Below are 69,094 nucleotides of genomic sequence, written 5' to 3'. Positions count from 1 at the left end.
CCCTGTGTGCCCCCCTGGAGGCATCCAAGAGGTCACCATCAACCAGAACCTCCTCACTCCTCTGAACCTGCAAATCGACCCCACCATCCAGCGGGTGAGGACTGAGGAGCGGGAGCAGATCAAGACCCTCAACAACAAGTTCGCCTCCTTCATCGACAAGGTGAGCCAGGAAGACCTGCCTCCACTGGGATGGCAGGCTCCCCAGACTAGACAATCAGTGAATGTCCTACTGGGGTGAGATTCAGGAGGGAGGGAGAAGGGGACTCAGAGGAGCTCTCCCCTGGGATGTCAGATGGCCTCCATGTTGACAACAGGCAGAAGGCGATGGAAATCACTTGAAACCACTGGGTCTTTTAAATGTCCTTCAACCCAGCCAGGGAACAATACTCAACTTGTGTTATCCATGAAGCAAAATATGGCAATGAGAGAATAGAATCGGTCAGCTTTACCTGCTGAACATTCTAAGAGATTAAATAATAATTCCAGTGGAAAACTGTTCTAGGGCTCTGGACATGAGGAAAAGGGTGAAAGAATAGAAAAGAAAAGAAAAGAGAAGAGAAGAGAAGAGAAGAGAAGAGAAGAGAAGAGAAGAGAAGAAAAGAAAAGAAAAGAAAAGAAAAGAAAAGAAAAGAAAAAGGATTTCTGGCTGGATTAGAAAAAAAAGACTCAGAAATGTTTATATATCATAGAAATACTAAATGTATAGAACTAGAGCATGACCATTAGGACATTTGTTGTACAGGAAAATCATGCACTAAAGCAGAAGTTAATGGAATCCAATCATTAACTGAATTGGATTAAATCATTAGAGTCTGCATGTTTAACAATCCCTTAACTGAGGTAAAATTAAAAAAAAATAACTTTGTGCAGTGGAATAGGAAAATAATATTTTTAATGTTTGTTTGTTTGTTTATTTATTTATTTATTCATTCATTCATTCATTTATTTTGAGATAGAGCAGGAGAGGGGCAGATCAAGAGGCAGAGAGCCTAGAGCCCAACAGAAGGCTCAATCTAAAAACAGGGGGGTCATGACCTGAGCCAAAATCAAGAGTCAGACACGTAACTGACTGAGCCATATAGCCACCTGGAGAAATACTATTTTTAACTAGATGTATGGCTGTGCTTTTCAATAGAAAGAGAAGAAATGTTGAAAGTCACTGATGCGCTATATAGCTTAGTCAGTGAGAAGACATCATAGGTCTCTGGAAGAATTTCACACTAGGACTGCTAGGGTGGGAAGGAAATAGGTTTGGGGGTGCAACACTGTCAGCCTGACCCTCTGTACATGCTCCGTAATAACCCACCTGGGTGACTACCCAGACATGCCTGGGCACCTGACAAGTAACATCTCTTTCACCTTTGCTCTCTCTGGCAAATAATCATCTTCTCTCTTCCAGGTGCGGTTCCTGGAGCAGAAGAACAAGGTCCTGGACACCAAGTGGACTCTGCTCCAGGAGCAGGGCACCAATACTGTGAGGCAGAATCTGGAGCCCTGGTTTGAGCAGTATATCAACAAGCTCAGGAGACACCTGGAGAGTTTAGAGGGGGAGAAGGTCCAAATGAACTCAGAACTCAGGGACATGCAGGACATGGTGGAGGACTTCAAGAACAAGTGAGTTCAAGGGGAGAAAGGAGTTCAGTTCCCCGAAGTCTTCAAGATTATTGGGTGACCAGGTCAAGATGTGGGCCTGATTCCATAGCAAAACACGTCCATGGAAATGAAAATCACAATTATTACCTAAAACAAACCCAAAAGACAAAGGGTCATGGAGGTGGATAGGGAGAGAAAACAATTTAGGAACCACAAAAAGTCATTTTTGTGGCTCACTGACAGGAAGCTCATTTTGGGTATATCTCTTTTATGGAAAGTTGGGATTCCAGGACACTTTTTCTGTATCATCCTTGCCACTGGCTCAATTATGTCTTACCCTCTTCTGTGTCTAGATACGAAGATGAAATCAACAAGCGCACAGCAGCAGAGAATGAATTTGTGACTCTAAAGAAGGTGAGCTGCTGAAGATCAGGGGTTCATGTTCCTTTCTAGAAAGAAAGGACTCTTGGCCCCTGCACACATCCAAGAGGGGAGTAGATGGGGAGACTAAAAGGTGTTCAGACTGGGAAGAAAGGCTCAGCTGACTCCAAGGTGTTGGCTTGTTCCCCAGGATGTGGATGCTGCATACATTAATAATGATGATCTCCAAGCCTACGTGGAGGCTCTGAAAGAGGAGATCAACTTCACCAGAGCCTTGTATGAAGCAGTAAGCATCCCCACTCCTCTTTTTTTGTTGTGATGGGGCTCTGCCAAGGGTGGAGGATCTTGGGGTGGGGTACGTCTGTAAGGCCAAGGGAAAGATGATCTGATGATCTTATGCTCTGCAGGAACTGGCTCAGATGCAAACCCACATCTCAGACACTTCCGTGGTCCTGTCCATGGACAACAACCGTAACCTGGACCTGGACAGCATCATCGCTGAAGTCAAAGCCCAATATGAGGAGATTGCTCAGAAGAGCCAGGCTGAGGCTGAGTCCTGGTACCAGAGCAAGGTGAGCCTTGAGTTGACAGGTGCCCAGGATTGCCTGTGTCCTCTTCCTAGACACCAGCAAGGCTACACCTTTCGCTGGGAAAGTCTACTGCAAGGATGCTGATGATTTCTTGCAGGATATGTAACCTGCTCTCATAGAGTAGGCATTCACAGAATTTATGTCCAAGTTCAATTAAGTCAAAGAACTCAAGTGCAGGAAGGTAGCTACATAGATAAGGATCTAGTGATTCTTGCTTTTGTCTTCACTCTGATGCTGGCTCACTCAGAAACATAATATAGAACATTGTTGGTCTTCAACTGAACTAGGCAGCCAGCATTCCATTAAAAAGAGGGTCTGTGATCAGTGTACAGTATTCAGTGACTTTGCCACATCAACTTTCTCTAAAATGCCTTGGTGAGAAGTCACTAGCTCCAGGTGTGTTAAATGCCTGGTTGAGAACTCAAGTCATGAATGCCCATATGCACCACCTTCTCTCCCTCTGGACTCCAGTATGAGGAGCTGCAGGCCACCACAGGCAGACTGATGAATGATCTGCGCAACTCCAAGCAGGAGATTACTGAGATCAACCGCATGATCCAGAGGCTGAGATCTGAGATCGACCATGTCAAGAAGCAGGTATGGTAGGGGCTTCTGGAGAAGATAAGCATTGCTTCCTCACTCGACCACCAGGCAGCCATCAGCCACCATTTGGGAAATGCTGGGAATTGGGGGAAGAGCAAAGAGAGGGGTGCATGCGGCTCCCACCCTCAGTGAGTTCCCACATGTTAGGACAGATGGGTGCCAACCCTACAGATAATACAATCACATGACAGGAACAATTTCAATTAGACTGTAAAAAGATTGTCCAGGGACTTTGGAAAGAGATTACTTAAGGAGAATGATTGGTTTAGGAGTATAAGAAACAAGTGGGGAAAGAAAAGGGGAGTTCCAGAGTGGGGCAAGACTGTTCCAAATCTGTTCAACATTCAATTGAAATAGAGTGTTGAGCAATGACCCAGGATGAAGACCCATTTCCCAAGCATGTTAGAAGCCCTTAGGAGTAAGGAAGACAAGATCTCAGCAGCTAGCAATGAAACTCATACCTTAGGTGCAGATGTTGGTGATTTTGTGTAAGTTAATGGGGCATCCCCATGAGATAATCAGAAAAGGTGATGGTTTAGCTTTGGAGACAGCACTCAAAACAAATGAATGGGTCCATTTCTTCCAAGTATGCTGGTATTTGGTCCAACATAAGGTCTCCCACCCACCCCTCATGGAGGGTGGTTTAAAAATGGCACAGGTGTTCTCAAGTGGCTCCCAGTCTGGGTAAGTTGTGCAGAACAGAAAAAGACTGGAAAACATGTGGTAGAAATCCCTTACCATAGTATCTGGGCTCTGGAACTGTTCCTCACTAGAAAGAAGTATGGCTACTCTCCTGGAGAACTACATTATGAGTTCCTTCTGCCTATCTTCTTGCTCTAGTGTGCCAACCTGCAGTCCGCTATTGCTGATGCTGAACAGCGTGGGGAGATGGCCCTCAAGGATGCCAAGAACAAGCTGGCTGATCTGGAGGATGCTCTGCAGAAGGCCAAGCAGGACATGGCCCGGCTGCTGAAGGAGTACCAGGAGCAGATTAATGCCAAACTGGCCCTGGACTTGGAGATTGTCACCTACAGGAAGCTACTGGAGGGTGAGGAGTCCAGGTGGGTAACTCACACAAGCTCCTCAAACCTCTGAATACATGTCCATGATGTCTGGCCATGAGCACAAGTTGAAGGCATTCTAGTTATGGCCACAATCATGACTCTCAGAGAATCTTAAAAGGCAGTTTGCTCATGGGTTATCCTCACATTGAGGCTTCCCACTCTGGTCCAGTGGTGGCTGTCTGAGGTCTCATGGTCCCTGTGTTTTCTCCCTTCCTAGGCTGAGTGGGGAAGGTGTTGGACAAGTGAACATCTGTAAGTACTTGGCTTGCCCCTCTCCCTTGCCCTTAGCTCTTCTGACAAGATTCAGACTGGCAGAATGAGCTCACTGTGTCCTGTGTGTCCTTGTCTCCCTCCCCTTCACAGCTGTGGTGCAGTCTACCATCTCTGGTGGCTATGGCAGTGCCAGTGGTGTGGGCAGTGGTGCAGGCCTGGGCGGAGGCAGCGGCTACTCCTATGGCAGCGGCCACAGCCTGGGAGCTGGCTTCAGTTCCAGCAGTGGCAGAGGCATTGGGGGTGGCTTCAGCTCCTCTGGGGGCAGCAGTTCCACCATCAAATACACCACCACCTCATCCTCCAGCAGGAAGAGCTACAAGCACTAAGTCCTGCCATCAGCTCTTGGCCCCACGTTGTCCCATCTGCAACTGGATTGCCCTCTCTCAGGCTGCTTCTACTCTCCCGTCTCTGATTTCTCTTACTCTCTGAGCAGAACCTGCTGAGTGCCTTCATTTCTCATCATTGCCTATACCTGGTCCACCTAAGTTTCCATTGCTCAGCATAGAAATTCAACCTCTGATTTGTACCTTAATACAACCACAACTGGGGCCCTCACTTTGTTACCAAAACATTACTCTTGCCTCTTTGTTCCGTTAGTAGGCTGAGCATTAGTAGGATATTACCTCTGCCCATATTCATTACAGAAACCTGCCTGGGTCCTACTCCTGAACAGTGCACTTTCTCCTTGTTTCCATGCACCCATGAATTCTCCCATATTCTCTGTTTTGGGCACCTCCTCTCTTGTAGTGGTTGTGAAAGCACAAGTGACTAGTTCTACAGTGTAGAAATCTGTATCCCTCTGACATTCCCTCTGCTCCTTGCTCTCTTCTAATTGCTAAATAAAACAAATTTATTGTATAATTTATCATTTTGTTGTCTTGATTTGTCATCAGTTGTTCTTGAGCTCTTTCAGTGGACAAATGTATATTCATGTATTAAAAGATTTTCCCAAAACTGGTGGCACCTGGGTAGCTCCTTCAGTTGAGCATCCCACTCTTGATTTCAGCTCAGGTCATGATCTCACAGTTCATGAGATTGAGCCCTGTGTCAGTAAAGTGACAGCGTGGAGCCTGTTTGGGATTCTCTCTCTCCTCTCTCTCTGTTCCTTCCCCACTTGTGCATACATACTCTCAAAATAAGTAAATAAACTTTAAAAAATAAAAATAATAATAATAAAGACACTCCCAATCCCCAAGTACTTCACTGTCTTCCTTGAGAGAGGTGCAAAAGCCTATAGTTTGCCATCCTGACACTCAGATTTTCTTCCTAGATAAGATTACATTTAAATGTTTGGTAAGTAGAATGGGAAGAATTTGGTCCACCATCATTGTATACTCTGCTTTTTATTGCCTGTACCAGAGAGTAGTGGCTTAGTCTCACTTCCTTCATCTCTAAGACCACTTTACTACATGGCCTGGAGATGAACTCTAAATTCTCAGTTGGGGAAATATATTTCTGGCTGATCAGAACCAAATAACATTCAACAAGGGATAAGATATTTGATTTTTAGCTTGAAATTAGCTTCATAACCAAGAAACTTGCCTTACAAGGTGTATCAAGACAAATTAAAGTATACATACTTCCACAGTGCAATGATACTTCTAGAAATGTATTGCAAGGAAATAGCACAAATGTCAGAAGTTGTATGCACATGGATGTGAATCCAAACAATCTTCACAACATGGAAAAACTGAAAATACTACAGGTTCTCAAATTAAGAATCCAAAGACTCAGGCATAAAACTCATATGCTTATTTCTTGAAGTGTAAAGGTAAAACAAGAATAGAAATTCCCAGGTTGTCACATCCTAAGACTCTATGGAAATGGATGAAGCTGAGTCCTTGGTGCTTGGAAGAGATGTTTCCACATCTCCCTTCTGGTATGCCATGGCCAAGTTTGACTTCTATGAATGGGAAATGAAAACTCAGGATATGGTGCAAGTTTCATCCTTCAACTTGTTCTGCCCTTGGCCACATCAGTCCCTGTTTCTCTGTGAGTGATCATTATCTTCCTGGCTACCAGGCTCTCACATCACAAGAGAAAATTTCTTCACTTCAATAATATATATAGGGTGCTTCTGGATCCTTTTGTATCAGTATCTCCTGTGTTCTCCTCTGAGTATTCCCCCAGCAACATGGGCAACCCTAACATTGACACCTACTCATCCTCTGACTGAACTTCCCAACAACAGATAAAGTGATGACTGGGTTTCAAAATCTAAGCCCATTTAACTTTCATATTATCATGCACCCATGAGGAATAATGGAAAGGAAACAACTAACCTGGAAAATTGTATAGGATAAGCATCTAACAGAACATCTTGCAAAAACAGTATATATACATGGATTTATTTAAAATCTTACTGTACAGGTGATGATAACAAAGTGGCAGACTGGAAACCCCAATCTCTCCTTCTGCCCAGAAACATCAAAAAACAACCAGAAAATATCTGAGTAAACTCCGTGGGAGCTCTAGGAAACAGTCAAAAATTTACAACAACCAAACAAATGCCCAATCAAGAATATGCACCTTCAAAATTATAGCCAAGTTTTTCAACATTTTTCTTAGCACTTGCCCTACACTCTACCTGTTTCAATTTTGGTCTTGAGTAGGCAGTAGCCTGTTCCTGAATTCTTTCTCAACCCCACTCCTACCCTTCAACCCTCTGCTTACTTCCCACCCTCTGCCTCTAGCCCCCTCAGCACATATGCCTTGAACCTGACAGAGCAGCTGTAGACCCTATGCAAGACCCTGCACAAGTCTCTTCAAACATGACTGGAGGATTTCTGAAGAACTAAGGCAAGGTTCTTTTCTTTGTTTCACATAAATCCAAATGTAGATAAGAGAAGCAAGAGACATAGCAAGGAAAAACTGCAAGATTATAACCCACAGAGACCTGGAGTGAGAGACTATAGGAGGAAACACACAATGGACCATCTAACAATCTGATGTCTAGCGGCTAAGCTGGAATGAAATTCTTTGGAAAATTAGGACAAATTTCCCAAAGTAGCTCTGTGTGTGAGAGAATTTAGCAAGTCATACATGTATCCAGGAAGACACATGCTCAGAAAAGTCTTGAGAAGATTTTGGGTATTCACCTTGTGCTGATTTCTAGGTTCAGAGTAAGCCTAGCTAAGTGGTAAAGGAGTGTCCCATCTCAGCGACAATAGGCAAACATCAAGAGATGAGGTTTTCTCAGTTTTGTTATTTTGGTTTTTTTATTGTTGTTATTTGTTTCAGCTCCTGGAACACAAAATATTATCTGTCAAAACAATAGCTGAACACAAGCTAAAGAAGCAGCCTGATGTTGAAGTTCTATTATGTGCCAGGCACTGTTGACTCACTTATCATAATTAAGTCAATGTGAAGGATAAGTCATCAGGGGCAAATCCAAGAATCCCTTGTTTGCAACAGTCAGAACTAGGAGTGTGACCTGAGGCAGGAAGCTTCAAGAAGCCTTGAAGGTAGAACTGAATAAAAAAATCAAAGACAAGGGGCACCTGGGTGGCTCAGTCGGTTGAGCGTCCAACTTCGGCTCATGTCATGATTTCATAGTTCATAAGTTTGAGCCCACATTGGGCTTAATGCGGCCAGCCTGTCAGCACAGAGCCTGCTTTGGATCCTCTGTCCTCTTCTCTCTGCCCCTCCCCCACTTGCACTCCACCGAAAATAAATAAATTTTTTTAATGTTTTATTTATTTTTGAGACAGAGAGAAACAGAACATGAGAAGGGGAGGAGCAGAGAGAGAGGGAGACACGGAATCCAAAGCGGGCTCCAGGCTCTGAGCTGTCAGCACAGAGCCTGACACAGGGCTTGAGCCCACAAACCACAAGATCATGACCTGAGCTAAAGTCAGACACCCAACTGACTGAGCCACCCAGGCCCCACAAATAAATTTTTTTTTTTAAAAATCAAAGACAAGGCCTATTGACAGTATTTTGTTGGTGGGGAGAAAAAAAAGTAGAGAGACTGGGAACAAGCCACTCTGAGGTTGTTGGGTAGGGTGTTTTAAGGAGTAAGAATTATTCATCCAATCTGTTAGCCTACATATTGCCCACCCCATTCCCCCAGAATACTTTCTATAAATGACTGGTCAAGAAAGAGTTCATCTTATTCATGGATGAGCTGTAGTCAAAAAGGGACCATTCTAGGACCCCAAAAAGATAATACATGTTCAAAAATGAAATGAATATGGAAAACAAAAGGCAGATAATGATCACTTATCAGAACAAAGTCACTATAAAATGTTGCCAAAATTAATAAAATAAACCCTTTTTAAAATTTGAGAATAAAAGCCATATAATGAGAGGATAAGAATTAAAACATTACTTATAGAAGTCAGATATGGGATACCTGGGTGGCTCAGTTAATTGAGCATCCTACTTTTGATTTCAGCTCAGGTCACAATCTCAGTTATGAGATTGAGCCCTGTGACAGCTCCATGATGAGCATGGAACCTGCTTGAGATTCTCTCTCTCTCTCTCTCTCTCTCTCTCTTTCCCTCTGGTTCTCTTCCCCACTCATGTTCTCTCTCCATCTCTCTCTTTCTCCCTCCCTCTCTCTCTCTCAAATTAAAAAAAAAGAAGTCAGATATGAGACAGAGAGAAAAATAAAACCACAATGCAAATGAAGTCCAAATTAATATCAGTACAAAAGGCAATAGGTGTGCTAAACGCACCATAAAGAACAAATGGGAGAATATTGAGAAAACAGAATAGCATGAACTGAGGGGTCAAAGACAGTTAAAGGAGAGTCAAGGATGTGCAATAAAGGATATACAAATAAAGAAGCCAAGCAGGTCCAACACAAACATAATTGGAACACCCAAAGGAAGTGTGTACACACACACACACACACACACACACACACACACGCACACACACGCACACACGCACACAGTCCCTCCAAAGCACAGAAATATCTTCAGTTACATGGCAGGGGACTTGTCTTGAGCATTTCTTTTTTTCTTTTTTCTTTTTTTTCTTTTTCAATTTCTAAGTGGTTTTCAAGTTGGACTTTTTAAATTTTTGCTTAGTTAACATACAGTGAAATATTGCTTTCAGGAGTAGACTTCAGTGATTCATCACTTACATACAACACCCAGTGCTCATTATAACACGTTCTCTTTTTAATATCCATCATTCATCTAGCCCATCCCTCACCCACATCTCTCCTTCAACCTTCAGTTTGTTCTCTATCATTAAAAGTCTCTTGTGGTTTGTTTTCTTCTCTCCTCTTTTATTCCTCCTTCCCTCACGTTCATCAGTTCTGTTTCTTAAATTCCACATATGAGTGAAATCATATGGTATTTGTACAGTGGCTGCTGGAAGCCACTTCATGTTCCTCCTCCTCTCAACTCCACCCTCCAGCCTCTCACACTTTCTTCAGCCTTCTCTTCAGGATCCATGTCTAGCCAAATGAGAAAAAATATATGAGGTGCACAAATATTTATAATCTATTAAAAATAAACTTATTCTAGAAGCAGGCATTGGCCATCTATCAAGAATGTTTTAAAAGAGGGTCATCTGGGTGGTTCAGTTGGTTAAGCATCCAACTTCAGCTCAGGTCATAATCTAACAGTTCATGAGTTTGAGTCCCGCATCAAGCTGTTAACAGCTCAGAACCTGCTTCAGATCCTCTGACCCCCTCTCTCTCTGCACCTCCCCTGCTCTCTCTCTCTCTCTCAAAAATAAATAAACATTTAAATAAAAAAGAATGTTTTAAAAGAGATACTTGCACTAAATGGAAGTTTAGATTAGAATTGAATCATTAGGTAACATTCAACATCCCTCTACTGACATCTTTGTAAAATAGAAGTTTTGAACAGTGTATCAGATAAAAACTATTTTAAATTATATTTGGGATTCTGCTTGTCAAGAGAAGGAGAAGAAGTGATGGGCATGGTAACTTTTAGGGAAGGAACGTCTCAAAAGTCTGTTGGGGGAATTTTATCAGTGAGATCTGTGGGTTGAGAAGGAAAAAGATTGGAGGGGAACATACTTCCCAAACTGAGCCTCTCTTAGTAGAGAGAAAACTGAGCATTGTCTTAGTAGCCCAATACCATAGAGACCACCCTGGCCTGTTTGGAAATAGGATTGGTCTAAGAGAAATAATTGTATTGAGAATTGCAAAGGAGCAAAGGGAAGGAAAGGCTGGCCATAAGAGTTAAGAAAAGATGCTGAAAATCTGCTCATGATTCAAGAAAAGAGGGAGGAAGGAAACAAGAGAACAGTTCTCCCCAAAGTATATGTAATTATGAGGTAGGAGGAGGGCAAGGTTTCAATAGTCTCATGGAAAGTTCACTTTTTCAATGTACCATATTTGTAATGTGCAAATTTGGTCATGCCAAACACAGCTGTCTGTGGTCCAGATTTGACTTTGGAGATAACACTCAAAAACAACAACAAACTCAGTTATCCATTTCTTCTAATGTGTGGACTGTAGGGTTCTGCATCAGTCACCACCCACATTCTCATGCAGGTGGTGAATACAAAATGTGTAGGACTTTGATAACCGGCTCAGAGACTTGAAAAAGTAAGCAGATAGTCAAACATCTAGACAGGAAGATTCAGAGTTCCCTCTCCATCAATTCTACACCCTAGGACTCTTCCTCACTAGTCTCCCCTGGAAGTCCAGATTGGAAGTTCATTCTGTCTATTCCCCTTCCAGTGTACCAGCCTGAAGCCCACCATTTCTGATAGTGAGAAACATGGAAAGATGGCCCTCAAGGATGCTAAGAACAAGCTGACTGATCTGGAGGATGTCCTGCAGAAGGCCAAGCAGACACGACCCGGCTGCTGAAGGAGTACCAGGAGATGAATGTCAAACTGGCCCTGGATGTGGAGATTGACACTTACAGGAAGCTGCTGGAGGGCGCGGAGTCCAGGGGAGTAACTCACACAAGCTCCTCAAACATCTGGATGCATGTCCGGGATATCCAGCCATGAGCACAAGTTGAAAGCACTCTCGTTATGGCCACAGTACTACTCTCAGAGAATCATTTAAAAGGTAATTTCTCCATGGGTTATCCTCACATCAAGGCTTCCCACTTTGGCCCAGTGGTGGCTGTCTGAGGTCTCATGATCTGTGTGTTTTCTCCCTCCCTAGGCTCAAAGGGGAAGGTGTTGGACAAGTCAACATCTGTAAGTAACTTTGCTTGCCTCCCCTTCTTGCCCTTGCACTCTTCTGACAGGACTCAGGCTGGCAGAATGAACTCACTGTGTCTTGTGTGTCCTTGTCCCCCTTCCCTTCACAACAGTGGTGGAGTCAACCATCTCTGGTGGCCATGGCAGTGCCGGCAGTGTGGGCAATAGCTTAGGCCTGGGTGGAGACAGTGGCTACTCCTATGGCTTGGATATATGCTAAATAAAATGCAAGAAAAACTTCCACAAGAAAAACAATAACCAATGCTGTTCTAATAATATTTTGCTAATTTGAAGCCATGGCAGAGACCCATCCCCCTGGGTCATGAATCAAGTGGCAGTCTAGCCTTATTCCATGGTTGTCCACAGGTGAGCAATGGTCTGGCTGCTGAACATGTTGTTAGGCAGAAGTTTTGTAACTGGGGGAGGCTTCTGAATATCAGTTACCTCCCTACCACTCTATTATGCAGCTCTAGAGTTTGAGGACAAGGACATGATGGAAGAAAAACTTAGGAACTGCCATGCTACAGTTCCTGCAAAATCCCAAAAGCTGACAGGGAAACTTCCCAATGAGCCAGGCTCAGACTCTGGTTCTCCCTCCCCATGTGAGAAGTTCCGGGACAGCAGTTACTTACAGGCCTCCTTCACACCCTTGAGTAAAGACCAGACGAGTCCCCGGTTCTATAGAGGCCAACTATATGCTAGCAGGCATTGTTATTCCAGTCGCCTATGAGTAGGCCACGCAGACAAAATACACAATATACAGTTAAATTTTAATTTCACGTAAACCACATAAAAAAATTTAGTATAAGGTGGCTGAGTCGATTGAACATCTGACTCTTGATTTCAGCTCAGGTCATGATCTCATGGTTTGTGAGACTGAGCCCTGCATCGGGCCCTGTGCTGACAGCATGGAGCCTGCTTGGGATTCTCTCTCCCCTCTCTCTCTCTCTGCCCCTCTCCTGCTCATGTGTTCGCTCACGCTCTATCTCAAAATAAATAAAATAAACATTAAAAAATGTTATAACTATGTCTCAAATATTACATGGAACATACTTATGCTAAAAAATTGTTTGTCATTTATTTAAAATTCAAATTGAACTGCACATCATGTGTTTTTATTTGCTAAATCTGGCAACCTTACCTGTGAAGTAGATCTGCCATTATATTGAATTATAGACAAGGGCACTCACTAGTGGATGGGTTGCTGTTCTGAATTTCTACTGTAAAAGGGCAGACAGTAGGCGAGAACCAAACTTTAGGCCTTTCCCTCCACCCTACCCTCTCCTTGCCACCTCAGGCTTGGGCTCCAGGCTGCAACTACCCACCTGCCCCTATAATCAGCTCAAGTAACTTCGGGCCCTCCCTGGGCTTTCTCACAGTTTTTGCAATTGTCATTGGTAGTTCTTAGTATCCATGCCTTCCATGTGTTTCTATAATTTCTTAGCATTGATCCTGAGGGAGAGAGACAAACCAGGACCAGCTGGTTGGCCATCTTAGCAGGAACTTGAGTCATGAATTGTTTTTAAAGGACACTGCGTTTATTTATTATGTATATGATTTATTAAAATATGTTAACATGGAGGGCACCTGGGTGGCCCCAGTTGGTTAAGCATCCAACTCTTGATTTTAGCGTGGGTCACAATCTCATGGTTCATGAGATCGAGCTCCGCATCGGGCTCTGTACTGACAGCACAGAGCCTGCTTCGGATTCTCTTTCCTCCTCTCTCTGCCTCTCCCCCCACTCTCTCTCTGTCTCTCAAAATAAATAAAACACATTAAAAAAAGATGTTAATGTGGAAAAAAGGATGAAAGCAAGTAAGTTAAAATAATAATAGTGATCGATTCTAAAAAGTGGGAATTTGGTAATTGCTCTTTTCCTTTTTGTACTTTTCTGCTACATGAAGATAAACATCCTCATTCCCACTCACACATATTTTTTAAATAAAGTAAAAATTAAATTTTACTTTATTTAAAAGTGAAAAATACCATTTTTATTAGATGCTTAATTTATACATTTTCTCTTCTGGTCATTGGTCTCTTTGTATGACCACACCACTGTAATTACTAACGCTTCCTATTCCATGATGCTTTCTAACCCAGCAATTTCTACTCTTTGTGTATTGTTTGCTTTTAATGTTTTCTGGTTATTCTTGAGCATTTTGTTTTATTGTAACTGTTACTGTCAGGTATCCCTAGGTACCTCCAAGTTTTTGTGATGAATGAGAACCCTTTCTTTTCTGTCATATTTTCTAATTACTGAAAGGCAGTGCATGAGAATTACTGATTTCTTTACTCACTTACATCACTAAACTTTATCCTGGTTATAGTGATGACATTAAATGAGTAAGAAGTAGAACCAGCATCCAAGGAACGACCTGCCCCCTTTCAGAACCTGTCTCTTCGCTGGTGTTAGGGAGGTACGTGCAGTCTTGCCCAGGACTCCAGCTCCATCAGTTCCCCCTCTGGCCACAGGGACAGGTGCAGGAAAGGAGGAACCGACCTGGCATTCCCCCACCACTCCAGCCCTTCCTTGCTTTGCTCGCCCTCTGGTGGGGGTGCCACTACCCTGGGGTGCTGCCTCACCTAGTTGGGGCATCTGCCCCCATCTACCATATGATGACATCAGCTAGTGACATATTCACAGGCTGAGGGCAAACACCAAGCAGTGCTGCCCTTGAGCTTGAGAATCCCAGCCCACATTGGAAGGAAGAGGAATGACTGCTTTTGCCCAAGCTGGCAAGCTTACTGGTCTCTCCTCCCCCAGCTCTGGACTCCATCCAAGCTTTATTTTGCCTTGTCTTTTCCTGAGAGCCCTTACGAGTCTCTAAAGCATTATGTCCTCTACTCAGACTTTTCATTCATTCTTTAGTGATGAGGGAGTGATGAGTGGAATGTGACTGTCTTTAGCCAGTGTTACCCTTGCCTCAGATAGTGTCTTCCAAACCGTATATATGTCCCATGTGACTCAGCAACCCAGCAAAGTTACCCAGCCATACAGTTTAAGATGATCTGTGGCATAGCTGGGTTGTAGACGCTGCAAATAATTTTTAAAAAGGCGGATACACATTAAGTTCATGTTGGATTCAATGGAATTGTGTGCTTACCTTTCAAAAAAGCCCCTCTTACTCAGAAGAGAGAGAACACCTCCCCCCCCCACACACACACACGTGCACACATGCACACACACACACACACACAAACCAGAAGGCAAGGACAATATGTGCAAAGTATGAAGGTGTGTGAGCCATGGCAGATCCACTTTGGAGAGGCCAAGTGGAGGTCGGTTCCTTCAAGGGGGAATTTTTAAAGATGTAGGAAAATCATATTTTAAAACTAAATCCTTAAATACCATGATGTCTAAAGAACCTTATCAGGGTACAGAGTATAGGTACTCATCTTATAGAGACATCAAATGCTTCGAAAACTAAACAAAACAAACAAAATTCCATTTGTTGCAGAATCACACCTTCTAAATCATTCCAGAAAGAATCTATAGAAACCTCACCCCTTCTCTGGAGAGAGGATTTCCCTGTTTACCATCAAAGCACAGAGGCCCTTTGATTCTGAGTTGAATTCTTCTCACTGAGGTTTAAGTGTATTCACTGGTGGCTCAAACAACAACCAAGAAACTGACTGGTCTCCTACCCTGATGTCCTTCCCTGCTCCCCACACCTCCCATTTCCCAATTCCTTGCTCATATTCATTAGACTCTGGGCTCACTCCAAGTTGGTCAACTCTTGCTTAATAAACCAGTCCCCACGGGGGAAGGGGAGGAGGGAATGAAAAGCACTTTGACACATTCCTTTAAAGGAGTTAGTGTCTCTCATTGGCCCCATGGGAGCATATCCAGAATACCTACTGGAGGAAATCACTTGGAGGCCGCTGAGACACCTGCCTGTGAGGTCACACCCCTTTTCAGTCCTTTTCCAGGAAGGGAGGTGACAGCAGTGTCCTGGCTGCATCACACACGGTGCTGGCCCATTCAGTGGAACCTGCTTCATCCCATTGGATTCCAGAAATCTGCCTGGTTTTGCACCCAAGAAGCCCCTCTGCAAAGCTACATATCAATCCATTGCTCTTTGAGTGCACACAAAGAGAGCCAGCTAATTCAGAGTCCTCCGCTGAGTGGCTCCTCAAAGAGATGAATTCTTTTGTAATAATGAGTCATTAATTGGGCCTAAATTTTCACCCCCTGTCTCTGGGCTTTTGAATGTTTACCCCTCTTAAAACAGAGCACAGAGAGATACCCACTCTCCAGTTTACCTTGAGTCAATCACTCCCAGGTTAATGGCTCTCGGTTTCCCGACATCATCATCATTGTCACTGTCCTCATCATCCGTGTGTGCTCACGTGGGGCCCACAGGTCAGCTGGATGTCAGGCAGCCCAGCATGACACACATCATGAGGCAGGGACACCTAGGCCACAGATGGATGCACCATGGGCCCGGCCCTCCAGAGGATGGTGGAAAACACAGTCCCACATCCAGAAGCTCCTGCCCATGGAAAGTCCCAGGTAAATGATGCATCAGAGATGTCTCAGACAGGAACACAGCTTTACAGACAAGGTGGGTGTGTGTTCAACAGATAAATGCAATCCCACCTTAAGTATCCATGGATGGATTCACTCTGTGATTTATCCATGAGAAATGTTAAACCAAGCCAGTTCCCCCAGCCTCTCCCTTCGTGCTCAGGCTGTATCCTCATGTGTGTGTGCCAGAAACATGGCCTTTGGAGCCAACAGGGAGAGTAAGGCACATGTGAAACCCTCAAGGTCCATCCTGCGATCGATCAGGACACTCACTGTCTGGACCGCATTTTTTTAAATATAATTTAATGTCAACTTGGCTAACATACAAAGTGTACAGTATACTCTTGGTTTTGGGGGTAGATTCCCGTGATTCATCACTTACATACAACACCCAGTGCTCATCCCAACAAGTGCCCTCCTCAATGCCCATCAGCCATCTTCCCCTCTCCCCCACCCCCCATCAACCCTCAGTTTATTCTCAGTTTTTAAGAGTCTTCTATGGTTTGCTTCCCTCCCTCTCTGTCTGTAACTATTTTTCCCATCCCCTTCCCCCACGGACTGCATATTTTAAATTCTATTATATGGCATCTAAGACGACTTTCACTGTGCCATATGTGTCCATCTTACCTTTCTCACAGCCTGAATTAAAATATTGTCTCCTGGTTTTGCAAGTTATCCCAAGAGGTCAAAATTTTATTTAAAAAATATAAACAGGGGCGCCTGGGTGGCTCAGTTGGTTAAGCCTCCGACTTCAGCTCAGGTCACGATCTCATGGTCTGTGCGTTCGAGCCCCACGTCGGGCTCTGGGCTGATGGCTCAGAGCCTGGAGCCTGCTTCCGATTCTGTGTCTCCCTCTCTCTCTTCCCCTCCCCCGTTCATGCTCTGTCTCTCTCTGTCTCAAAAATAAATAAACGTTAAAAAAAATTTAAAAAAATATAAACAGAATGAAGATATTGTCTCCTGGTTTTGCAAGTTATCCCAAGAGGCTAAAATTTTATTTAAAAAATATAAACAGATTGAAGATATTGTCTCCTGGTTTTGCAAGTTATTCCAAGAGGCTAAAACTTTATAAAACAATATAAAAAGAATGATCTTCCTTGAAGCCCAGCAGGCCCCTGGGGGTGAGAAGCATACAGAACAAGGACTGTATGTTTGGCACACAGGGAGCATTGTGGCCCAAGCTCTGTGCGGGGGGCAGGAGACAACAGTCTCAGCTCCAGCTTTACTCTCAATTCTTTATGGGACTCTGGGCCTCACTCTCCTTATCCAGAAATAGAGAACCTCTTTAAGGTGCACTTCGTGAGCTTTTCTGGAGCTGAAGGTGAAGAGCAAGGGCCTGGGATCTCAACCCCAGATCACACCTGGCCTCTGAGGAGGACGTGTCCCTACCAGGTGTCTGAGCTCCCCATGCACATGCTGCACCTACTCGTATGCATATGGTAACCCTCTGTCATAATGGTTTATTTCCCTGAAACAGTGCTGATGATGGCGCCTCCTTCACGGTCCTTTTCCAGGACCTCACACATCGTGGGTCCCCATGAAGATTTGCTGAACGAATAAATGAGCAAATGAACAGATGTATGTTGTATGAAGTCTCCAGTCAGCAGTGCCTCCCAGGGATCACTTGGGGTAAGAGAATGACACTAGAAAGCAAGAAGGAGGGAAGAGCTTCTGTAATGTCCAAGTTTATGAGATACAAAGGTGATGCCAAGCCCGGTATGGCTTCTGGCTGCTACTGCCCAGCAGATTACACACACCCCAGACCTCAATGGGCACCCCCGAGCCCTGGAAGGAGCCAGAGGATGGTGTCAACAGCCTCCCGCCATGCACCAATATCACCCAGACCACCCAGCCTATGTCCACAGGCCAAGGCTGCAAGCCATGTCCATCTTGCCGGGGTCTCTAGGTATCGAGTTCTCTGTTCACAGAGGCCCAGGAAGAGCTACAGGGGTATTCCTTTTGTCCCCCACTTTCCTCTCGCAATAGTGTCCCTGTTTGGAGGCTCCTCTTCAGCACCAGCCAGAGAGACTTGGTGAAGCACCCTGATCCTGGGAACAAATGAAGCCATTAAAGTGGTCGGAGGCAGCTGGCCAAGACACACCTGAAGCCGTTCTTGTCTAAATCCCCTCACCTGCTTTCTGCGGGAGCCCACGGCGGGGGGGTGGGGGCCCTTGAGATGCTGGCATCACACCACTCCCTCCCTCCAGGAGGGGCCCCAAGTATGCTTCCCAGGCAACAGGTGATTTTTGCACTGGCTATGATGTGAGGGAAGCTCCAGGCAAATGTGAGCGTCCAAAGGAATCAGAATTCCAGCCTGGGTACCAAATGGCTGCATGGCTTTTGACAGTTCTTGCCCTGGGTTTCCTTCTTCATCTCTAAGGTTCCTTCAGGCCTCAAATGCCTGACTCTGCCCCTTCATGTCACTTCTCTACCCAGATGCACCCAACTGCTGCCATGTTGCATCTAGACCGTTGTTTTGTGAACATTCTTAAGACATGTGTGTCCATGTGTCCATGCTTTGCATGTCTGTTGGATGTGCCTGAAGAACTTGATTGTGGAGGGAAGGGGGCTGATCCATCTTCTCTCAGCCACAAGCTTGAATGAAAAGAACACCCCATTTTCTTGCTAAAATTGACAGAAGGGGACTTGAGGGCTGCCTGCCCACCTGCACAAGGCTATGCATCTGCCCATCAAACCACAGCCTGGTTATGTTGGCAGAAGGGAGCAGGTCAAATGAGGTTTTGTCCCAAGTGGATGTCCCAAGTCATGAATCTTGGTGATTTCTTAAGATTGACTGCCACATGCAGTGCCCTTTGGAGAGCAATTATTGCCACTGAATGCAGGAGCAAAGGGAGCCGTGGGGTGGAGGGTCTGACCACCTTAGAGGCAGGTCAGGTGGTGCCTCTTAGAGGTACCATACATGAAGGAAGTCAGCTGCCCTGGCATGCATGAATAGCTAAGGTGGGAAAGTGTTCCTGCTTGCTTTGTCTCAGGCACTGCGACAACAGAATTATCTTTTCTCCTCTCAGCCCCTGGGGGCTGTAACTGGCAGAGCCACCTGTGACTGCCCCTGCAGCCTCAGCTCCCCTCTCTGCCTCAGTGTATACTCCAGGAAGAAGCGATTGTGCCTGCTTTGTTCACTGATGTACCTCCCATGCATCCGGCACGTAGTAGGTACAGGGAGCATCTGGCACGTGGTAGGGACTAATAAATAGTCATTAACTAAAGGTGGGACTCCCCAAGATAGTGGGAGTGGTCCATCCCAGTGTATTGAGCCATGGGGGCTGGGTGGCTTGGGGCCTGGGTCCTCTGATACTGTACGCAGGGACTTGGCTCTGTGCATCAAAACAGTCTGCCCTAAGGAATGACTTAATCCTCTCTGTCCCCATGCAGCCTGCCCTTCTCTGACCTTGGCCTGGTTGGAAGCCAAAGCTCCTTGGGGTGCCCCTCTCCCCACTCCTTTGGCCTTGGGAGGCGTGCCTCCATGTCTTCCTCTCCTTCTCTACCCAACTCCACAGCCCAGGTTGCCACCCCAGCCCAGTCTCCTTGAAATTCACCACAGCCAAGGGCCTCTGTGTCACCCAGGGGATGGGAGAGACCACCCTGAGCAGGATGGGCAGGGAACAGGGAAATCAAAGAGTTTGGCCTCCCAACCTGGGGCACCAGAGCACACACCATAGCTCTTGATCCAGCACTCCCAAAACTTCAAGAAAATTCCTCCGGACAGACCCAGTAACATTGAGTTGGAGAGACCCTGGAGAATCACAGAACAGAGACAAATATGTAGCTCTTCTCTAAACTAGAGAACCTAGGGGAGCCTGGGCAGTTCAGCGTCTGACTCTTGATTTCGGCTCAGGTCATAGTCTCATGGTCATGAGATCAAGCCCTGTGTCGGGCTCTGTGCTGACAGAGTGGAGCCTGCTTGGGATTCTCTCTACCCCCCCCCCTCTTTCAAAATAAACTTTAAAAAATAAAAATAAAAATAAAAAAACTAGACAACCTAGCTTGGGTGAACTTCTGCCACATTCCATTTAGGGTGCTAGGAGGCAAGTTGGGGAGAAAGAAAAATACCCTTAACCCTCAGAGGTAAACCAGCCCCCAGATCACCAGAAAACCATAGCAGTGGAAAAATACACTGACCTGCAAGCCAAGCACAGAAGGTCTCAGGAAACAGGCATAAAGGGGTCAGTACTTGGGTGCAGTTTATCTGAGAAGCCTTCTTGGGGGTGAGTTTTGGGTGGAATTATAAACGAAGTGAAAATCAAAACAGAAAACTTCCCTTGGCAGAAAGGAAAGAAGAAGGTATTAATAGTCTCAAGTTCTGAGGCTTTAAAGGGGACGGTGACTCAGGCCGTCAGGGAGTCCGGGGTGTCCTAGGTATTCATGTCAATGTTGTTCACTGGGGAAAAATGTCACACTGAAGGTCAAAGGTCATAGACAAGGGAGTGAACCAGGAAGAGAAGTGAAAGACTTATCCATTTCCTTCTATGTCACCAAAGTCAGTGAGCGAGACAGTCCAGCTCTGGAAACAACAGTCCGAGTAGAAAAATTAGAGACAGGAGGAAGAGAAAGAAGTGGGCAGCCCTGGATGAGAGGCAAATGGAAACAAAATGTGAGGGCAATGCCTGGGAATAGGGCTCCCAGGAGAGAGCACGGGGAAGAAAGGAATGATCCAGGAAGGAAGGCAGATAGGAGTCAGCTCCCACACAGGAAGCGTGATGGGAAAAAGTGGTGGTGGGACCCGTTCCCATGGGCATGGGCTAGGCACTCCCTAAGCCCTGACCCTCCACCGGCCTTTGTTCCATGGAAAGCTCTAGCTCTGAAGGGCTTACTCAGCACAGGTCAGGAAACAAATGCCTCTTCTCTGGGAGAAAAATTATCATGCAATGAATACAGAAAACAAAGACAATTATTTTTTCCGCCCCAGATGCGTGCACCACCCGGCTGGGACCTAGGCACACTGGCAACCAGGTGAGAGAGCGCCTATGCTCCTCTTGCCCTGTATCAACAAAAGCTATGATTCATAGGTTCCCTGTGGAAACTGAGACTCTCAAACAATCTCTCGATGGAGGCGAGCCTCGCCCCCACCCCTCCCGCCTCAGCCCCAAGGAGGAAATAGCTCAGAGAACAGAGAGCCACCGCTCCAAGTGCCAAGCTGCCATTCCAGGCAGGTGAGAGTCTGCCAAGCCATCATCCCATGCGTGTCTCTGGAAGGACACCTGTGTGGGAAGATCATGGAATCTGGATCTACTTCTCCATAGCTAGGCACCACAGGTTCTGCTCGATTTACCATTCAGGGGCTCAGTTTCAAGCAGACTGAATGCATTTCGGTTCCTCTCTCGCTGTGCTATCTCTCAAAACCACTTCAAGTAGCAAGAAGCCAGCAAGATCAAAGAAAATCGAACAGTTTCTCTGTCTGGCTTCCCCCTGCGGTAGAGGCAGGGAGATGAGGCACAGGAAAGGAGGAGATAAGGAGCTTGGAGACTTCCTATTGGTTTAGACTGACGGGGAGGTGCAGCTCGGTCAACAAGATGAACAGGGGAAACAACACAGGTGTCTTGGGCCCCCTCCACGCTGCAACCACTGGAGCTCTTCTGGTGAAGATTGAGTGCCAGGGAGCAGGGGCCAGTCTGGGAGGCTTCTGGAATAAGGCAGCCTCAGACAGAGCTGGGGGGGGGGGGTAGAGCTTTATAAACACCTTTATTGAAAAAGCACCTTTTTATACATTAATGTGCTTCAGTTCTGTCTTCCCAGCAGGACCACGGGCCTGTTACTAAAGAAAAAGAATGTATATTGTGTTCCTTTTGAATCCCCACCAGAATTGCCATGGGATGGGCTCTCCTCTCATCTGTGCTTGATGGTCCCAGAGGGAGAGAAGACTCACCAAGCATTCACTCAGCATTTGCACGCCCCTAGGCCTTGCAGAAGCTGTTTTCACACATGAATCCTCATCACAGACCCCACTTCACAGACACCAGCACTGAGGCTCGGAGGAGGTTCGTGACTGGCCCAGGGTGTCACAACTAGTAAGTGGCGGGCGGGATTCAAACCTATCTCGGTCCACCCACAACCTTCCCCAGCAGACAGAGGGTCTGTTCCCCAGAGCACCATAATGGAACAGACAGGACGTACGTGTGCGTGCACGCACAAGCTCCTGCTCCAGAAGGTCAGGTGTGACCTGCACAATGGAGAGGGCAGCTTCTGAGGAAAAGAAAGGGGCAATCAAAACCGGGTGCCTTCCCAAGAAAGATGTGTGCAGTGGGCCTTTCAGGACCTGGAAGGCCAGCTGCGGGAGGGGGCGCAGGCGGTACTTCCCGAGGAAACGCTCAGGAACAGGACACCGGGCCAAGGAAGAAGGCCTGGGAAACGGGGAAGGGGAATCGCAGTCACTTGTTTTGACACACAATGTTTGCACAGGAGGGAGTGGGTCCCAGGCCTAAGAAAGCGGTTTAGAAATGAGGTGGTGTTTTTAAAGCCCATTAGGAGATGCATGATTAGGACATGACTGAAAGCAATTAGCGTGCCTCTCATTCGTCTGCTGATCAAGTTGCGACTGGAAAGCAGTTTCCACGTGGGGGAGGGATGCCAGGGGAACCAACCAGTGGCCTTGCCGGCGTTTCCGAGGGGCGCTGAGGGTGAGCTCAGGGTTGGCGAATGCCTGGGGGATGCCATCAGAGGCCTCCATCAGCAGTGCCCGCCCCTCCCCGAGACCCATAAAAGCCCGGGCGGCCCGGGGAGCCCCAGATGCCCGGTCTCTTCCATCCCCCTTCACGCGCACCCGTGTCGGGAGCTCTCGTTGCCAGCCTCGCTCAGCCACCATGTCCAGGCAGTCCAGCATCACCTTCCAGACCGGCAGCCGCAGGGGCTTCAGCACAGCCTCGGCCACCACCCCTGCCACCGGCCGCTCCCGCTTCAGCTCCATCTCCGTGGCCCGCTCCACGGGAGGCAGCACGGGGCTGGGAAGAATGAGCAGCGCTGGGGCAGGCTTCGGGAGCCGCAGCCTCTACAACCTGGGGGGCACCAGGCGGGTCTCCATCGGGGGGTGCGGCGGCAGCTTCCGGAGTGGCTTTGGTGGCAGGGCCGGCAGCGGGTTTGGGGTCGCCAGTGGATTTGGCAATGGGGGCGGAGCCGGAGGAGGCTATGGGGCCTCGGGCTTCCCCGTCTGCCCCCCTGGAGGCATCCAAGAGGTCACCGTCAACCAGAGCCTCCTGACTCCCCTCAACCTACAAATCGACCCCTCCATCCAGCGGGTGCGAAAAGAGGAGCGGGAACAGATCAAGACCCTCAACAACAAGTTCGCCTCCTTCATCGACAAGGTGAGGCGGGGGGCTGCATCTGTGCCATTGGGTCCGGGTAGCAGGAACTCTTGGACAGGCCCCCACCAGCACACCCTATGGAAGAGCCGTCCGCTGGACAGGTCCCGTGCGAGTGGGGCCAGATCACCCCACAGGTCCTTGTGGAAATTTCCCTCATCCTCCCTGGGAGCCACCTGGCTGGTTCAGCCAACTCTGAAGGAAGAGTTAACTTGTTCTCCACGTGAAGTTTCCACTGAGCAAACTAACCTAACCCATAGCAAGTGTTGTCCAGACCCTCAACCCAAGAGTAGAGTCTCCCCAAAGAGACCTCTGAGCTGAGCACACCAGTTCTATGGAAGCCCCAGAGAACTGTGGGGGTAGCTTCAAGGGCTCTCTCATTTCCTTTTGGAGATGTCAATTATATAGCTGACAGATGGGTATCAGGTAAAAAGCATATTTTTCTTCTCTCCCTTATTAACTGGAGGGTCTGGCTCTGCCTCCCCAGTTTCTCAAGATTTCCTGCTCCCTCCCTGCAGGTGCGGTTCCTGGAGCAGCAGAACAAGGTCTTGGAGACCAAGTGGGAGCTCCTCCAAGAGCAGGGCTCCAAGACCGTGAGGCAGAACCTGGAGCCCTTCTTTGAGGCCTACATCAATGACCTCCGCCGGCAGCTGGACAGCGTCACCACTGAGAGGGGCAGGCTGGACGCTGAGCTGAGGAATATGCAGGATATTGTGGAAGATTTCAAAGTCAGGTAAGTGGGAGATGGGCTCCTGGTCACACACAGTCATCCCAGGGCTCCTTTTTATAAGGACCAGCTGGGTGCAAAGGAGCCAATGCCAGTGCCAGCAGGGTGATTTGGAACCTGCAGTCAATATCCCGTGAGATGAAGACAGCATGGTGTGGGATAACAAATGGACTCCCATCTCATGCATCACTATTAACAAGAAGTCTATTTTAATCTGTCCACATGACCTCAAAGGGATGTGTGCATCATCAAACACAACATTGCTACTCTGGAAAGCATAATACTATTTCACAGCCAGCATATTCTTTAGTTCTGCTGGATGTGGGCTCTACTATTGAAATGGTGCATTTCCAGGGCAAACGCTTTTGAGTGTAAACAAGGCGATCCTCCTGGGGGAGGCAAAAGTTCACTGGCCATCATCCAGGCTGCAGTACTTGAGGTATCCAACAAAAAGGGATGATCCTCCCTAACCCTTTAGCTGGCTTACCCTTGGCTTCCGAGGTGGAGCTACTACTCTACTTACTAAAAGCATACTACTTACACAGCTGCTCTGAGGTTTGGTGAAGATTCATCAGAATCTTCCAGAAGTTTCCTGAACAGACAAATTTTACCTCATAAAATTAATTTTTTTTTCTTTCAGAGAGAGAACAAGCAGGGGAGGGGGCAAAGGGAGAGAGGAGAGAGAATCTTAAGCCCGACGCGGGGCTCCATCCCACAACCCTGGGATCGTGATCTGAACTGAAATCAAGAGTCAGATGCTCAACTGACTAAGCCACTCAGGCACCCCTACCCCACAAATTGTTTTTAAATACTGGAATTGTGCATCTCTAAGACGATGGAGTTGCATAAGTACACATTTCTGTTCCTATAAGTTCCATGCTCACCTTCTAGTCTTACAAAAGAAAGAAGAAAAAAAACTTCTGGCAGAAGAAATGATTTCCCCTTTTATAGAAGGAGAAATAGAGGTTAAGTGAATCACCCGAAGTCACACACAGGTCAGTGGAAGAGCTGGAAAGGCTTTGAGGTCTCTGAACTCTTGCTACACCAGAAGCAAGGGAAGATTTCAGCCTGGAAGAATTCAACCGAACACTTGCTCAACATCACGCCTCCTCTTCTCTGTGCTTACAGGTACGAGGATGAAATTAACAAGCGCACCACTGCTGAGAATGAGTTTGTGGCCCTGAAGAAGGTAGGTGGAAAAGTCTCTCAAAGGAGAAGATTCGAAACTGAATCTTGGAGTGTGGGGTGACTCAACCCTTGGGACTCCCAAGAAATGTCCCATAACCCTTGACAGTATCTGGAGAGCTCAAACCTGCCAAAAGGCTCCCTCTGTATTTATGGTCCCACTGACCCTGCTTGGGTTTCTGTGAGCTCAGGGAACTCAAGCTCCCATTCTCTGCAGTCGCCCACCCCAACCCCAAACCCCAGACTCAGAGTTTGCTAAAATTCAACCTGGAAGGGCCAGGGAGGAGTCCGTCCAACTTCTTCTGGACTCACTGCTTGGGGCCGTGGTGTCAGAGAAGGATCCTGTGCTGTTGTTCTAGGATGTGGACTCAGCCTACATGAACAAGGTGGAACTGGAGGCCAAGGTCAATTCTCTGACAGATGAGATCAACTTCTTACGGATGCTCTTTGAGGCGGTAAGAGCCTGCAAATGTTTTTGTCCCTCCTAGGTCTGGAGCCTGGAAAGAAAAAGATGCTGCAGACAATGTTATCTATATAGGGACTCCACCCAGCATCTTGCCCAGATACTCTAAGATGGGGCTGGGGTGATCATGGGGACCTGGGAGAACTGCTTGAAATCTTGCCACCTTAAACCCTACTCCAGCTCCAAGGCTTCAAACCTCCACCCCATAGCATAGCAAGGAGGGAGTGCCAATTCTCAAATCCCAAGTCCCTGGGTAGCATTCCCACAGAATTAAGACCACCTCTCCCTCTCCCCTCCCAAAAAAGTTCAAAAATGCCAACTGCCCCTCAGCTCATTGGTCAGGGTGCTTCTTGCCCTCTGAAGATGCCTCATTCTCAGCACTGCCACTGTGAAGGCAGAGACCTGGGTCTTTAAAGGGGAGAGAGAAGTAGAGAGTGATGAAGTCACATTGTATGGGGGGCAACAGGGTCCTAAACCTCACTCTATCCTAAAGAAACATTTTATGCTGGCATATCAATCAACATGTCATATTCAGCTTAGTATAATTTGGACCAGAGAACACTGAGCCACCCTTCATGCCCAAGGAAAACACACAGGTAGGGGTCTTGGGAAGCTATGCTGGGGGACACACCCCCATCACACTGATCTGTGACCCAGAAACTTCTCAGCGATTGGCATAGGAGTCCATAAATAGCTGTGAGTGCCCAGGGAAGGGTTGGAAGAATCCCTGCCAGGGATGCCAAAGAAAGGATTCTTGACCTAGATGGGTAGTCAATTGTGTGATTTCAAGATCCCTCCTTTTCATGCCTTGGTGACGCTGAGTTTACTGCTCTGCAGGAGCTGTCCCAGATGCAGACCCAGGTCAGTGACACATCTGTGGTCCTGTCCATGGACAACAACCGCAGCCTTGACCTGGACAGCATCATCGCTGAGGTCAAGGCTCAGTATGAGGACATTGCCAACCGCAGCCGGGCCGAGGCTGAGTCCTGGTACCAGACCAAGGTGAGTGTGGGCACCTCTATGATAGGTTCCGGGACTAGTATTATCAGAAGCCCCAAATAAGCATGTAACTATTAGCCACAAACCTCGGGAAATACATGAGCATTTCTGTTCATTTCAACATGGCAGATGTGTCTGGCGCTATGCAAAGTCAACTTGAAATGCGTATGGAAACCCAACCATACACATTAATATGTGGCCAGGCAATGTTGAGTGCTCAGGACAGCCATCGTCCCCACGTCACTTATGATTTTGTTGGGGCTGGGTGAGACTCCGAAACAACCAAGAAATAGTCATAAAGCTATTTCTAAATGGCTTATTCATTCGACACATGTATGTCAAGTAGGGTTACAGAGTTGTAACTAAATAAACTGCAAACAGTTTATTTTTGGTGTGAGAGACCATGAAGTAAATGGAAGGGGGGGCGTCAAGAAAGGGAAAAGACCATGTTAATAAAAAGCCTCCAAGAAGAGGTGGGTCTTCAGTCCATTTGGAAGCATCCAGGGACAATAGCTTACCAAGGACGGAGATGGTATTTAAGGCTGAATAAGCAGTCCTGTGGGGCTAGAAGGCAGAAATGGGCACTTAGCCAAGCAAGAGAGGTTGTATCAGGAAGAGGGGTGTGGGGATGACCATGGAGAGCTACTGTCCAAAGTCACAGATGGCCAGAAGAAGGTTTGGCTTTGGAGGGTGTGGTAGACTGGATAGTCCAATCCATGAGATCAGCTCCCTGACAAATCCAGACCCCTTTCAGACTCAGGAGCTCACTTGCATGTGGCATTCCATCTTTTGCCACGCTCAGTGCACTGCCTTAGCCCCTATCCTTGCAACATGGTAGGAAGGAAGGAAGAGGGTGTCAGGTGCCACGTGTGCACAGAGTGGAGGCAGAGACAGACAGTGAGTGGAGGTGGGATGCGCTTAAGCTGAAATTCATAGTAGCTGATTTACAGTGAACAATGCTCTTTGGGGGCGGGGCCTGTTGTTCCCTTTAACTGTGTATATCTAGAAACAGAGCAGCTGGGCCACTCAGCGCTTTCAAAGCCAGACAGATCTTCCTTCCAGCAGGGACTCTTCTTCCTTGGTAAAGGTGTGGGCAAGAGACAGGGGGCGTTTGTTTCTCCTAAATGACTGCATCCTGGATATGCACCACCAGATGGAGAGCTCCCTCAGATGCGGGATTTTGTTACAAAGTCTTCAGAACTGTGCCCCCCAGCCCGGCTCCATCCAACACGGATTCCCTACAGCACACCCCTGCTCCCCCAGCACTGACATCTGGAGGGCTACCAAAATTCATGGTCACATTGGTCTGGATGTATGCCCCTTGACTGAAAGCCCCAAGGACAGTGACCAAGTCACCTTCCCACTCCTACAGTTCACCATGCTCTTTCCTGCTGTAGGGTCTTCACACAGGCTATTTCCCCTGTCTGGAATGTTTTCTCCCCAGCCTGTGACTTAGGTCACCCCTTCCCATCTTCCAACACGCAGCCGGAGCACCTCCATCTTTGGAAGGACTTCCCTGGGCCCATCCCCACAACTTCCATATCTGGGTCAGATTCCTTTGTTACACTCCCCTGTTCACTTCCTAAGGGGAACTTATCCCATTTGGAAATATCAACTCAATAATATGCTAATTTATTTAAGGTCTATCTCCCCCAATAAACTCTAAGCAAGGATCTGATTATGCTGTCTTTGATATTCCCAGAGCCTAGCACATGCCTGGCAAGTAGATGTGCCTAAGAAGTAGCACCTCAGTGAATGAGCGAGGGAATGTGTGAATGATTAGTGAATGGGTGGGCCTGCTGGTGGCACTGAGAGCCAGGCTGTGCACACAGGGAGTGCCCAGCCCAGGCGTCCGATGCAGTGACTGAGTCTGCTCTAATTCCATCAGTACGAGGAGCTGCAGGTCACAGCAGGCCGGCACGGGGATGATCTCCGCAACACCAAGCAAGAGATCTCGGAGATGAACCGGATGATCCAGAGGCTGAGAGCCGAGATCGACAGCGTCAAGAAGCAGGTGGAGTTTGGGCAGAGCCAAGAGCTCCTTGCACACTCATTTCTCCTGGGTCGTTCTGCCATGCTTCCAGGACCCCTGCCCAAGAAGCGCTGCACCTCCAGGGGCTGTCAGTAAAGCTCACGGCTTCCTCCTTTTCTTATAGTGTTCCAGCCTGCAAACAGCCATTGCTGACGCAGAACAGCGTGGAGAGCTGGCCCTCAAGGATGCGCGAGCCAAGCTAGTAGAGCTGGAGGAGGCCCTGCAGAAGGCCAAGCAGGACATGGCCCGGCTGCTGCGGGAGTACCAGGAGCTCATGAACGTGAAGCTGGCCCTGGATGTGGAGATCGCCACCTACCGCAAGCTGCTGGAGGGCGAGGAATGCAGGTGGGGGGCTATGCACCTGCTCTATTCCAGCTGCCGGAGCATTTCTAGGGGCTCGGGTTGCTGTGGCCCCCTTCCCTCCTGGAAAAGGGAGCAAAATGCAGGTGGAACTGGACTATGAGAAAGAAAAAGAAAACAGGCATAATTTCTTTCCAGGCCAGTAAATCATTATTTTAAGTACAACTGCTTTGGGCACCCTGTAGAAATCTAGGATCTGATCAGGTCCTAGGTAATCAAATTCTATCAAAGGAGAATTTGGGTTATGTGGCAGGTCTGGATATGTGGTATGAAAGGCTCTGGGCTGAGAATAAATTGTCCCGGGATCTGGGTGTACAGACCTACCACAAACTAGCTGCATAACCTTAGGGAAGTTAGTATCCCTTCCCTGGTCCTCAGTTTATTCAGTGATGGAATAAAGAGGCCAAACCATCAGAGCCCCAAAGCTCGGTGGGACCTTTGCGCTCTGCCGATTACCAGCTGTGTGACCGAAGGCAGATTACTTTACCATTCCATTCCTCACCTGTAAAATGAGGACAACCATGGTTTCTATCTCGTACGTTATTCAGAGGGTTGAAACAAGGAAATGCACATAAAGTTCTTGGAACAATGCATGGTACATAGTAAGTGTTGAGAAAATCTTAGCAATCAATCAGTTTAGTGGCCGGAGATACGGCTTTGGACCCAAATGAGTCTGGCTTCAAAACTGGGCAACTTTGTCAGCTTCTCTGTGCTTCCATTTCCCTATCCATCAAACTGAGATCATAATACCTACTTAATGGGGTCACTAAGAGAATTAAACAGCATAATGTAGGTAACAGGTCCTTTTAATGTTCTAAGTATGTGTTTATGAATGAATGCCAGTTCTGTCCTTAGCATGGTAAAGCAAAATTACTCTAGTTGCTACAATAATAGGCTGATTATTGTTATTGTTATGTTTATGACTCAGACTCTTCTCCACACCTATAATCACTTCAGCACTGCCCAGTGCATGACAACAGTCCATTGTTGAGAGAAAAATCTCCTTGTTCCTTAACAAGCCCTGCCTTTCCAACTGACCCTAGTGTATGATTAGCTTTAATTTTCTCCAGGTGTCTACCTAGTTTGAACCAAAAAAATGTGTCTTTGAGATTACAGGGTTTACTCCTAAGAACCTCAAACTCCACATTATTTCATTCATTAGATTATTGTTTTCAATACTACTAGTATTTAAATAATTTCAACCTCCATTACTTCTGCAATAAAAATAATAAAGGGTTCTTGAATGCACTTAATTGCAGAAATGTTGTTTCAAATGCCCACAAGCTGCTGGACGTAATAGTAACCTTCCTTCTCCCCCTTCCTCCCAACCAGGCTGAGTGGTGAGGGTGTTTCTCCAGTTAACATCTGTGAGTATGACATCCTCTCACGTCATTCGGTGTGCATGTGGTTGGGGACAGGCATCGTGTGGGAGGGTGGAGGGCGTGCATGTGGCATTGGAGGGGAGCCCACGAATCAGGTTCATTTTGAGGTCTGAGGTCTTAACTTCTTTAAAATGAGAGCCATATTGGGAGTCTTTTTTTTTTTAAGAGAAAGTGTGTGTGAGCATGCAAGGTGGGGAGGGGAGGAGAGAGCAAGACAGAGGGTCCAAAGCGGGCTCCCCACTGACATCAGAGAGCCCAGTGTGGGGCTGAACTCCAGAACCATGAGTTAATGACCTGAGCTGAAACCAAGAGTCAGATACTTAACGGTTTGAGCCACTCAGGCGCCCCTGCAATTTTTTTTTATACTTATTTATTTTTGAGACAGAGAGAGACAGAGCATGAACAGGGGAGGGCCAGAGAGAGAGGGAGACACAGAATCTGAAACAGGCTCCAGGCTCTGAGCTGTCAGCAGAGAGCCCAACGCAGGGCTCGAACTGACAGACCGTGAGATCATGACCTGAGCCGAAGTCGGACGCTTAACTGACTGAGCCACTCAGGCGCCCCTGCAATTTTTTTTTTAAGAGAGAATCTTTGATGTCCCAAGTCTAACCTCTTTGCAAGTGAAAGACACCACAGAGAGGGTGATAGGAGGTTTGCTGGAACTCTTCTGCATGGGTTTAGAAAACACACAGCTTCCACCCCCCACCTCCTGGGATTCCACACCTTTCTTGCTGGGGGTGCAGGTCTAGCTCAGAGATGAGCATTTAGCACAGACGGAATTTATGAAACCCTGGTCTGCCCTTGGCCCTCAAAGGGAGCCTTCGCACTGGGTCCAAGGTCCTTGCTGTAAGGCAGCCCCTTTCCGGAACAGTGTAGAGAGAAGCCCTACCACTCAGTTATGCTCTGCAGAGGATAAACGACAGAAGGTTACCAAGGTTTTCCAAGGTAGCGAGAGCACATAAGACAGGGCATTTGGGTGCCACTGCTCAGGAACAAGGAAGGGTGTTGGCAAGCTGGAATGGCCCGGCAGTGTGAAGAACACTCATTCACAGAGCTCAGTGCTGGCATTGTGAGGCTAACAGACATGACTTTCACAGTGTACGAGTGAGTTTGGTTTTCATTGATGCGGGATTCACAAAAGCACTGATTATTGTAACCGATGATTCTAGAAGCCAGAGCCCTCTGAACTACCCAGGTGTGCTCCCTCACTGATACCCTTGGCTAGTGGCTCCAGAGACCCCCAAAGCCAGTTTTGGGGATGAATGGTGTAACCTCTAAAGTTTCTTTTCTCTTGAAAGCACCTGAAAGTGTTTGTTATCTAGGGCTGCAACACAGTACCACAAACTGGGTGGCTTAAAACAGAAATGTAGGGTCTCATGGTTCTAGAGACTAGCAATTCAAAGCGGAGGTGTCAACAAGGCCTTGCTCCCTCTGACACTTGGAGGGGACTCCTTCCTCACCTCTTCCTAGCTTCCAGAGGTGGCTGTCAACTCTTGGTGTTCCTTGCCCTGCATCATTCTGATTGCTGTCTCTGTGATCACCTGACCCTTTCTCTATGTGTCTGTCTTCACGTGGATGCCTTTCCTCTTCTTAGAAGGACACCAGTCATACTGGGGTAGGGCCCTCCCTAATGATTTTCTCTTAACTTGATTCTGTCTGCAAGGTCCCATTTCCATATAAGGTTTCATTCACAGCCATTGGGGTTAAGATTTCAACACATTTTTTTGGAAGACACAACTCATTCTATAGCAGAGTCCATTTTTATTTTAGTTTCCCTTCTGAAGAGCCCCAGATAGGGTACTGAATATTGAAGGTGATTGGGTGGTTATAAAAGTTAGGAAAAGACAGGTTGGGGGTAGAATGGGAGCAGAGTTGGCCAGCCAGTGGCTCATCTGTCCCTCAGTCTATCAAGATGACTCCAGCCCCACTCTGGGATTCAGGGTGTGGGGGCTGGGGACACTAAGGGAGGCATGTACATGCCGTTGAGAAGGAAAGGAGACACCAGAGCCAGGCCCACAGAGAGAGATGGGGACAGAGCCACAGGCGAGTGTGATGGGATAGCGGCCTGGAGGACAGAAGTCTCCATTAAGTTCTGGAAGGAAGCGAGGCACCAAAGTAGCAGAGGGGAGGCAGGAAGCCATTCCAGACTGGAAGGCTGCCTGGCATTACAGCCCAGGGAAAACCGGGCTGAGCACAGGACAGAGATCTCACCAAGTGGGCAGGGAATAAAGCAGCCGCCTGACCAGACAACCCTATCCCCACCCCCACCCCCACCCCACCCCCCACCCACAGACTTAAGGGCACAGGCCCTGACACCCTAGGTGTCTTCTCTCCTGCCCTTGATTCTAACTATGTCTCCTCTCCTCTGGCAGCTGTGGTCACCTCCACCGTTTCCAGCGGCTACGGCGGTGGTAGCAGCACTGGAGGTGGAAGCCTGGGTCTAGGTGGGGGCAGCGGCTACTCCTTCACCACCAGCACCGGGCACAACTTGGGTGCAGGCCTGGGTGGCTCCAGCTTCAGTACCAGTAGCAGCCGGAGCCTCGGGGGCAGTGGCTCCAGTGTCAAGTTTGTCTCCACCACATCCTCCAGCCGGAAGAGCTACAAGCATTAAGTGCAGCCACCTCGCTTCCTCACCCCTGCCCTGAAGCCTGCCTGCTTGCAGACCTGGCCTGCCTGCACTCGTAGACAGGATACCTGGGTCCTTCTCCTTCTTCTCCCCTTCCACAAGGCCTGCCCGTGCTGCTGGGAAGGAAGCCTGGTGCCCTGGCTAAACCCCATTCCCCAACTTAAGCCAGCCTCTGCCCTCCTGGCAGTCCCCACAGTGCTCCTGTCCCCTCCCTGTGCCACTGCCCGCCCTCCTTCAAGATTCATATTCAGCTTATCATGCAGAAACCTCCCCCGCTTCAGCTCCTCCTTCCTTCTCCCTACCTTCCAGTTGCAGAGTTAGGGAGTCAGTGTTTTCCAGGCCATCTCAATGCCAGGTTGTCAGCCCCACCTGTCTCATGGTGCTTATGAGCTGCCTGCTGGGAGTGAGACACATTCCCTCCCTGGAATGTGTCTATTAAATGCATGTGGAATGTGTTCGGTGTCCAGCCCTCTGTTTGGAATGGGGATGCAGTCCCCAGTGCACATCAGACCCTCCCCATTTCCCTCAGAATGGAGAATGCTGGACTCGGGAGATGGGAGGGATGGAGGGGGCACCAACTGCTGGCTAGACTCCTTCCTGGTCTTTCTGCCCACTTCCTCTGGCCTCATGCTGGGATGCCTTCCTTGAGAAGCCCAAGCCCCTGGGCAGAAGCTGTGTCCATCCTCCCTACTCTGTATGTCATTCAAGGTGATACTATCCCCTCCCAAAACCAGACTGTTTTCTGAGGACACTGACGTAGGGTGGGCGGCCCAGCCCTCCTCCAGCAAAGGGGCTGATTGTTCCCTGACAGCTTCAAACTTGCAGACCTGAGCAGAGAAATAACAGGCCAGGAGAGGAGTTAAAAGTCAGCCCTGGGGGCAATGCTTTCACCAAGCAGGGGAGCCATTTAGGCCCATAATTGCAGGCAGCAGTGAGACATCCAGGATGTCTAACCCACATTCCTGAGTTTAGTCTGCTGAACCCCTCCCATAAGGCCTGAGCCCGGCATCACCCAGACTAGGGACAGCCCATGTGGGCTCAGAGGAAGTGAGCTCCAGGCTCAGGACCACGCGAAGAACTGGTGGGAGCTAGGAAGTGGGAGTCTGAACCACAATCAATGAGGGTGCTGTGCAAGAAGTTAAGTGGCAGGAGGGGAGAGGCCATGAACCAAGACAAGAGAAGACGAGTCTAAAACCAGGGGCTAAATAAAATCAGGAAGGGCTGGGAGGGATGGCAGGAAGAAGAGAAATGACTCTGAGGGCAATTGTTAAATGTCCCTGGTCCTCACGGACGAGAGAAGACAAGGGGACAGGAATGTGGCAAGAAATCCTGTGCCTGCTACCCTCAGATAAGCCATCTCTCTTCCACCAGTGTCAGGTGCAAAGATCCAGAGTAACCTGCTGTCAGACCACTGCGCCCTAACATCGGCTCAGCAGGCATGAGCCACGTGACCTCAGCCAAGTTTCTCAATGACTCTATGCAGCTTCATGAGCAAAACAAGAATAATAACGGCTACCCCTGGTGCTGCATGGTGATTAAATGAGAAGACAGGTGTAAAGCAGCCACCTCTAGCAGCTGCTCAATACACATTGGCAATTATTACTCTTGTCATCCACACTCACAAGGTTATTATGAGAATCAAGTGACATAACGCTGGCAATGACCAACCACGTGGCCTGGCACAAATGGAATCCTCAGTAAAGGAGGTTTCTTTTCCTTTCCCAGTGACAGGAAGGGCCTAATCAAGTTCAGAGTCTAAGACCTGGGAATCCAAAGAGAGGAGCAGCTGGGAAAGAGTGGGAGTGTCTGCAGCGTGAGCCTGAGAACCTGGGTGGGTGGGGGGCTCGGGACCTGGTCCTGAGCAGGACCTGGACCAGGCCTGGTCCTGCCCTGGGTAGGGTGTTCCCCATGATGATTAGGGGGCAGGAAGATGGGCTGTGACCAGACATGCCATTGAGATGAACTCAACAGAGTGGTCTTTGATGTTCTCTGGCCAAGCCCAGTTCTCGAAAGGCATAAAAGTGAAGGAGAGCCTGGGACAGCTAGACTTGGAAGGCTCCTCGTTCCTTTGATACTTTCGCTCCTCTGCCTCTTTGGCACCAGCTCCCACCATGACCCAACGATCTTCTGTCACCATCAAGTCAGGAGGCACTCGGAACTTCAGTGCTTCCTCGGCCAGCCTCCTCCCAGGCTGCCGGCCCAGCTTCAGCTCTGTCTCTGTCTCCCAGGGTGGAAAGAGCTTTGGGGGTGGCTTTGGGGGTGGCTTCGGGACCAGGAGCCTCCACAACTTTGGAGGCAGCAAGAGAATCTCCATCAGTGGAGGCTACCGCTCCAACCGGGCCAGCAGTGGGGGCGCTGGCTATGGGCTGGGTCTCGGAGGCATGGGCTACAGGGTTGGGGGAGCCTTCGGTGGGTATGGATTTGGAGCCGGGATGATGCCTGGCTCTGGGGGCATCCAGGAGGTCACCGTCAACCAAAGCCTCCTGACCCCCCTCCACCTGGAGATAGATCCCTCTCTCCAGCGGGTACGAAAGGAGGAGAGGGAACAGATCAAGACCCTCAACAACAAGTTTGCCTCCTTCATTGACAAGGTGAGAGGCAAGTGGTCCCCACTGGGAAAGTTGCTAGTACCCAGGGTATGTGTCTTTTCTGTGCTTTTCTGAGGTCTACTGTGACTTGCCCAGGACCTGTGATCCTGGGGGCTGGGGAGACTGCCGGCCAGATGAAGGAGGGAGTGATTTCCCACCCTGTTGTGGTGGGAGCAGAAAAATGTTCATCTCTGCACTCTAGAGCTGTCTGACCTACTGCAAGGACATTGTTCTTTTGATGGATAATGAATGTGTACTTGGCTTAAAATTAGACAGCAAAAATGGATCGTTTTGAAGGGAAAAGGACAAAGGAAAGAAAGGTTATGAGTTCAGCTCATGGAAGTGGGCTGGGGTCACTTTATCCTGTGCAGTTAATAGAGGCAGTTCCTCCTGTGGTGGCCTCCCTGGTGATTTGGGTATGTCTGTGACTGGCGAGGGGCCGGCTTTCCCACTTTTCTTCTGGTGAGAGCTAAGCTGTGATATCAGCCCTGAGTGCACCCTGCTGGATGCCTGGACTCTTAGGGGTTTCCCCAGGTCCAGGGAAAGAAGCTATTTTGTTTTGCACCACCACCGGTTTACATCTGAGCTGGTTGCTTTTGTTTGGGAAGAAGCCGTTCAAGGGTCTGGAAAGAAGAGTGCCAGACTCTTCCAGCCCAGGCTCTACTGCTAGGAGAACGTTCCCTAACTTCTTGGGCCTCAGTTGGGTTGGACAGACAGACTCCAAGGTGACTGTGCAGGTCTAACAGGCTATGAAATGCTTCATCATATGGTCCCATATCTAACCAAAGGGACTGTTGAAGCAGTGCTTCTTGAGTTTTATCACCCATCCCAGCCCACTTGGCCTGGGGTTTGCACCAAAAGATGTGAGATTTCCAGGAGGCCGGCTCTTAAGGGAACCGTGGGCCCTCCTTTTCTTGGTTTATCTGGAGGATAGTGGAGAAAAAGGGATGTGCTATGGAGGGACTTGGAGTCAGGATTGCCCTCTGGCCTGTGATAAAGGAAGAGAAAGGTGGGAAGGGGAAGTAGGGTGTTTGTTAGAGGCTCTCTGTAGGCACACTGCCATCTTCTCTGTTTGGGAGGCTCCTCTGTTCCTTCATTCTGAGACTGCGTGTCATTCCAGCTGCTCCCAAAGGAAGGACTTTGTTTAGCGAGAAAGTATTCACATATTCACAGGACTGCCTCCCAGACAAAGGAGCAGATGAGTGCAACTTAAGAAAACCAAATAAGTAGCACAAGACCACAAGGGACCTAGGTGCAGAGGGGGCTTGGCAAGGCCACACAGCTGGCTGTCGACATGGCTGGGATTGTGCCCAGTTCCCCTTAACGCGACGTTAGAGTGACCCATTTCAGCATTCTTGGACTGTATGGGCAACTGAGTTCAGATTCTAGATCTAGAGAAATCACGTAAGAAAGGAAGTGGACAGATTACACTTTCTGCCAAGAACCTCCTGCCCATTTAAAGGGAATCAAAATCCCACCCAGGAACATGGTGGTGGAGTGTTCTTTCCTTCAGCTACCACACATCAGCATGATTTGGTGTATATGGATGATTTCTAGCCTCTCTGGTCCTGGTCTTACTTCTCCCATCTCCAAACCAAGCCACCACCTGCCTCCCAGGCCATTGCACCAACATTTGGGTGGCTTTTGACATTCCAGGCTCCTTCCAGAATGAAGAAGAGGAGCCTGCTACCTGGACTCCAAGGTCTTTCAGGGCCTCTCTGCACTGTTGGTGGGTCCTGTATCCCAGAGCCCTCTGGGGAGGCTGCACAAGGCAGCCCTCACAGTTTCTCTCCTCTGGCTGGGACAGGTACGGTTCCTGGAGCAGCAGAACAAGGTCCTGGAGACCAAATGGAGCCTCCTGCAGGAGCATAAAACCACCAGGGCCAATATCGAGCCCATGTTTGAAGCCTACATCAGCAACCTGAGGCGGCAGCTGGACTGCCTGGGTGGAGAGCGGGCACGGCTAGAGACGGAGCTCAAGAACATGCAGGATGTGGTGGAAGACTTCAAGAACAAGTGAGTGGACCCTCCACCAGCTTCTGGGAGGTCCCTGCTCTGAGGCTCCTGGGAGGCCCTGCTCTCTAGAAGTGTCCAGCCCAGCAGAGAAAGGGGACACAGGCTCAGGGCAGTGAGATGGAATCAGAAAAAGCAAGGGGACCCTGTGGTCAAGAATGTTGAGGCTCTGGGGAGGGGTGGGGCTATAGAGGGTGGTAACTGACATGGTCACAAACAGCAGGATTTGAACAACAATCTGGTAAAGTCTGCAGACAGGAAAGTAAGGCTCTGAGAGAGCAACTATTTCATCCAATGTGATACAAGTGGCAACTCATGAGTTAGGACTTAAACCTCTAGAATCTCACCATCACATTTGTTCCACTTAGTCCCACGGCTAACTTGCACAATGTTTGGGCATCCACCCCAATCCTGGCCAAGACCAGGATCAAAGCAAGAGGAGACCTATCTTCTGCCTCCTCCACGGAACCACACACACACACACACACACACACCCCACTAAACATGATGGCATGCTCATGCCTATACATTCAAGCAGCTCCTTATTTTTATTGATTTCATTTATTTCTGATGTTCTTTGTCCACACAAAATAAGTAATTTCATAAGCAGTTTCCATTACGCTTTGTATAATGTAATGAGAGTTCAGGTCTGAACTGAGTTGAAATGGTAGCCACTACCCGCATGCAGCTATTTTAATTTAAATTAATTAAAATTAAATAAAATTTGAATTTAGCTCCTCAGTCACACTAGCCACATCTCAAGTGCTCAGTTGCCACACGTGGCTAACGGGCCCCGTAGCAGATGCAGATATAGAGCATCTCTATCGTCGCAGAAAGTTCTACTGGACAGCACTATAGACTCTAGAGTCAGTGGATTTAGAATCTTGGCTCAACTGCTTACTAACTGAATGACCTCAGACTCTCTGAACCCAGGTCCTTTGTCTGTTAAAGAGGATATTAATAGTGCCCACCTCATAGGGATTGAGAATATTATATCAAAACTTGCATATGAAATACTTGGTAGGGTGACCAGTGCCTGGCACATAGTAAGTGTTAACTATTTTTATTATAGAGATGATTAGGTATGTAATGATGCAGACATAGGCAAGAGAAGCAATTGTAGATGGCTAATTTATAACATGTATGCAAACACGAGGTAACCGTGTTTCAGTCCAAGAAGGCTTCCCGGAGGAGGAGATAGAAAGGTGGAGAAGGAAAGAGACACAGGGGAAAACTACTGGGGCGGGCGGGCTGGGGATCTGTTGAAGAGCATGCTCCCGGCTGATGGACAGCCATGTTCCTATGGCAGGAATCTAAGAGGCACATGAAGGGAGAGTGACTGTGAGCTGGAAAACACAGAAGACAAGGACAGTTGCGTGGAGTTAGGTGAAGAAAACATGTTCAGGGGCACCTGGGTGGCTCAGTCGGTTGGGCAACTGACCTCGGCTCAGGTCATGATCTCACAGTTTGTGGGTTGGAGCCCCATGTCGGGCTCTGTGCTGACAGCTCAGAACCTGGAGACTGCTTTGGATTCTGTGTCTCCCTCTCTGCCCCTCCCCTGCTCGTTCTCTGTCTCTCAGAAATAAATAAACGTTAAAAAATTTAAAAAAAAAAAGAAAACATGTTCAGATTTAATTAAAAGGCAGCACGAGGAAGCAATAAGGAAAACCACAACAGTTCTCCCAGAGGACTTGGGAGAAGGCATAGTATTGGAAATTCAACGACAGGAAAGAGCTTCCCTCAGATCCTACTGGACAGCTGAGGCAACATCAAAGCGGGGAGATTCTGGTTATATACATAAGGCGGGATTGTGCTTGGTGGTTTTAAAAAAATAAGGACAAGCCATTCAAAGATGAGAAAAAACCTCTGAGAGGTTAAGTGACCTGCCCCTGGTGACTCAGCTGGTAGGTGGAGGAGATAAAGCCCCAACCCCAGCTGCCCAGAGCTGCTAAAAAGGGTGGGGTTCACTGATGCTCAGGAGGGTTGGGAGGAAAAGGATCACCTAGAGCAGAAGGGGAGCTTCCTTCCCAGAGGCCAGTGTCCCCAGGGGGCGGGGCGAGTGGGGCTGCTCTCGAGGGCCAAACTGAAGAATGAGAAACCTGGGCAGCTGCTGGTGGGAGGGACTGCTTCCTCTCCATGGTTCAGTGCAACTAAGAACAGAGCGGCAAGGCCACATGAGGGCAACACAGGCCACAGGAGCCAGCCAAGGCCTGGGACTGTCTGCCCTGGGTCAGACCATCCTCTCTGTTCTCTTCTGTTTGGCTTGGGGCAATACCAAGGGGGTGAAAAAGGAGGCATGCTGGCCCCTTTATGCAGCCTCAGCCCTCTAAAGATCAGAGCCCTGAGAAATGCAATCTCAGGAGGAATGAGGGGGTGACTCTGCTTCATTGTTGTTTTGGGTTTGAGTTTTGTTTGGGCAGAGGTGGTTGTGTGATTGATTTGGGATGGGAGTGGGGCATGTGTAACACAGGAGCTATGCTTCAGTAGCACGTTCTCCATGTCCGTTCTGGAGACCCACACTATCTACCCACCTACAGCCCCCACTGTTTGACCTCACTCCCAGAACCCTGCTCCTAACACCAATCCACTTTTTTTAATTGATTTATAATTAGTATACAATATTATATTAGTTTCAGGTATACAACATGTTAATTCCATATTTTTATATGTTACAAAATGGTCACCTTGACAACCCACTTCTTGATCCTTCCCGCAGGTACGAAGAAGAAATCAACAGGCGCACGGTAGCAGAGAACGAGTTTGTGGTGCTCAAGAAGGTAAGGGGACAGGGTTTCTCCCTCCTGGCGCTGAAGCCCAGGTAGCCCCTTCTGGGAGTGACAGCTGCCACTGAAGCCAGTGGCCTTACAAGTTTTAATCTGTGCAACTAATTTTTGAAGCAGGTTTTACTTCATTTTTTAATGTTTTTTAAAGAGAGGGAGAGATTTTGTGTGGTGTGCACACTCATGGTTGCGTGTGCACGCACGTGCACATGTGAGTGAGGGAGAGGCAGAGAGAAAGGGAGAGAGAATCTCAAACAGGCTCCATGCTGTCAGCGCAGAGCCAGATGTAGGGATCAATCCGACCAACTGTGAGATCACGACCCGAGCCAAAATTAAGAGCCAGACCCTTAACCAACTGAGCCACCCAGGGGCCCCAAAGCAGGTCCTACTTTAGAAGTGAGAAAACTCAGGCTCAGGCAGGTTAAGTAAGTTGCCCAAGTTTACCCAGATCATCAGCAGTGAGTCAGGATCTGGGACTCCAAAGTCCCAGCTGTAAATCATGACACCAGCTCCTCCCCATGTGGAGTCCCTGTGGGGAGAAACAAGCAAAATGGACCCTGTGCTGAGCTGAGTCTCCAGGACATCAAGTCAGGCTCAGGAGGACAGGGGCAGGACAGGGATCAGCTCCATGGAGTTATGGATCTTCCTGCTCAGCGGGGGCAGGCAGAGGGAAGGGATACCAGCCAGAGCAGGGAGAATGGAGCAGCGGTGTGTAAGGTGCAGGGAGCTGCTGAGAGTGTGAGGAAGGGGGGAGGCCACGGAGGGCGTGGGGAGAGGCTGAGAGAGCCCAGAGGCAGCAGAGGCCCAAGGAGCCAGGATGGAGTTGACCTGATCACATGCAGGTGACAAAAGATATCTGTTCATGTGGCACCAGCTGATGAGTGAGTGGGCATTCCCCAAGAGCCCTGGTCCCCACAGAGTATGGGCCCTCCTGCAAGTTCCACTCCATATCCTGGAACAAAGAAACACCCTCATCCCCGGAAGATGAACTTCTCCAGCCTAACTCCCAGTCAGAGAGGCTGGCTGACCCACGAAGGATGGGATTCAGAGTGACAGCATGTTCTGTGCCCAGGACGTGGACGCTGCCTACATGAACAAGGTGGAGTTGGAGGCCAAGGTGGATGCCTTAATGGATGAAATCAACTTCCTGAGAGCTTTCTATGATGCGGTAAGCAGTGCCAGGTGCTCTCCCCACAAGCGTTGGAGGCTGGGGTCCTGGGCTGGGCACAGAGCCTGACACCTCCTTCCTTCATCTCCTCTCTGCCCTCCACCCCATCCCTGGGCTGGAATTCATGGAACAGATGCTGCCTTCCCTACTAAGGAACAAAATGAGGTTCCCTAGGGCAGCTGGGGGCTCAGATGAGGTGAGAAATTCCACCTTGACCATTTGGACCAAACATGTCTGTTGGTCAGACAAAAAATCCCTATCATTGAATTATACGTGATTTCCACAGACATATCTGAGCAGCCAGGCTCACCCAGTCCAGCTCAGACTTATCAGCTACTCTTCCTAGAGAGGCTGTAGGGTGATGCAATTTCACAAACCAGGTGGCAATTAATGAGCCCTTGGGTGCTTCTAGAAGCACACAACACAACTGCCTGGTTCTTCTGAAGACACATGTTGTCATGCACTGCTGTATGCCAGATACTGTTCTAGGGGCTACAGGGGCAGTGCTGAGCAGACACAACAAGGCGCCTACATTTTTTGGAGCTTCTGTTACAGTAAGAGAGACAGGCAGCACAGAGAGGATCGAAAACTATACCATTTAAGGCATAGCAGGGGCAATGGAAAGAAACAACAAGGAACCGTAGAAAGTAGGAGGTGGGTGATAGTTGAAGAGAAACTGAAGAACTGAGGATCAAAGAATGCCAAGAGGAGGCCATGGTGGCTGGAGGAGAGTGAGTGAGGTAGAGTGGTAGAGATGGGGTCAGTGATGTCAAGGCAGGGGTGCAGGGTGCATTGTGTGCCTCCAAGTGGGCCTGGTAAGGACCCGTGATATGCCTGTGCATTGCATATGTTTGGTGCCCAACAGAAGTTGGTCATGTTCTGGGAGCAGAAACATGGGGTCCATGTATTTGGACAGGCTCAATGACCACCCTGCAGCCCACATAAGGCAAAAAGGCATCATTTTTCTCTTTTTTTTACTCACTTCAATGCTGACAGCTGCAAGCATGTGGGCTGAGACCCCCTGAGCTAGGTCAGCTATCAGAAAACTACTTGGGAAAAACAGATTGTGAAACAACAATGAAATAATAATTTCTTAAAGCAGGAAATACATGAGCGGGGAGAATGGAGCAGTGGCGCTGTTTAATAAACAAAGGAAAGGAATAGTTTCACTTAGATTTCTGCTTTGGACCGATGACTTTCAGGTTTCAAAGTGTGTCAGAATCTTCTAGACATCTTGTTAAAACACCAGTTCTGATTCAGTAAGTCTAGGGTGGGACCCAAAATGTTGCGCTTTGAGCAAGTTCCCAGGTGATGCTGCTGCTGCTGCTGCTGCTGCTGGTCTGAGGATCCCATTTTGGGAACCACCACCTTAGATGATCCTGGAAAGTGATCGTTAGCAAACTGATTGTGGTTTACCTTTTCAAAAATCGTGTTATGTGGATATGAGTTGATTTAATCCTCACGGAAAGCATATGAAGCAATTCTAGGATGAGCCCCTCTGAGACTCAGAGAAGCCATCTAACCTGCTTGGCAGACCTGAGACTCGAATGTGTTGTTCCGGTGCCCTTTCAGCTGTCTCGAGCTGATTTCCATTTCCCATCCCTGAAGGGAGGAAGGAGCCAAGTTGGGAAACAGGATTGAGATGCAGCAGAGTTTCTGGCTCCTCCTGACTCAGTGTTCTGTCATGAGAGGATTTCTTTATCTGGTGTGAAAGGCTGTGTTTTCTCAGAACATGAGACATCCTGGCACTGACAGGTCACAGCAAGGTGCACTCCCTTGATAGTGGGAGTGACTTCTGGAGGATGCTGGCTAGAGTTACTGTAAGGCTGCTCTCTGTCTGCAGATGAGGTGATGATAAGGCTATGGCATAAACTCAGCCATCTCCCTAATGTCCCTCCCATCCCTTCGGGCCTAAACAAGGTGCTGCACCCCAACAGTGCAAGTGAGGTCCTTGATGCCGGGGCCTGTTCCCCTGGCCACCATCTCCCAACACACACACCCTGCTTCAGCTCTTTATTTTGGCCCCCAACACAGGAGCTGGCTCAGCTTCAGGCCCAGATCTCAGAAACCTCCGTGGTGCTGTCCATGGACAACAACCGCAAGCTGGACCTGGACAGCATCATCTCTGAGGTCAAGGCCCAGTATGAGGACATCGCCAACCGCAGCCGGGCCGAGGCCGAGTCCTGGTACCAGATCAAGGTGAGGGGTCAAGGCCAAGTCCATGAAATAATCTTAGAGAACTGAGATTTCAAAGGCGAATTAGGTCAACAGCCTTGTCCTCTCAGGTGTCCCAGTCTGATGGGGTCAAAGGGATAGGCGTTCAGCCTGGGGCTGTCCCTCCATCAGGAGCACCCCTTGGGCAGCACTGTCAGGACCTGAGGGAACAGCCAGATGAAGGCAGGAGGCAGTCAGTCCTCTTCCAGGGAGGAGGATAGACACACCTCCAATGCCCTGTGGAGGACAGCAAGGGACAGCTGGATGGTACCACCCATCAGCGCCAGCAGGAGCAAGACAGGCAAGATGGGAACAAGAGCAAGGCCTAGTCTCCTGGATCCAGAGAAGAGAGGTTCAGCTGGCAGTGGCTGAGGGACTGGGAGCAAAGGCTGGACATGGGCTACACAATAAGATCTTCCAGGTTAGAGCTGGGTGGGGGTCACAAATGTGAAAAAAGCTTTAAAATCAGAGAGTGACAAGCACCCCTGTATGCTGCTGAGCTTCTGAGGATAAGACCTCTGATGTGGAGGGTCTTCCAGGCACAGACAGGAAGGGTCCAGCTGTGGGCTGGAGCCCGCGGACATGGAGAGTGAAGGACAGAGCCAAGAGACCATGCAGATGGAATTAGATGGAAAGTAGCAGTGGAGGCAAAGGGAGGCACCGCCAAGCAGTGTGCTGGAAGCTGTTGGGCCCTGAGAAGCCACGGCCATGCTTTCTCTGGCCTGACGGCCCCTGCCTCTTGACTCCCCTGCCCCCAGTACGAGGAGCTGCAGCGGTCTGCTGGCCGCCACGGGGACGACCTCCGCACCACCAAGATGGAGATCTCCGAGCTGAACCGTGTGATGCAGAGACTGCGCTCTGAGATTGATAACCTGAAGAAACAGGTAAAGCTGAGCTCCCAGAGGACAGTCTATTCATGTACCTGCCCGCCGGCAGACCTGGGCCTGGTCCCAATTCAGCCCATGCACAGAGAAGCCTCCCCAGATACGTGACTGCCCAGGAATGTAACTGTGCAGTCTTCCACCACTCCGGGGATGTTGGGCCCCCCTCTAGGGAAGAGTCTGTCCTCTGGGGGCATACAAGACAAAACTATCCAGAGAAGTGTGGCATTGGAAAGGACCCCCCCGCCAAATCATTTTATCCATTATAGCTAAGTCTCAGATTATCCAAGGAGGACAGAGATGGCTCTCATTTTTATTTTTTATTTTAATTTTTTAATGTTTATTTATTTTTGAAAGAGAGAAATAGAGCATGAGTGGGGGAGGGCAAGAGAGAGAGGGAGACACAGAATCCAAAGCAGGTCCCAGGCTCTGAGCTGTCAGTACAGAGTCCAACACGGGGCTCGAACTCACAAACCACAAGATCATGATCTGAGCCAAAGTCGGACACTCAACCGACTGAGCCACCCAGATGCCCCAATTATTTTTAAAGATGATGAGGCTCCCACCTCCTTTCCATGAAATCCATTTCAGGAAATCCTCCCATATTTTTAACCTAAAACACACATCTTACTGCACTGTCTGTGGGCGAGCTCACAAACCCCTCTGTGCTCCTGGCAGTGTACCACGCTCCAGAACGCAATCGCTGATGCCGAGCAGCGTGGGGAGCTGGCCCTCAAGGACGCCAAGCACAAGCTGGCCGAGCTGGAGGACGCCCTTCAAAAGGCCAAGCAGGACATGGCCCGGCAGCTGCGGGAGTACCAGGAGCTCATGAACGTCAAGCTGGCCCTGGACATCGAGATCGCCACCTACCGCAAGCTGCTGGAGGGCGAGGAGTGCAGGTGAGAGGCTCAAACAGATGCCACTAGGGCAACAAACACCACAGACACCAAGAGCCCTACAGTGTCGGCCCCAGACAGAAAGTGCAAGGGCAGAAATGAGGTTAAAATGCAGCTGCTCCCCAGAGGCACCCTGCAGTCTCAGCCATTCCCATAGTTCCTTTTGGACCCACAGCAGAGGGTCAAGGAGACAGGTGTCGGGGAGAGGTGGCCCACGACTACCTAGAAGGCCATAAGCAGAGCCGTTCCAGCCCACGCCCATGACAAATGACGCCACACAGTCGTTGAACCTCAGGGGCTCTGTGTTTGCCCAGAGATACCTACAATCTGACTGTCCCTTTCTAGTGAACACATGTCCTTCCCCATTTCTCTATGTACTTTCCCTTGGTCTGTCTTCTAGATTTCCCTCATGGATTCATATTAGCTAGATGAACAAAAGGCTTGCTAAGAACAGGGCCTGGCACACAGAAAGCACTCCGTGCTGACAGCTATAAATGCAAAGAGCCCAGGGTTCTTCAGCTTCTCAGCAAATTAAAATGTCTCTCTCTCTTCCCCCCTGCAACAGACTCACTGGGGAAGGTGTCGGACCTGTGAACATCTGTGAGTAAATGTCTTGGGATAATAGAAAAGTGGGAGTCAAAACAGAAAGCAATAGCATCAGTACCAGGGATTTGGTGATAGATGTGGGCAGGGATGCCTTTAAGACCCTCTCAAGGGCTCTGTGAAGACCCCTTTCTTCTTTGGCCTTTCCTTTCTGCGGGGTCAAGAGAGACCTGTGGTGATACCTCACCCCCCAGGGCCTGTCCCAGTGTGGTCACGTGTCCACAGGAAGGACTCTACTGTGGTCTCAGAGGACCTGAGCTACAGGACAGGACAGACAACTCGCAGAGTGGTGGCTTAGCTAGTTCTGGCAGGAAATCAAATGCACCCAGCTAACAAGAGGCTACCAAGCTGGTTAAATGGAAGGAGGCATATCTAGAATTGAAGCAAATTCACCAAACAAGTAGAGCAGTGACTGACCCGGCTCGGCCTCGGCTCGCAGAGGGGAGAGCAGGAAGAATCATCTCACGGAATAGTCCAGCAGGGTGAGGGGACATTCAGGGAGCACTGAGTCCTGGGCACGAGAATTAGAGTCTCCTTGGGCCCCGTGTGGCTCAGACCACCAAGGGAGGCCAGAAAGCCAGGCTGGGGAGAGCTCAAACCCAGCTGATAACAGGGACGGGTTTGCTTCACCTGGAGAAATGGACACACAGAGGGGAGGTCAAAGAGGCATCTTCAAATGTTTGACAGGCGGTGGAGAGCCACATCCCAAGGTAGTGAGCTCCCCATCACTGAACATATTTGAGCAGGTACTACAAACCATTGACTTTCAGTGATGTGGCATAGGTGATTCCAACTGGGGGAGGTGCATCTGGATGGCCTTTGGGCCTGTTCCAGTGGGGAGCTTAGGATCCCGCCTAGGAGAGGAGAACTCGTGCTCCATCCAATAGGAGAGGCCCGTGGAGAGGAGGAAGGAGCACAGAGCAGGTGTGACCCTGGGCATGCTGCCTGATGTCTCTGCACCTCCGTTTTTCCTCTGTGGCACGGAGGCGATGGGAGTAATAGTGTCCTCTCGGGCACGTTGAGATCAACGTGCTCACAGCTGTGAAGGTGCTCTGAAAACTGCGCAGTCCCTCAATTGGAATGCTCAGTGTGGAGCAGCGTGTGACGGGGACAGCGAGTCCGTGCCCACCCTCTCTGACCCCTGGCCCGGGTCCGAGGAGTCTCCTGTTCCCTAAGAAAGCACCGCAGGAGGGAGCCCACCTGGGCTGAGAGCCAGGGAGGGGGGTCTTGGGGACTCGGAGGAGAGTGCCAGCGTGCCCTGTGCCTTCTCTCCACAGCTGTGGTCTCCTCCACCGGAGGCACAGGCTACAGTGCAGGTGGCGGTGGCCTCTGTGTGGCCGGAGGCGGCTACAGCAGCAGCCTGGGCTACGGCGGGGGAGGCGGCTTTAGCTCCACCAGTGGCCGCAGCATGAGTGGCAGCAGCTCCAGCATGCGTATCATCTCCAAGACGTCATCCACCAAGAAGAGTTACAGGAGCTAAAGGGCCCCGCCAGCCTCAGCTGCCCCCTCAAGGTCCCCAATGCCCAACCCTAAGGCCTGCCGCTTTGCTGATGCTCCATGCACACAATCAACAGCCAGAGGCGAGGGGAGTGGTCTGTGAGTTCTAAGGTCACCTTGCCCATCCCTCTGTCTCAAGGAGGTACCCCCCTTGCTCCTCATCCCAGAGCCCGCCAAAGTCCCCGGCATCCAATCCAACTAACACTGACTCAACTGCTCTGTGCCAAGACCCAGGCTAGGACTTTGCCCGTCGGTGGCTTCCAGAGCAAGGATGAAGAAGTAGGGTCTTCCTCTCCCCATCCGAGCCGAGTCCACTGCACCCATACTCCTTTATGGGGGAGGGGTGAGTTTAGGATTGACCTTGGTACCCCCAAAGAAGTTGAGTGTAATCTCGGCCAGAGTTCACACGTGTGTGCTCTCTCACCGCACACAGAACCGTCTCCTGCATGCCCCCCTCACACCAGGGAATGTTGCCAACCTGGCCGGCATATTGTGTCCTCACCTCCTGCCTTCTTGTCCCCACCCAGCCACCAGCCACTTCCCCTGACAACTCCCACCATCAGAATATTGGAATAAGAAATCAACACCAAAACATTACCAACTCAATTATTCATGCTAGAATAGAATAATTTTATCAAGAACCCAAAAGTTCTCCATGGCCTAGGACTATGTTCCATGATCGTTCCTAGCCAAACGCCTTCAAATCAGCCTCATTGAAGCCAATATTAGAATTACTGCCCCACACAGAACCGCCCTGCTGCTGAGTGGGAGGGAGGCAGGCTCACGCCAGGCTGTGGGAAGGCAGCGAGGCAGAAGGTGCACCAGGTAAGGGAGTCCAGTTGGCCTGTGTTAGAACTGCCCTGGGAGAATCCCCCTGCAGAATAATCCTCCGGGCTCAGGAGTCTTTCTCCATCCTCTGTGGTAGCCATGTCCCTTTTCTGGAAAGTTCTCTTTCCTGCTTACTTTTCTCTTTCCACCTTCTCATCCACCCTCCCTCCTTATTCTCCTCCTTCCCCACCATATGTGACTCCTCTCCCGGTCCCTCCTCTCCGCCCCTTTCTTTTCTCCCTCTCCCACTCATCCGTTTGGCAATAGATCTCCTGCTCCCTCTCTCCTGACCTTTCTTTCTCTATCTCCCTGTCTCTGAAATATCTACAGTGTGGATTTTCCTGTCCCCAGCCTTGGCTACAACCACAACTCTTAAGGCAATCCACCAAACCCCCTGCCCCACAGGGAAGACCTAAGAGGGCAGACACGGGAGAGGGGCAGTCCTCCCCCTGTGTCTTTCCTCACTCTAGAGGATGCTTGCTCGGCCTGTGAAGGAAGCAGAGGTAGGGGAACAGTGAAAGAGGGGAGCCACGTAGGCACAGAGATCTTTCCCTACTTGAGGAACTGTGAGCCTTCCCAATACCTGCCACGTATTCAAGACCAAAATGCATTCCAAAAGCAGGCAGGGACTGGCTGCCAGCTGTAGACATGAAGACAGGAGAGAAAAAAGTCACCCTGCTCTGATCGTCTCAAACCCTTCTGAACTGCCTGCTCCCCATGCCTGCCTATTTCCTAAAATCGCTTCAATAAAGTGTCACCGAGCTCTCTAGGTCTTGGTGGAGTCTGTGTCCTATCTCACATTCTGGGCAACATTGGACCTGGTGTTATCCTGGAGCACTTGCCTTCCACCCACAACAAATCCAGGGAAGCATCGTACTCTCTGTTCCCAAGCTCTGGTCCTGGGCTCCAGGGAACCCAACGCATCATGGCAACATACTCTGATCTACCTAGGGGTGGAGGGGGAAGGCTCTCCAGTCTGGCTTCTTGGTGTCTCCAGCACTGTCTCCTGGGCCCACCTCTGGGACTCTTACCCGAGGGTGGAATGGGAATCCCCTTTTTCTGACATCATGCAACAAGACCCACCCCACCCCACCTCTGCCTCCCACCATTGCCCACAGCCCCTTGTTATACCCCTAACATCCCCAAGCCCTGCTTGCCCTCCCCAGCACTCTAGGACCCAAAGTTAAGACTATGAAAAAAGGAACTGTGTGAAATGTCACAGTTAAACCAAAACTGTGGGGTCCCAATCTCCTAATTTACAGGTGGAACCAAGAAGTCATAGGCATATTGGCAGGAGCCTGCATTCTTTTTTTAAATGTCTATTTATCGTGAGAGAGAGAGCACATGTGGGGAAGAGACACAGAGAGAAGGAGAGAGAAAATCCCAAGCAGACTCCATGCTGTCAACACAGAGCCCCCATGAGGGGCTTGAACTCACAAACTGAGATCATGACCTGAACCGAAATCAAGAGTGGGACACTTAATTGACTGAGCCACCCAGGTGCCCCAGGAGACCCCCATTCTTAACCAGGCTTCTCTCCACCAGAGCAGCAGAGCATGGTGATGTCAGAAAGAATAGGATCGAATCCCAGCCTACCACAGATAAGCTGTGTGGTTTGGGGTACTTTAATTAAGTCCTTTAATCACTCGGCTCCTTACTTTCCTCATCAGTAAGGCAGAAACTGCTTCACGACGTCATCATACAATTAAATGAGATAATGGATGTAAGGCTTATGGTGGTCCCAGCAGACAGTAAGCACCCCAATAAGTTGCTATTATTTTTGTTGGCTTGATTTTGACCTGGAGAACAGCCAGTGAGGGAGGGAAAGACAGCTGGCCCCAGCGGAGGTCTCACTGATGGAACTGACAGAAAGGGAGGAAGGAAGAGAATCGGGGGGCATTTCAAACATCTCCAAAGAGCTGTGACCTGGGTGCTGGGGAGAAAGCCTGTATCCCGCATCCACTTGAACAATTCCTGAGGGCAACAAATGTCCCCAGAAATGTCCTCAGGCCAGAGCAGACTCTGATCTACCTCAGGGAGGCCAGGGACGGTGTGAGGAGAAAAGGCAAAAGAGTAGTGACACAATAGTATTGATCTGATGGTTGACCACACTGCGTCCTTGAGGGCCCAGAGATTCTTGGGGAGAGCATCCCTTCCTCTCCCCTCCTCAAGCACAAAGCATCTCCTCTGGAGTCCCCTGTAGGCCTTTTTTTTTTTTTTTTAACTAAATGAGCCCAAAGACAGGAGTCAATGTCAGGAGCCCTCGTGGCACTGAGTCGGAACCAGTACCCGCCTGGCCTGAGCCTGTTTGTGGAAGCTTCCCCCACCCCAAATCCTCCCTCCCAGAAAGCCTCTAGGATCACCTAGGAGCCCATGATGAGCCTTGCACATCAGCAGAGAAGCAGAAAAGCAGCCTTGGGGAAATAGAGCATCCCCAAGCATAGTTAATTTGGCCTCTAGTCCTGGGGCAACCGGAGGGTATAATTCATCCCCCACATATACCATGAAGTGACGTAAAGTCCCAACTCTCCCTTTCCTTGAGGCTGAGACACCCAATATGCCCACCGTCTGGCTGGCTGGCCCCTTTCATCACCCCCATAAACGAGGAAAGGGGACACCAGCACTGCCCACTGGCTCCCTCCCTTTGCTCTCTGCTACCCTAATTATCCACCTTGGTACTTAGCTGCTGCCAACAGCCCAAGCTTATAAACCTGTTAATGGTGGTTTGGGCTTTGACCCTGCCCAGCCCTCCATCTCCCACCAAATAAAAGGGCAGAAGCTGGGCTGACTTGGTAACTCGCACCACCCGCTCTCCGGGCCAGCCACCTCTCTGCCTCTGTCCTGCCATGTCGTGCCGCTCCTTCCAGCAGGGTTCCAGGTGTGGCAGCCGGAGCTTCAGCTCGTGCTCAGCTGTCCTTCCCCGGATGGTCACCCACTACGCAGTGAGCCAGGGGCCGTGCCGGCCCGGGGGTGTGGGGGGCCTCCGTGCCCTGGGCTGCCTGGGCTCCCGGAGTCTGTGCAACGTGGGCTTCGGGAGGCCCCGGGTTGCCTCCAGGTGTGGCCTGCCTGGCTTCGGCTACCGCACAGGGGCCACCTGTGTGCCCTCAGCCTGCATCGCCCCCGTCACCATCAACGAGAGCCTGCTGGTCCCGCTCGAGCTGGAGATCGACCCGGCCGTGCAGAGGGTGAAGAGGGATGAGAAGGAGCAGATCAAGTGCCTGAATAGCCGCTTTGCATCCTTCATCAACAAGGTAATAGGCAGGCCCCACACTCTGGGGCTGTGGGATGCAGAGAGCACCTTGTGTCAGGTCCAGGCAGGCAGGGACAGACCGGTGATGGAGAAGCCACAGTTGATTGATTGGCTCTCCTGAACTGTATGACCGCTAATCGTTGAAAGCTGCTTACATCAGGCTCAGCACTAGACATCTCTGCCTGCTCGCTCGTTCTTTTTTCACGATGTCATTTCTGTCTCTGAATATTATCTGGTAACATCACCAAGGCTGCCTGAGGTCAGACTACAAGAGGAACTTCCAAACAATGACAGATACTGAAAAGAAAAACCAAGGAGGTAGATGAGGCTTTAACAATAGAGCCACCTTCTGGGGCACGTGGGTGGCCCAGTAGGTTAACCATCTGACTTCGCCTTAGGGCATGATCTCCCAGTTCATGGGTTCAAGCCCCATCCTGGGCTCTGTGCTGACAGCTCCGAGCCTGGAGCCTGCTTTGGATTCTGTATCTCACTCTCTTTCTGTCCCTCCCCTGCTCACACTCTGTGTGTGTCTCTCTCTCTCACACTCTCTCTTAAAAATAAATAAACATAAAATTTACGAAAAATACAAGAGAGCTGTCCTCTGAGTGCCTGAGCTGGGGCGAGACCCTTGGGCCTGGATTTACCACCAGCAAAGGCCCAGGGTGAGGAGAAGACGGAGAAGTCAGAGCTGGGAACACAGGGAGCTAGCTGTCACCAAAGCCTTGTCTCTTTCGTCCTCAAAGCCACAGCTCTAGAAGACTACAGGGAATAATGGTGTGCTGCCTTTGAAAGGCACTGAACTGACCAAGTGGAAGTTCATGCAGCTGCCTCCGTACCTGTCCACATACCCCAGGGAGGCTCTCAGGATGACGATACATGCCAGGGGCTGAGCCAGCGTTTCTGCTGACCCCAACGTGTAGGGCAAAGAATCCTGGGTCAGCAGTTGGGAGGCCAGGGCCCTGGTGTCGGCCCTACTCCCGCCTGACCCCCTGAGGCCCCGTGCAAACCTCTCACTTCCCAGCCTCAGGGCCCTTGCTGCCCAGCAGGGAAGGGGGCCGTGATGGTGGAGAATCAAAGGTGGTAATACACATAAAAGTGCTCCAAAAAGAAACTTATTTCAGTAAATGGGAACTGTTACACTTACAATTTTATCTTTAAACCTCCTTAGGTTCTGGGCTCTGAGCTTCAGCAACATCACTCTACCTTCTGTAGGTCCGGTGACCAGAAGTAGGGCAACATTTCTTCCTCTGCAGGTTTCTTTTGAGGATTGGATGCCGTCTTCCCTCTGCCAATGGCTAATGGGGTGGCAGTGATCAGCTCACCCAGCTCCTACTAATCTTGGTTTCCAAGCCACCGAAAGGGAGAAGCTGAGCCAGCAGATCTCCCCATTGCTGTGACAGGGACACTTTTTGGATGCAGCCACGCAGGGTGCAGCAGAGTCGGGGAAAAGAGCTTAGAGCCCTAGAACGAAGCCTTTAATCTGACCTCCCTGAGTGCCCCTGGGCTGTGACCAAAGAAAGCCTGAACTCCGAAGCATAATGTCACCAGCTGACATTAGTAGGAAGATTTCTGAAGTGCTTCCCATATACAATACCAAGCAGGAAGCTTAGGACCAGGATGTCTCAGCCAAGGTTACCAGGCTAGTGGGAGATAGGCAGGCAGGGCTGGAAGGGGGACCTGTCCCAGGCCTCTTGGGACAGTAGCCCTCCCATGACAATATGCAACCCCTGGGTGGAAGGTGGGGGGGGGTGTCCCATAAGCTCCCCGAGGCAGGGGAGAGATGGAGATATGCTGTGGTGCCAGTCTACGCGGAGAGCCTCATCTGAAAATGTTAGCACACTGGCAGCAGTGTGTTGGGAGTAAGAGCACACGCTGATCCCACCGCCCATCCACCCCACCACCACCGCTTACTCTCTCCCAGCCGTGGTCCCCAGGCTCCCTGCTCTCCAGTGATAGCCTGTTCTTGGCTACAGGTGCGATTCCTGGAGCAGAAGAACAAGCTGCTGGAGACCAAGTGGAACTTCATGCAGCAACAGAGGTGCTGCCAGAGCAATATAGAGCCCATCTTTGAGAACTACATCAGCACCCTGCGGAGGCAGCTGGACTTTGTGGCGGGGGACCGGGCCAGGCTAGAGTCAGAGCTCGGCAGCCTGCAGGACGCGCTGGAAAGCTACAAGAAAAAGTGAGTATGGCCCACTTTCACCCTGCCAGGGGACCTGGAGCAAGCTACATAAACCACCTGGGCCTCAGTTTCCCCATCCACAAGATGAGAAGCCTAAAGCTTAGTTGATTAGGTGGAGGAACAGTGCAGTGGATAAGACAGGCAGGGCTTTTAGACACGGCAGAAGCTCTGAAATGGTGTTTGCCTTCACCACCCTTCCCGCCACCTTCCCTCAGTTAGGCCCTCCTCACGTCTATGTGATACAAGCTCTTTCTCCTGCCTTCTTCCCGCGTTTCAGGGCTCTGTTCTACCACTCGTCCTGCCTTATCTTCCATCAGTCCCCATTCAGATCCGGAACTACTTCTTATTCCCCGAACAGGCCCCCAAACCCTCTTCCCTCCAAACTTTTCCTCCCGCTGTCCCTTCCCCCTGATAGGCCCCTCTCGGCATCTCTTCGGACCACATCCAAGCTAACGCAGCCCACAGTTCCTCTCACTCCCCGACGCTCAGCTCCCGGACTTCCTGCCCACAGCTGGAAGCCACCACCCATCGGGGCTCCACGTCCCCAGTTCTTGTGGTCAAGGTTATGTAGACCTGCTACACTCGCCCTCCCTGAGGGCAGCTCCTGGCCTGACTCACAGGAGAAGGCAGCTGAGAAGCAGATGTTAATTAAGGGTTTGCAGGCTACTAGGTCCAATGCCCGCAAGAGGCTTGAGGCCCAGATAAACTGCCTCACGGGTCCTAGGTGGGTCTATCCAGGTCTAGGGTCCCATGGGACCACATGTTGGGGGGAGGGGGGTTGAGAGAGACACATTTCCATAGACAAGAGGCGGTGAAAATACGCTCAGAGCAATGGTTCCTAAGGGATGTGGATCAGTGGAACGGAGCCACATGGGGGACACTTGTGCTACAAGTGTCAGTCATATGCTTACTTGGTGCCAGATGCTGTGCTGATCTGGCTCCTTCCCTCATGATACCCCAGTCCGGCACAGATCCCCATGCACCCCCACCCACAGCAACAACAGGGTACAAGGCAGAAAGAGAGAGGAATACCCAGAGAGTGAGAGAGCAGGCAGGGCCCAGGGAAGCTTCCCAGAGAAGGTGCCATTTGCTTGGGGCCTTGATGAAGTTTCATTCCAGTTGGGTCTTCCAAAATGGGAGTCCAAAGTAGACCCTAGGGAAGGGGAAGGGACAGGAGCAGGTGATAGGAGGACCAGAGTGTGCCAAGTGACACAGGACAACTCAAGCAGACTGTGACAGGTGGGACATGGCAAGGCCAGCCCTCTCAGCAGGAGCAGTGCCTTTCTCGGTGGGTAAGACACAAGATGGTCAGGAGACATGGTTTGCATCACAGGATGAAGACTTTGGATTGGGAAGGTGGGGAAGCATAGGAGGAGTTAAATGGTGTTAACTCACAGCAGCTCTATGAGGCCGCACAAGTGTTCCTCTCTTGCTGTACGTGATGAATGAGAGGCACCAAGAGGCCAAGTCCCTTACCCCAAATCACATGACTAGCACCTGACTGAGCTGGGGCTCACACCCAGGCAGCAGACTCCAGCTTCCGGTGGCCGTGCTAAGGCCAAGCTCTGCCACCAAAAAGGAAGGATGGGCGTCAGGAAGCAACGTGAAGCTTTTAATGGATCAGTGTCGCTCATCAGACTGAGTCATTCCAGCCAGACTGAACCTAACCCTGATTCCACTGCCCAGGGGGGCACTGAGTGGGCGAGGAGCTCCCTGGGAGCCTAGAGGAAAAGGTCAGGCTGTCTCTCCAGCTCTGGTAAGTGGGTCATTGCTACCTCTGCAAATGAGCTGCAGGTAGAGGCCAGGCTCCGAACTCTCCTGGAGGGGAGGGGCCCCGGGTCGGCTGCAATTTCAGTGACTGTAGCCAACCCTCAGAACAACTGAGAGAGGACAGCAGAACCAGCAGCAGACAGCCCAGTCTGCACCACCTTCCCAGAGGAAACAACTCTGGGACAAAGTGGGCTTCCTTAGCAGCAAGATAGAATGCAGGTAGCCTTAAGAAGGACTTCCCAGAAGATGACTGATCATAGGAACAGGCTACTGGGGAGCAGGGAAGGAAGTAAACATGCAAAGTGGCTAAAAAGAGGCTATGATAACAACCATCTGTTCTGAGTGGCTGGAAGAGCCAGAGGTGTCCAGTGACAGGGACTGGACCTGGCGGTTCCTTAGGGGATTAAGCCAGTGAGAGGCAGATCTGTCCCAAAGTCCCCCTCCCTCAGGCTGGATGCCCAGGCGGCTTCCGAACGGCCCCAAGACAGACTAAAACATTTCTTCCTGCTCACCCGCCAGGTACGAAGAGGAACTCTCCTTGCGGCCTTGTGCTGAGAACGAGTTTGTCGCCTTGAAGAAGGTGAGGGAGGGCGGCACAGGGAGAGAGAAGGCCCCCGGAGCTGGCCCAGCCGGCCTTGCCACACTCGGCCCCTGACCGTGTCCAAACATGCCTGCAGCCCACCCACCCACCCCCAACAGGGTCTCTCATCCCTCAGCCCCCGGGGGCCATCCCCAGTGACCCTGGGAAAGAGGAAGGCCAGCCCCCACCCACTTCTTGCAGAAGGGCAGAGATTGACCTGGCCTCCACCTCCCAACTCATGGGGGCCCAACCTGGCTAAGGGTTGTGTCTACACCTGCCCAAGAAGCTGGAGATATGGCGAATGCCAAATCAAAAGCAAAACAAGAACTCTGCCTCTAACCACAAAAGATAAAAACAATAGTGATGGTTTTTCAGACAGATGCCTAGGTACTTTATGGCCCATGCCCTGCACGGTGGGCTTTGAGAAGCTGCATTCAGGGCTCCTTCAAAATGCACTCCCTCAAATCCTTCACCCTCAGGGTGCCGGGCCCAGGCATGGGGTCCTGGGACTGGGACCCCTCCCCCTATCCTTGGCTCTGTCCCCTTTTCACTTCCACGTGGGCCTACACATGGATCCCACACTGCCACCAGCTTGCCTGGGAGGTGGCCCAGTTGGTGGACGGGGTGGCCTTCGCATGTTCTCCCGGCCCCAGGTTATGGCTGTCACTGCTCTGGCTGCAGGACGTGGACACAGCCTTTCTGATAAAGGCTGATCTGGAGACCAACGTGGAGGCTCTGCTCCAGGAGATCGACTTCCTGAAAGGCCTGTATGAGGAGGTACCCACAGCCCCGCTGCCCGCAGGTGCTCAGTCGGGGCCAGTTCCGTGGGCAGGACAGAGTAGGAGAGCTCCAGCAGGGACGGCCCCGGGCTAGCTGACTCCAAAGTAAGATGGGGAGGAATCAAGCAGACAGCTTATGAGACCCCCAGAAGACACAGGGCCGAGACCTTGGCTCTTAGGTCTACGTAACTAGAAGGGGAACAAGGAACACGTCGGTGATAGAAGGCTCGGGACAGCCTTTCAAAGGGCTGTGCAAATCTGCTATGGGAGGATCAGAGTTGCTTCCACCTCTCCCCCGCCCCCACCTTTATCCTCAAAACGCTCACACATTCCCATCTGGGGCCCCTACCCCCAGGAGATCTACCTGCTGCAGTCTCAGATCTCAGAGACCTCCGTCACCGTGAAGATGGACAACAGCCGGGATCTGGATGTGAATGGCATCGTGGCTGAGATCAAGGCCCAGTATGACGACATCGCCAGCCGCAGCAAAGCTGAAGCCGAGGCCTGGTACCAGAGCCGGGTGAGGCCCAGGCAGGGCGAGGCCAGGGGTGGGGCTGGGGGACCCCAGACCCCCTCTCCCCCAGGAAGTGAGTGAGGAGATAATGAAGGCAGAGGGAATCCCATAAACCCAGTTCCTGTTGTTCCTGCCAGGCCCCAGGCCAGGGCCCTGCAGAGCGTGTGGGAGGGGACCCCACAGACAGCCCAGGCCTGTCATCAGGGTGTCAGCGCACCCCAGCTTTACCCACCCACGGACCTACTGCAATGTTCCTCTAAGCAGCATTCAAGAAACGCTAATTGGCAATGACTGCAAAGAGGGGCTGTGGGCACTAATGGCAGGGCAGGAGCCGTCATTAAGGCGGCCCCAGACTTAGGGAATTAGGGGCTGGCTGGGAGGGAAGGGGATGCCCCCAAGGGCAACTTGACTCCACAAATATTTTCATGTCTTTCTCACCTGCCCTGTCTGAGAAAGGCACCACGCACTCATTCACTCATTTATTCATGTAGTAACTTTATTGCCATGCACTGCTCTAGATGCTGGATTCCAGCAGAGAACAGAATAGACAGCAATCCCTGCCTTCATGTCACATTCATCCCAGAGGCAGGGGCGGGGTGGCGGGTGCAGACAAGAAATGAGGTGAGTAAGTACAGTGGATGTACGTTAGATGGTGATGTGTGCCATGGCGTTACTGAGGCACGTGGCACCAGGATGATGCTAAGAGTCACACCATCCCTGTCCTCAAAGAGGTTACAGAAATAGACCATCCACAGGTGACACGGAGGCTCTATGTTGCCATCAGGAACACAAGCTCCTTCTAGCTTTTTATGCTGCCACCCTTAACATGGCTTTAATCCTCACTGTTGCCTCATGTCCCAAGAAGGCTGCCGTAGTGCTAACTTCACATGTTCATTCCAAGGAGGAAAAAGCACACGGCAAAAGAAGCATGCTGAATGAGTCATCTCTCACTTTAAACAGCTTTCCTGAAAGTATTACCCATAGAATTGATTATGAAAGGGCCAAGAAATACTCTCTTAACTGGGCTCACTGCCACCCCAAACAAAAGGAGAGTTCTGCTTGAAGAAGAGGAGAGTGGATATTTTTTAGACAGCTGCAGGCTTTGTCACAACAGCCAAACAACAAAAGAGCCAAAAGAGAGTGATATGTGCTTATCACTTGTTTTGCCTTCTCTATGCAAAATGCTCCCATCCATTATGTACAGAAAATCTAAAGTTGGCTGCTTTTTTAATCTATAGGTGTAGTCAATAAGACATTATTCAGAAATTGAGTTCAGAGTTGCATAGGTTTAAAAAAAAAATGTTAAGCCAAAGTAGGAAGTAATATTGCATTTCGTCTTCAATTGTTTTGAAGGAGAATAGACAAAAGTACTCACCTTGGTGGTCTATCCTCACTCCCAGATGTGTTAGGCATCCCAGGCTGAGCACAGAAACCCCTTCTCAGGTCCAGAGGGAAATCTAATAGGGAAGGAGCCCTCAGCAGACCCCCGGGGTGGGGGGAAGATGAGCCACAGAACAGCTAAAGAGAGAAAAGGAGAGCTTGGAGAAGCATTTAATAAGGCTGAAGGTTCAGGGCTGGGGAAGGAAATAAGGAGAAGCCCAGAAAAGGGCCAGAAATGGAAAAAGGAATGGGGGAGAGAGCAAGCATAAGAATCCAGAGAGCCCTGAGCTAGGAAACCACTGGAGAGACTCAGGACAGTGAGAAGGGGGGCTGTGAGGCGCTACAGGGTGGGTGTTGTGGCGTTCTGACCTCCCCGGTCCCGGCAGTATGAGGAGCTGCGGCTGACAGCGGGGACCCACTGTGACAATCTCCGCAACCGTAAGAACGAGATCCTGGAAATGAACAAGCTGATCCAGCGGCTTCAGCAAGAAACTGAGACCGTGAAAGCCCAGGTGAGGCCAGAAAGATCTTGTTTCCAGACCCCCGTTAGAGGCTGCCCTGCTGGCTGGTCGGGGGGGCGGGGTGGGGGGGGGGGGTGGGTCCACTCTCCCTGGGAACATCTCAAAGAGGCCATGAACTTGTGCCACCCTCGCTTAAGAGGGAACAAGCCCTTTCCATGAAAGCTGACCGACAGCAGGAACAGCCTCGGGAAACAGCGAGTTCCCAGCATAGGCTAGGCAGCCTTTGGTCACAGATGAAATAGCAAGGGTGCTTCACTAGATGGGGGCTTAGAAAAGATGCTCGCCATGGCCCCTCCCTACCCAAAGTCTCCAGTCCTAGGATCCTACAATTCATGACTCCCAGGAGTCCATACACGTGGCCCCACTCCATTCTCCTAGGCTGGTGAAGACCAGCCAGACACTCCAAATCTATTAGCCTCTAAGAATTCGCTCGGATCTCCTTGAGGTGTTATAGATGGAACTGGCCCCAGTTCTCTGGAGTTCAGCTGTCACAATCCTAAGACGAAACGCACAGCAGCTGTGAATCTGGCACATCACCATGACTGAGAAGGAAACCTCCCTCCTCCTCCTGTGTGTCCCTTTTACTGTCACATTACTCCCACATGCATGAAGTTGCTCTCACAGCCAATTCAGCCACCCCAGCTAGTGCCCAACAGTTCCATTCAACTCTGACACTACCTACCTGGAGAGAGGGTCAGATCCCACAGGGTTAGGGCTCAGTCCCACACAACTGCCCTTGTTTCAGATGCTGATTGTGGGTCCAGGTTGTCCCCTGTGCTTCTGATCCATCAGCTGTAACTCGGAGGTTCCCATGACCCCCTCTTCAGGTTCCATTCATTTGCTAGAGTGGCTCACAGAACTCAAGAAAACAGCTTGCTTATGTTTAGCAGTTGGTATAAAAGGATATGACAAAGAATACAGATGAACATCCAGAGGGAAGAGACGCACAGGGCAAGGGAGGGAGGTGGGAAGGATCCAGAGCTTCTGTGCTCCTCTCTGGGCACGTGATGCTCCCTATACCTCCTCACGTACACCAACCTGGAAGCTGCGTGAACCCCATACTTCGGGGACTTTTATGGAAGCCTCCTCTCGTAAGCATGATCCATTATTAACTGCATTTCCAACCCCTCTCCCTTCTCCAGTGAAGGCAGGGGGGAGTGGGGCTGGAAATTCTAAGCTTCTAATCATGGCTTGGTCTTTCTGGTGACCAACCCCCTATCCAGGAGCCATCCAGGACCCACCCAGAGTCACCTCATTAGAACAAAAGACATTGCTCTCATCCAGGAATTCCAAGGGACTCGGGAATTCTGTGTCAGAACCAAGGGTCAAAGACCAAGTATTAGAACAAAGGATGTTCCTAATGCTCTTATCACATGGGAAATTGCGAGGATTTAGGAGTTTTGCACCAGGAACTGGGGCAGAGACCAATATACATATGTTTTATTATCTCACAATGGCCATGTTCTCCCTGTCCTTCCAAAAGTCAGCCTCAGGCTCCAGGGGCCCCCAGTAACGCCTTTCTGTGCCCGCTCCCCCAGCGCTGCAAGCTGGAGGCCGCGGTGACCCAGGCAGAGCAGCAGGGCGAGGCGGCCCTCAGTGACGCCAAGTGCAAGCTGGCAGGGCTGGAAGAGGCCTTGCAGAAGGCCAAGCAGGACATGGCCTGCCTGCTCAAGGAGTACCAGGAGGTGATGAACTCCAAGCTGGGCCTGGACATCGAGATCGCCACCTACAGGCGGCTGCTGGAGGGCGAGGAGCACAGGTTAGTCAAGGCGAAGCACCGAGGACTACGTGTTCCCCCGCCCTCTGGTCGCTGGGGCTACGATTGCGCGTCCTGCTAGTCAGGGAACATCCGAGACAGTGCATAATCCACAGGCCCTTCTCCTTAACATAGTCCACAGTGGGGGCAGGAGAGGGGTGCCCCACATTCATTGACTTTGTTCTCTGTGATGCAGTGACCTTGTGCCTTCTTCTTTCCACTCCAGGCTGTGTGAAGGCATTGGGCCGGTGAATATCTGTGAGTAGACCAGCACTCCTGTGGAGCTCTGGGGTTGTGGGGGCTGATCAACCCAACAAGGACAGACCACTGTCCTGCCCAGACTTCAGAGTGCCTCCCCCACCCCCAAGGAAGGGCTCTGTCTGCCAGGAGCTCCTGGGCAGACAGAAGCTCTACTTCAGGACTGTCCAAGTCTTCGGGAGTCAGAAGTAGGAGCTGATATGCAGCAGGGCCTCGGTGCTTTGGGACCCAGACGCTGCCAGGAACCATCATGACAAGGAGACGCCTCTATGGAGGAAATAGTTCTGAAGCAGGCTCAGACAAGTAGAAACTGACAGCATGAAGTGGAGGCCAAGGCTTTGGGAAACAAGGAGAGGCAGAAGGGGGGCAGAAGGGGAAGAGGCAGAAGGCTAAGCACTTTTTATGGCTAGAGTGGGAAGTCGGTGGCTGGCACGGGGGTGTCCTTATTGGTGAGTGGCAGCAGGTGGGGGGCATGGCCTGGTCTAGGGCAACGCCCTTCCAGCCACCCAGTGCAGGACCCTGAGCATCCTTCTCTGTTCCCACAGCCGTGAGCAGCTCCAAAGGCGCGGTCCTCTACGAGCCGTGTGTGGTCAACACACCCGTGCTGAGGACCGAATACTGCCCGGGGGGCACCAGTGTCCTCAAGAGCAGCGGGGGCTGCAGCGTCGTGGGCACCGGTGAACTCTACATCCCTTGCGAGCCCCAGGGGCTACTGGGCTGTGTGAGCGGGAGGAGTTCTGGCATGAAGCTGGGGGCTGGGTGCGGCTCCTCCCGCCACAAGTGTTAGCATTGCCCCAGAAGCTGCAAGCCCAGTGACAGGGCGCTAGCCCCCAGCCTGGATGTTGTCCACCGATCAGCTGAAGACAAGGATATTCCTAAACCCCTTCCTGTATTGAACACACGTTTCCCTCCTGTTTTCACACTGGAAGCCGCCCCTTGGGTATCTTTAAGGGTCACCTTTCACTTGGCTATGTGCAGAACCTGAGCTAGGCCTTGGGGGTGGACACATAAAAGTTCTGCTTTGTGGACTATCCCCTGGAAGATTCCCTACAAAGCCAGTCTCCCACCCCCTATCCCTGGAACTTCCCCACCTCCCTTACCTCTGGCTCTCACGCACTTAAGAAAAGAGAACTTCTTTTAACCCCCAGCTAACACATGCACTGTCTCAATTATCAAAAAGAGGCACCCCCAAATCTCCCATTCTGAATTCCAAAGCCAAGTGCCAGCATTTCAGGATCACTCCAGACCTGTCAACGGTCCTCTCTGGTACACAGAATCAAAAGGGGGTTCTTTAGGGCAGTAGATTTACCTGCCCGTGTGTGCTAAACTCACACTATGAAAATACATTTTTTTCCTGAACCACATCGGCAGCTGATGGGCAGGGAAATGTCTAGAACAAGGGCAAGGGAACAAGGAATACTTACTAGACGGAGAGAGTCAAGACCTCTTGACTTGACAAGAGTCAAGGACAAGCCCTTCCCCCACCTTCTGTATATAGCCCTCCCCCCCACCACCCCATCTACCTCCAGTCCTGCTCCTTCTCCCCTTAGGTCCTCTTGCTTTGGGTCTGTTATAAATGTGTTTTCCTGGCTACGGTGATGTGGGGCTGCCCAGAAACTTGGAGGCTTTGGCTCAGGGGCTGTCACAAGGGGTTGTGCTGACCCCCTCTCCCCAGAGGCCCCTAGTGCTGCATCAGGCAGTAGCATCACCCATCTAGGGAGACACCACCTCTGCCATGAGCCTCTGGGTTTGTCTGTTCCCAATAAATGGACTGTTCACAGGCGGCAGGAATCAGGATTATTCCCTTTGCCCTGTGGGGTACGAGAAGGCTGAAGGGGAACCAATGAGCAGCCTTTGGGGTCTGGGTGCTGGGAGGCTTGGGAGTGGGAACCAAGGCTATTATACAAACGGAAAAGCTACCTATGAATAATTTGCGAGTAGCCTGTGGAATAAAGGTGGATCCACACAAATCACATTTAAAACCGGCATATCCCACCCCTATAGACTGTGAGTCACTTGCCTTGTTGAAAACCATGGCCTTGTGCACATAGGCTTCCTCACCACATGGTCGCCTGCACACCTCCTAGAGAAAGCCTGTGGGCCCCTATCATAGCTACACTCAGTGGCCTCCAAGCCTTGGGCTCTGTGCCCCGCCCCATCCTGAACCAGTCTCTGTGCAGATCAAGTGATGGCCTGGGGACAGCAGTGCGGATGGGCAGCAGCCCACCCAGTGGGGAGGACCGCCTAGTCTCCTCTCCCTCCTAGGGAGCCCTAAGACCCGGAGCTGAGGCTTGGTGTTAGCATTTCCACCCTCTGTGGGGCCCCCAAACCCTTCCTGCTGACTCACTCATGCCCTGGAACAATCGCCCCACCACAATCCCCTCTCCTGAGTGTTAGGGTGCAGCTGCCCTTTCCCCACAGCCCCATGCAGAGCATCTATTCTGTGCCAACCCCTGCATTAGAAGCTGGTGATACAGAGGTGACTAAGACACTCTCTTAACCCTGGAGGGACTCTTGACCTCATTGAGGAGTCATAGATAATGAGAGGCAACGAGCATGGAAACAAGAAAAGACAACTAATGATCATGCCCAGAAAGGGGGTCAAGAGAGACGTTCACAGAGAAGATTGTAAGGACAGAGCCTGGGTGAAAGCGTAGGGCAGCATATTCAAGAGAACACGTTCATTCACTTTTTCATTCCTTCAATACACACTTAGGAATCACCTGCTATGGGTCAGGCCACCCAGGGGTGCTGGTGACACGGTGATGAGCAAGACAGCTCCAGTCAGGGTTGACTTACTCAGCAGACAGGGTAGATACAGTTCCTAGAGCCCACAGCAGGGTCTGTAAAATGGTGCAGGCACTTTGGGAAACAGTCTGGTGGTTTCTCCAAATGGCAAATACAGACCTGCCATTCGACCCAGCAATTCCTCTCCGAGGTATATACCAAGGAGCGATGAAAACACGCGTGCACACAAAAACTTATATGTGAACACTCATAGAAGCGTTATTCACAACAACCAGAAGGTGGAAACAACCCAAATGTCCACCAATGGACAAACAGATCATCAAAATGTAGCGTATCCACACAATGGAGTATTATTTGGTCATGAAAAGGCATGAAGTACTGATCCGTGCTACCACACGGATGATCCTTGAAAACATCATAGTAAGGAAAAGAAGCCAGACACAAAGACCACGTGTTCTATTACTCCATTCCTATGAAAGCCCAGAATAGGGAAATCTGTAAAGACAGAAAGCCAACTAGTGGTTGCTTAGGGCTGGAGGGAGGAGAAGATGGGGGGCAGGGGGTGATAGCTAAATGCTTCCTTTTGAGGTGGTGAAAATGTTCCAAATTTGGCAATGGTGACAGTTTCGTGAGTCTGAGCATATACCACCACACTGTGTATTTTTAAGTGAGTGGATTCCATGATATGTGAATTATATCTCCATGCAGCTCTTTGGTTTTTTTAATGAGGCCCTGGCCCCAGTCCGTGCCTCCCAGGGCATACAGCCTAGCAGGGCATAGAGACCTGGAACGGGAGATTACACATGTGAGAACTGCTGTGGAGGGGGTCATAACTGAGGGTCCCACCCAGCCCCAGGTTTTGGGATGGTCCCAAGGAGGAAGGCAGGCAAACTGGACCCTGAAGGGAAGTAAGACTCAGGGGAAGAAAGCCCGGTGGCAGTTCCAGGCCAAGGGCCCGGCAACTGTGAGCCAGAGCACACCGTGCGTGAGCCGGTGAGAGTCAGGAGAGTGGGACATCCGCACAGGGGGCAGGCAGGCGGGCACGCAAGAGCAAGGCCTCCCAGCATCCGTTCCCACTTGCAGCCCCGTCGCTCTGGGCCTGGCCCTAGAGCCCTGCTAAGAAGCAACTTGCTGATGAATATACAAAGCTCTGAAAACTACAGGGGTGCTTTGGCCTGGAGTCAGCAAAAACAGAGATTCCAATAGACCACCCACCTCCAGCTCACAGATGGCTCCCTGAGGCCCAGGAAACACCCCACCGGAATAAAGGAGGGGACGGGTTCGCCACCCTCACTGTGAGGTGGGCTCCACATGCCTACGGTCCCTTTGGGACTTCCCTTTCAGAGGGCAGAGGCCCAGGGAGAGAGGAGGCTATCTGAACAGTCCACGAGGCAAAACTGGCCCCAGTGGTGGGAGACCCAAGCTCTGTCCTGGAAGGGAGCCCAGAGGCATGGGCCATCCCCCTCCAGACTGCCCACCATGCAGTCCCCCTCAGTGTTGTGCAGCACCACCCCCATTCTTCCTCCCTCCTCCCACTAGGAGCTGACTCAAGGCAGATGGGACAAAAGTGCCTCCTGGTGGTGGCCCGATGGTTCACATTCCATTCACCTAGGCACCTGCACCCAGGGCCAGCCCTGTGCAGAGAGGGTGCTGGGATACAGACAGAGAGGATCTGCGAGACCATCGTCTGCCTGATGTCTGAGTTTCACTGCATCCCTCTGGGCCTCGGGAATCCAAATCCTGGCCTCTTCCAGAGCACCCCTCTGAAGACAGGACGGGAACAGCCCAAAGGGGCCTGGGGACAGTGGAAATACCCAGAATGAAGCTCCTTGTTTCCGTGTCTGTCTCCCCAGAATGTCTCCCATTTCTTTGTCCCTCTCCTCACCAGGACCTCTCTTCTCCCCAGGAGACCATTCCCAGCCCCACCTCCTCCTCCCTCAGGTCCCCTCTGCCCTGCCCCGATGGCCCTTGTCTGGCCAGGATCCCTTCCTCACCCCAGTCCTCTCAGTGGCCCCAGTGCACCCGCCACTGCTGCTCTCCACCAGGGCTTGGACTGGGGGAAAATGGCCTCCGAAGCAGCCCTGCGAACAGACCAGGGAACAGGATCGCTGTGTCTGCTGGAAGGCACCCAGCTGGGCCCCAGCCATCCCAGGAGCTAAACGCAGTGCCAGGCACACAGCAGTGCCCAGCAAGGCTGTAGAAGCGCCTTGACCGGTGCACCTTCCAGGAGCGGCATTTTCACCCTGGTCAGGTGACAGCTGCCTGGGCAACGTAAGGAACTGGGATTACACCTGAGAAAAATCCTCCTGCCTGGAAGAGTGGGGATCCCCAAACAAGAGGGGTGCTCTGTCTCTCCGGGGGAGGTGTTTAAATTCCATCCAAGTGTCATTAGTCTGAGAGGGTAGAGGGGTGGAAGGCCTAGGCAGGGGTGGGCTCAGCCTCTCCCCACCACTCCCCTCTTTCTGCTGGGGGACTCCCAAGCTTCCCTTCCCACGGGGGGGGCTGCAGGTCCCAGCATGAACACCTCCCAGGGAGTGTCTTTTTCCAGCACAAACTTGTCTCGGGGCAAAACGGAAACATTTGGAAGAAGGCGGCTTTAAGCAAAGCCTCTCAGCCTCTGGGATTTCCCTGTCCTTCCCTCCCACACGCACACACAGCCACAGCATGCCCAGGGTTCCCAGACCCAGGACAGGGCCTCTCCCCACGCTTCAGGGGCTCTGCCTCCCCCCACGGCACAGAGGGCAGATCGCTGGCACCCATCCCACAGCCATCCTGGGAGGAGCCATGGCTGGGCTCAGGCCCCAGATCTGGGGATTGCACCCGGAGTGACTGACAGCAGCAGGAAGGAACTGTCAGGGCAGCAAAAGCTCCCGCCAGCCCAGAGTTTCCAGGGCCCCTGCTGCCTACGTGCCACCCCCCTACCCTGAAGAACCTGCTGAGGGTTGTGTTCTGCATCATCTGGTGGAATGACACCTCAGAACTATAAACTGCTGATGGTGATAGCTCATTCCAGAACCGGAGTTATGCCTGACTGGTCCCACCTGCCCCGCCTGGTCAGGCCCGCAGGAAGCAGAAGCCAAGGACAGCCCCAGAATGGCTGGGCTGGCGGGTGATGAAAGTGAAGTGTGACTGTGGTGCAGGAAGAGGCGGTTGCTGGATAGGAGCAGGGGTGGCCGTCTAGCAGGGAGGGGAGGCTTGTGCAAAAGAGACGGGAGGAGCAGAGAGAGGGAGGGAGGGAGGAGAGCGAGGGGGAGAGATGGACGGCAGTGACCACACCAGCTGCCACAGCGTTGCCCCAGACATTTTCACATGTATCTCCACAATACTGTGAAGGAAAAGGAGGTGTCAGTACATTTTACGGATGAGAAAACTGAGGCTTAGAGAGGTTAAAGGACTTCCCCCAGGTCACCGGTATACCCCAGAGGGGGCATGTTTGCTGCCCAACACTGTTCGAAATGGCCAGTGAGCAGTGATAGTAACAAACAGACTGACACTCAGTCAGTTGTATTATAGTTTTGAAGTTCTCTACAGACAAGAACCCGCAGCAGAGCCCTGTTCCCCATCTGCCCTCGGTGCACCACCGTCCAAGGTCACTCTGCTGGCAGGTGGCAAAACTGGGAATGAACCCAGGTCCATCTGACTCCAAGGACTGTGTCAAGTCCCTGTCGTTGGCCTGGCACACTAACCGGTGTTCTCAACGCCTCTTTCCCACTTTCACATCCCCAGGGGTCCTCCATTCTCCTTCCCAACCACCTAGATCCCCTTCCTCACAGCCCCAGAGGCCAGACCTGGAGGACAAACTGGGTTGGGTCCCCAATAAGCACTTGAGATTCTACCCCGCCATCATCCTCAGGGCCATGCCTGTCCACTTTGGAGCCCGGAGTCTCCTCTTCATGAAATATCCCCAAAATCAAATGCTCAAATTCCTCTTCTTCCTACTTCCTGCTCCTTTCTCCCCCTTGTCTTGCTTTGAATCTTTGAGGTGTATTCATGCATTCTACAAAACTAGGCATTCTCATCATGTGCCCCACTCTACTAGGCCCTGGGGACACAGAGTGCACAAAATGCACAAGTGCCTGCATCCTGCAACTTGCATTCCAGCCAGGGAAGGCAGAAGACCAGCAAGCAGACCCATACAGGAGAGGCCCCCTGATGGCAACAATGAGAGGAGGGATCGGGAAAGCTTGGGGAGGGGACTTTAGGGGATGACCTATGAACAAGGACCTTGAAGAGCTGAGGGACTGGGCCACGAAGCTATGTGAGGAAAAGAAGTTCCCAGTGGAGAAACAGCAAGTGGGAAAGTGTCTGAGGCAGGACTTTTCCTGTCTGTTTCATGGACAACCAGAAGGTCAGGGTGGCTGGAGCCTGGTAAGCACCCAGATGGATAGAGGGAAATGAGGTCAGTGAAAGGGGACCATAGACTTCTGCATGCCATTTACTCCGTGGGATGGGAAACCAGGAGGGCATAGAAATGACATGATCTAACAGGTTTTTAAAGGATCACTCTGTGCTGTTAAGAAAGACTGAGGGGGAAAGGGAGACTAGCTGGAGGGCACACCAATGGGCCCTGTGAGAAGTGATGGGCTTGGGCAACATGGTAGCAGTGGGGTGGTGAGAGGGAGT

The 69,094-nt window shown here is 50.5% G+C and overlaps 4 protein-coding genes across 4 annotated transcripts in view; all 4 read left to right on the top strand.

Moving 5' to 3' along the window:
• LOC144616817 (keratin, type II cytoskeletal 6A-like) overlaps window positions 1-4,875 on the top strand; it is a 5,255-nt gene extending 380 nt beyond the window's left edge. The window contains exons 1-9 of the mRNA XM_078449186.2: window positions 1-160; window positions 1,400-1,614; window positions 1,947-2,007; window positions 2,165-2,260; window positions 2,382-2,546; window positions 3,036-3,161; window positions 4,008-4,228; window positions 4,449-4,483; window positions 4,595-4,875. The exon at window positions 1-160 is cut by the window's left edge and continues 380 nt beyond it. Coding sequence (XP_078305312.2) covers window positions 1-160; window positions 1,400-1,614; window positions 1,947-2,007; window positions 2,165-2,260; window positions 2,382-2,546; window positions 3,036-3,161; window positions 4,008-4,228; window positions 4,449-4,483; window positions 4,595-4,830 — 1,315 coding nt within the window. The 3' untranslated portion in view covers window positions 4,831-4,875. The remainder of the gene's footprint in view (window positions 161-1,399; window positions 1,615-1,946; window positions 2,008-2,164; window positions 2,261-2,381; window positions 2,547-3,035; window positions 3,162-4,007; window positions 4,229-4,448; window positions 4,484-4,594) is intronic.
• An 18,011-nt stretch (window positions 4,876-22,886) lies between these two features.
• Window positions 22,887-34,035, top strand: LOC132694336 (keratin, type II cytoskeletal 75). The gene is made up of 9 exons (XM_060657523.3): window positions 22,887-23,494; window positions 24,010-24,224; window positions 25,347-25,407; window positions 25,763-25,858; window positions 26,704-26,868; window positions 28,754-28,879; window positions 29,022-29,242; window positions 30,590-30,624; window positions 33,012-34,035. The coding sequence occupies exons 1-9, from the start codon at window positions 22,997-22,999 to the stop codon at window positions 33,248-33,250; spliced, it is 1,656 nt and encodes a 551-aa protein (XP_060513506.2). The 5' UTR covers window positions 22,887-22,996; the 3' UTR covers window positions 33,251-34,035.
• A 1,174-nt stretch (window positions 34,036-35,209) lies between these two features.
• Window positions 35,210-49,489, top strand: LOC132694342 (keratin, type II cytoskeletal 5-like). The gene is made up of 9 exons (XM_060657534.3): window positions 35,210-35,856; window positions 37,661-37,869; window positions 40,583-40,643; window positions 41,719-41,814; window positions 43,849-44,013; window positions 44,787-44,912; window positions 45,588-45,808; window positions 46,371-46,405; window positions 47,686-49,489. Exons 1-9 carry the CDS (start codon window positions 35,377-35,379, stop codon window positions 47,886-47,888), a joined length of 1,596 nt encoding a protein of 531 aa, XP_060513517.2. The 5' UTR covers window positions 35,210-35,376; the 3' UTR covers window positions 47,889-49,489.
• A 2,090-nt stretch (window positions 49,490-51,579) lies between these two features.
• Window positions 51,580-63,254, top strand: KRT82 (keratin 82). The gene is made up of 9 exons (XM_060657537.3): window positions 51,580-51,984; window positions 53,957-54,165; window positions 56,455-56,515; window positions 57,197-57,292; window positions 57,650-57,814; window positions 59,575-59,700; window positions 61,248-61,468; window positions 61,692-61,723; window positions 62,269-63,254. The coding sequence occupies exons 1-9, from the start codon at window positions 51,580-51,582 to the stop codon at window positions 62,508-62,510; spliced, it is 1,557 nt and encodes a 518-aa protein (XP_060513520.3). The 3' UTR covers window positions 62,511-63,254.
• The last annotated feature ends 5,840 nt before the right edge of the window (window positions 63,255-69,094 follow it).

Source organism: Panthera onca, chromosome B4 (genome assembly GCF_046562875.1).
Source record: "Panthera onca isolate mPanOnc1 chromosome B4, mPanOnc1 haplotype 2, whole genome shotgun sequence".
Lineage (NCBI taxonomy): Eukaryota > Metazoa > Chordata > Mammalia > Carnivora > Felidae > Panthera > Panthera onca.
This window is presented reverse-complemented; position numbering and strand designations above follow the sequence as displayed.

Excerpts from the sequence above, each read along its gene's own strand:
- LOC132694336 (XM_060657523.3), top strand. The coding sequence starts at position 22,997 with ATGTCCAGGCAGTCCAGCATCACCTTCCAGACCGGCAGCCGCAGGGGC. Across the intron at positions 25,859-26,703 it reads TACGGATGCTCTTTGAGGCG|GAGCTGTCCCAGATGCAGAC; the intron begins GTAAGAGCCTGC and ends ACTGCTCTGCAG. Across the intron at positions 29,243-30,589 it reads CTGGAGGGCGAGGAATGCAG|GCTGAGTGGTGAGGGTGTTT; the intron begins GTGGGGGGCTAT and ends CCTCCCAACCAG.
- LOC132694342 (XM_060657534.3), top strand. The coding sequence starts at position 35,377 with ATGACCCAACGATCTTCTGTCACCATCAAGTCAGGAGGCACTCGGAAC. Across the intron at positions 41,815-43,848 it reads TGAGAGCTTTCTATGATGCG|GAGCTGGCTCAGCTTCAGGC; the intron begins GTAAGCAGTGCC and ends CCCCCAACACAG. Across the intron at positions 44,913-45,587 it reads TTGATAACCTGAAGAAACAG|TGTACCACGCTCCAGAACGC; the intron begins GTAAAGCTGAGC and ends TGCTCCTGGCAG.
- KRT82 (XM_060657537.3), top strand. The coding sequence starts at position 51,580 with ATGTCGTGCCGCTCCTTCCAGCAGGGTTCCAGGTGTGGCAGCCGGAGC. Across the intron at positions 54,166-56,454 it reads CTGGAAAGCTACAAGAAAAA|GTACGAAGAGGAACTCTCCT; the intron begins GTGAGTATGGCC and ends CTCACCCGCCAG. Across the intron at positions 57,293-57,649 it reads TGAAAGGCCTGTATGAGGAG|GAGATCTACCTGCTGCAGTC; the intron begins GTACCCACAGCC and ends CCCTACCCCCAG.